This window comes from Eleutherodactylus coqui, chromosome 6 (genome assembly GCF_035609145.1).
Source record: "Eleutherodactylus coqui strain aEleCoq1 chromosome 6, aEleCoq1.hap1, whole genome shotgun sequence".
NCBI classification, from domain to species: domain Eukaryota; kingdom Metazoa; phylum Chordata; class Amphibia; order Anura; family Eleutherodactylidae; genus Eleutherodactylus; species Eleutherodactylus coqui.
In genome coordinates, this window is record NC_089842.1 from 228,664,545 (window position 1) to 228,728,569 (window position 64,025).

General features: G+C 46.5%; 3 protein-coding genes across 5 annotated transcripts in view; 1 reads left to right on the forward strand and 2 right to left on the reverse strand.

Moving 5' to 3' along the window:
* Window positions 1-6,583: 6,583 nt before the first annotated feature.
* LOC136633365 (serine-rich adhesin for platelets-like) lies at window positions 6,584-39,175 on the reverse strand. Of its 2 annotated transcripts, XR_010793264.1 has the most exons (5): window positions 38,719-39,175; window positions 31,242-31,505; window positions 31,051-31,160; window positions 30,905-30,937; window positions 6,584-13,665 (listed from the first exon to the last, which is right to left on the reverse strand). XR_010793264.1 is itself a non-coding variant. In XM_066609045.1 (4 exons), the coding sequence occupies exon 4, from the start codon at window positions 11,655-11,657 to the stop codon at window positions 10,713-10,715; it is 945 nt and encodes a 314-aa protein (XP_066465142.1). In that variant the 5' UTR covers window positions 11,658-13,665; window positions 30,905-30,937; window positions 31,051-31,160; window positions 31,242-33,740; the 3' UTR covers window positions 6,584-10,712. The 2 variants fall into 2 exon arrangements, 1 of the variants encoding a protein (XP_066465142.1); XM_066609045.1 differs by lacking the exon at window positions 38,719-39,175 and having other exon boundaries at window positions 31,242-33,740.
* Window positions 39,176-51,543: 12,368 nt separating this feature from the next.
* Window positions 51,544-56,296, reverse strand: SCNM1 (sodium channel modifier 1). The gene is made up of 8 exons (XM_066609046.1): window positions 56,142-56,296; window positions 55,800-55,870; window positions 55,194-55,282; window positions 54,892-54,989; window positions 52,955-53,046; window positions 52,537-52,688; window positions 52,135-52,270; window positions 51,544-52,029 (listed from the first exon to the last, which is right to left on the reverse strand). The coding sequence occupies exons 1-8, from the start codon at window positions 56,190-56,192 to the stop codon at window positions 51,930-51,932; spliced, it is 789 nt and encodes a 262-aa protein (XP_066465143.1). The 5' UTR covers window positions 56,193-56,296; the 3' UTR covers window positions 51,544-51,929.
* A 207-nt stretch (window positions 56,297-56,503) lies between these two features.
* LYSMD1 (LysM domain containing 1) overlaps window positions 56,504-64,025 on the forward strand; it is a 7,609-nt gene continuing 87 nt past the window's right edge. Inside the window, exons 1-4 of one of the 2 annotated variants that reach the window (XM_066609048.1) lie at window positions 56,504-56,924; window positions 57,009-57,222; window positions 59,680-59,954; window positions 62,328-64,025. The exon at window positions 62,328-64,025 is cut by the window's right edge and continues 87 nt beyond it. In XM_066609048.1, coding sequence (XP_066465145.1) covers window positions 57,058-57,222; window positions 59,680-59,954; window positions 62,328-62,496 — 609 coding nt within the window. In that variant the 5' untranslated portion in view covers window positions 56,504-56,924; window positions 57,009-57,057 and the 3' untranslated portion in view covers window positions 62,497-64,025. Of the gene's footprint in view, window positions 57,223-59,679; window positions 59,955-62,327 lie in introns of both variants that reach the window. The other variant, XM_066609047.1, reaches the window with a different exon arrangement.

A 64,025-nucleotide genomic window follows, 5' to 3' on the forward strand; every position in this document is an offset into this window, starting at 1 on the left:
CAGATTGTCTATTTAGACTTGGACAGTGTCTATATATGGGGATATGTAAAAGCTGCAGAAGACAGACTGGGCAAAATATTTAATTAAACCCAATAGCAAAAATAGCCAAAAAATACATAGATTGGTAAAAACATCCCTCCACCTAGAAGTTGTTAGACTGGAATGAAAGTTTCTGTGTAATGTTGATATAAGTAAGGTTGGTTTCACATGGGCGAGAAAATTGTGCGATTTTTGCGTGTTGTGAGAGTGAGTGAAAACGCAGAATTATGAAACCAATGATTCTCAATGGTTTCCTTTATATTTGCGATGTTTTCACTCATGCGATGTGGCGAGAAAAAAAAATTGCGACATGTTCTATGTTTTTGTAATATTGCCCGTTGTTTTTAATGGGGCTGTCGGCAGCAGGGTCGGCCCCATTAATAGCAATGGGAGAACTCCGCGATCCCCTGCTGCAGCTGTGACAGCCACTACAGGGGTCAGAAACGCTCTTTTCTCCTTAGGGAGAGCAACTATATACTATAAACTAAATGAGGAGACTCAAATGGCCACGCACGCTCCTCTGGGTAATATGCAAATAAGGGAGATGGAATAAATCCTCCACAGTGACACCTATTGAAAGGCAGCATTCCTTCGAGTCAAAGTGGGACTTTTTATACAAGTCTTGTTACAATGACTGGGAATCAAAAGCAAAGCCAGACTCCATGTACATACAGCTGTTTCCGGGTTATTGCCCATCATCAGTGTACAGTAGGAGTCTGGCTTTTGCTAGTGAGAGGCCTGGGACAGGGGTCAGAAACGCTCTTTTCTCCTTAGGGAGAGCAACTATATACTATAAACTAACTGAGGAGACTCAAATGGCCACGCACGCTCCTCTGGGTAATATGCAAATAAGGGAGATGGAATAAATCCTCCACAGTGCCACCTATTGAAAGGCAGCATTCCTTCGAGTCAAAGTGGGAGCGTGCGTGGCCATTTGAGTCTCCTCATTTAGTTTATAGTATATAGTTGCTCTCCCTAAGGAGAAAAGAGCGTTTCTGACCCCTGTCCCAGGCCTCTCACTAGCAAAAGCCAGACTCCTACTGTACACTGATGATGGGCAATAACCTGGAAACAGCTGTATGTACATGGGGTCTGGCTTTGCTTTTGATTCCCAGTCATTGTAACAAGACTTGTATAAAAAGTCCCACTTTGACTTGAAGGAATGCTGCCTTTCAATAGGTGGCACTGTGGAGGATTCATTCCATCTCCCTTAGCCACTACAGGGAAATCCCTTCAACCCCGTGGGGATGAAGGGATTCCCCATAGTGATGTAAGGCTGTTTTCACAGGGCTTTCACATGGTGTGATTCACAGCCCAATATCGCTCTCGCCCATGTGAAACTAACCTAAGTGATGATTATATCAGAGCAACAGGGTGAATTTTTGTGGAGAACTGACCCCTTGTAGGGAGGCTCAAGTACCCTGTTGTACTGTCTCTAGCTTGGATACAAGATATGATACGAGCTGGCATGGAGGCTCTAGTACCCTGTTGTACTGCTTCTAGCTTGCATACAAGATGTGATACGGGGGAGGCATGGAGGCTCTAGTACCCTGTTGTACTGCTTCTAGCTTGGATACAAAATGTGATACAGACGGGCATGGAGGCTCTAGTACCCTGTTGTACTGCTTCTAGCTAGGGGTGTTTGCCCATCATAAGTGTGTAATAGGTTTCTGGCTTGGCTAGCAAGAGGCCTGTGATGTGGGTTAGAAACACTATCTTTTCTTAGGGAGAGCACCTAGAAGGTGAGGAGACTTAAGGCCATTCATGCTCCTTTGGGTAATATGCAAATAAGGGAGATGAAAAAAGGCAGCATTCCTTTCAATGCTGTGGGGACATTTCTGTGATGCCCTTGGGTGCGGCCAAGCATTAGGGCTCCTACCCGCTTGCGTTTTTTTAACTCTGTGATATTACTGCGTTTTTTAACACGATTATCAATGCCACAAAAATCGCAAAGCACAAACTTGCAATACGTTTTTAACATTAGAAAGTCCCATTGACAATCATGGTAAAAAAACCGCAATGATATCGCAGTGTTAAAAAGAACCACAAGTGGGTAGGAGCCTTTATCCTGCTGGAAAATTCCCCCTAGAAGCTGCCATGAGAGGCAACACGTGACCGCAGGATTTTGGCACATACTACTGATCTGTTAGTGTCCCTCAATAACTACATGTGGTGACTGACTGTTGTATGCAATGGCTACTTAGATCTATATATATAAAGACGAAAGCCCTCACTGACTCACTCAGTCACTCTCTCACTGACTGACTGACTCGCCAAAAATTCTCCAACTTCTCGATGTCGTAGAAACATGAAATTTGGTAAGAGCATAGATTATGTCCAAAATAGGAAAAGTAATTGGGTCCCAAGTCGATTATTTAATTCTAGCGCAAAAGAATTAGCGTCAAAATTTTATGTACATAATCTAAATCTCTCACTTTCCAATGTCATAGAAACTTAAAATTTTGCACGAGCATCGATCATGTCATTAATAGGAAAAGTTAATGGGTCCCAACTCGATTATTCAATTCTAGCGCAAAAGAACTAGCGTCCAAATTTTACATACGGAATCTAATTCTCCAACTTCCCAATGTCATAGAAATTTGAAATTTTGCATGAAGATTGATTATGTCATAAATAGGAAAAGCTAATGGGTCCCAACTCGATTATTCAATTCTAGCGCAAAAGAACTAGCGTCCAAATTTTATGTATGGAATCTAATTCTCTCACTTCTTGGTGTAATAGAAAGTTGAAATTTGCCACGAGCATTATTATGTCATAAATAGGAAAAGTTAATGTGTCCCAACTCGATTATTCAATTCTAGGTGCAAAAGAATTAGCATCCAAATTTTACGTATGGTATGTAATTCTCTCACTTTCACGTGTCATAGAAATGTGAAATTTGGAACGGGCATTGATTATGTCATAAATAGGAAAAGCTAATGGGTCCTAACTCGATTGTTCAATTCTCAGTGCAAAAGAATTAGCGTCCTCTCTACCGGTGGTCTGTAGGGGGAGTCTTGAGCCTGGTCATGTTGTGTGCCCTCATCCACTGGTCCGAACACCTCCTAACAGTCTGGTCAGATGCTCCCCTCTACGGGTGGTCTGTCGGGGGGACCTGGGCCAAGTCACCTTGTGTGCCCTCACACATCCACTGCTCCTAACACCTCCTAACAGTCTGGTCAGATGCTCCTCTCTACTGGTGGTCTGTAGGGGGAGTCTTGAGCCTGGTCACCTTGTGTGCCCTCATCCACTGGTCCCAACACCTCCTAACAGTCTGGTCAGACGGTCCTCTCTACTGGTGGTCTCTAGGGAGTGTCTTAGCCAAGTCAACCTATGTGCCTTCATGCATCCACTGGTCCCATCACCTCCTAAAAGTCTGGTCAAGACGGCCCTGTGGGGACAATTTATTGATACGAGCATCCAGCTTCTCACAATAATGCGCCCCCTCTCAGACTCTGGTAATGGGGTGAAATCGCATCTCTCAACAAGAGGTCCACTATTCAAATAGCCTCCATGATCCTTTTTTATAGGACAATGGGGGCTGCACCTTTACAGCTCCAGGTGGCAGGACCCAGTGTATAATTGCAGCATAGCATGCAGGACTTTTTCATTCAGTAGAAATGCCAGACAGATGAAGGAACTGAATGCACTCTATTATAGTCAATGGGGTCCGATTGGCTCAGTTTGGATCCGTTAAGAGACAGATCTGTTCATCCAGGCGTTTCCGTTTTCCTGTTCCCATAATGGAGTCCCTAGCGCAAATGTGAATAGAGCCCTATTTGTGATAACCATAGAGGAGTTGACTTTCCAAGTGAGACCATATAAGTAACACTGCAGCAGACTAAATTTACTCAAGAGGATTGCCATTCCTAAATGCTTGTACATCCTGTGGCATTCACCAGCTTTAGTACTACAGGAGCAGAATTCTATATTTTGGCTTTGTTCAGGCTAATCTACCGGCGCGGCTGTGATCAGCCAGTCTCTCACTCTGGTTATGGATAGCATATGGACACATCCGTCACATTGATGTCACACTTTAAAGCAGTGTGTTCCTATATCGGCCAACCATGACTTACAAAACAGTCCTGCAAGAGATCTGTTTTATTGCCCTAAAAGCCATAGTGATGAGATGGATGGATCATCAAGACCTTAACCCCTTAATGACAGGGCCTATTTTGGCGTTGAGGACCAAGCGATTTTTGGTATTTTTCCATCTCCATTTTTCAAAAGCCATAACTTGTTTATTTTTCCGTGGACGCGGCCGTATAAGGGCTTGTTTTTTGCGTGGCGATCTGTAGTTTTTATCGGTGCCACTTTTGGGTACATAGACAATATCGTAAAATGTTTATTTTTTTATGATAACAGGGAGAGAAAACGCATCAATTCTGACATAGATTTTTTTTTTTTTACAGCGTTAATCATGCAGCATAAATGACACACTAAATTTTTTCTGCGGGTCGGTACGGTTCCAACGATACCAAAATTCTTATATTTTTTTAAGGTTTTTACACTTTTTTGCAATAAAAAGCCATTTTTTTTGGAAATCTTTTTTTTTCTCTATAGCTGCATTCAAAGTCCTGTAACTTTTTTATTTTTCTATGTACGAAGCTCTATGAGGGCTTATTTTTTGCAAGACAAGCTGTAGTTTTTGGTGGTACCATTTTGGGGAATGTACGCCTTTTTTGATCACTTTTATTGCATTTTTTGGGAGGCAAAATGCTAAAGATTAGCATTTTGCCTCTGTTTTTTAGCGTTCTTTTTTACGCTTTTCGCCGTACAAAATAAAAAGTGTATTCAACTATTTGTACACGTCGTTACGGACGCGTCAATACCCAATATGTGGGGTTTTCATTTTTTTTACCTTTTTTTATGCTAATATTAGAAAAAGCATAAAAAAAGTTTTTTTTAAAAAAATTTTTTTACATTTTTCTTTTTTTACATTTTTCTTTTCTTTTTTTTTACATAATTTGAGTCCCTCTGAGGGACTTGCAACACTGTGTCTATGATCGCTGTGATAAGGCATGGCAGAGCTACTGCTCTGCCATGCCTTATCGCTTATACAGCGATCTCAGGCACTGGTAATACAGGACGCCAGTGTCTGGTGTCCTGTTGCCATGGTGACAGGCCTTGCTCTCGCGATGACATCGCGAGTTCCGGCCGGAGACACAGAGGGAGTGCGGTCCCTCTGTGAACTCTTTCCCTGCCGCGATCTACTTAGATCGCGGCAGGGAAGGGGTTAACAGCGGGGGGCGCATCTCTGATGCCCCCCCCCTGTTGCAGCGGGACGCCGGCTGTGACTGACAGCCGACTCCCGCTGCGGGATAGCGCGGGATCATATGTGATCTCGCGCTATCCCCAGGACGTACCGGTACGTCCTGTTGCGGGAAGTACCAGGCTCCCAGGACGTACCGGTACGTCCTGGAGCGGGAAGGGGTTAAGGCACTCGGCCCCACACTTACTAGCCCCTGTGCTCCTGCAAGGGAGCTAGTATCGCTGGCTCACAGCGGGGTGGCAGAAGGAGATTTCTCTCCTCTCGCTCCCCCGCCCCTCTCCATTGACATAACACAGTGGCCGTTCAGTGCTGAAGGCTGCTATTTACACTGAACGATCAGCTGATCGTCCATCGTTTATCGTTTGCCCGACACTCGTCCCGTCTAAAGGGGCCTTTAGGTTGCAAACCTGGAAACAACTTATTTACTCTTATCTTGTCTGTACAGATATTGTATGTAGCAAATATTCTGCATTATTAGATTCTGGGATGTTTGGTGTAACTCTCCTCTTACCTCTTTCCTTCCCGCACTCTTCTTTGGCCATATTAGATTAGTGTGAATCTCCATGGAAAAGCGGTGTTGACTGTTGTATCGACTTGTGACTGCTTACCTGGCCCCATAAGTGGCCTTAGCTATGTGGAACCCTTGCAGTCACACAGGGCGCTGTCTGCCACTTGTATGGGGGGCACCAAGTTGATGCCTCTACAACACGCTCGTCTAGTTCTGTTACTATACTTATGGTATGAGCTTGTTTATGGTGTTGTATTTATGTACTGCACTTGGTTCTGGTGTTGTATTTATATTATGAGCTTGGTTCTGTATTTATGTTATGACCTTGGTTTTGTTCCTGTACTGAGGATAGTTCTGGTGCTGTATTCATAGAATAAGCTTGGTTCTTGTGCTGTATTTAGGTTAGGAGCTTGTATCTAGTGCTGTACTCATGTTATAAGCTTGGTTCTGGTGCTGTATTTATGTACTGAGGTTGGTTATGTTGCTGTATTCATCTTATGAGCTTGGTTCTGTATTATGTTTATGAGCTTGGGTCTGCTGCTGTATTTATGTTATAAGCGTAGTTCTGGTGCTGTATTTATGTACTGAGCCTGGTTCTGACACAGTATCTATTCACTAAGGTGTTGTGGTATGGTTACACTGTTATCTTGCTGCTTTGCTCACAAACAGTATACAGGCAGACCACCCATCAGTGCAATATTGTTTTTTCCTTATAATAGGGGGCGGGGGGGGGGGGGGCACAAAAAAAGTTTCACACTGCACAATTACAATGAGAAAAAAAGATTTATTTAAGGAAAACGGTACAATTATGCATAGCAAAGCAGTGTAACCTCTTATGATCTATACGCAATAGCAAGGATATATGAAGAGTAACTTTATACATGTAATACTGTAGCTGGAAATCCTACGTGCCAGACACCTTTCATCCTATACACCTGCGATCCTTTGGCCATACATCTCTGATCGCCATGCCCTCCAGCTCCCCATGCCATACATACCCTGGTACCCTATACCTCCCAATGCCATACATTTCTGATACAGATACACTACCGTTCAAAAGTTTGTAGTCACCCAAACAATTTTGTGTTTTCCATGAAAAGTCACACTTCTTCACCACCATGCGTTGTGAAATGAATAGAAAATAGAGTCAAGACATTGACAAGGTTAGAAATAATGATTTGTATTTGAAATAACATTGTTTTTACATCAAACTTTGCTTTCGTCAAAGAATCCTCCTTTTGCAGCAATTCCAGCATTGCACACCTTTGACATTCTAGCTGTTAATTTGTTGAGGTAAGCTTGTGAAATTGCACCCCACGCTTCTAGAAGCATCTCCCACAAGTTGGATTGGTTGGATGGGCACTTCTGGCGTACCATACGGTCAAGCTGCTCCCACAACAGCTCAATGGGGTTCAGATCTGGTGACTGCGCTGGCCACTCCATTACCGATAGAATACCAGCTGCCTGCTTCTGCTGTAAATAGTTCTTGCACAATTTGGAGGTGTGTTTAGGGTCATTGTCCTGTTGTAGGATGAAATTGGTTCCAATCAAGCGCTGTCCACTGGGTATGGCATGGCGTTGCAAAATGGAGTGATAGCCTTCCTTATTCAGAATCCCTTTTACCCTGTACAAATCTCCCACCTTACCAGCACCAAAGCAACCCCAGACCATCACATTACCTCCACCATGCTTAACAGATGGCGTCAGGCATTCTTCCAGCATCTTTTCATTTGTTCTGCGTCTCACAAACGTTCTTCTTTGTGATCCAAACACCTCAAACTTGGATTCATCCGTCCACAACACTTTTTTCCAGTCTTCCTCTGTCCAATGTCTGTGTTCTTTTGCCCATCTTAATCTTTTTCTTTTATTGGCCAGTCTCAGATATGGCTTTTTCTTTGCCACTCTGCCCTGAAGCCCAAAATCCCGCAGCCGCCTCTTCACTGTAGATGTGGTGTTTTGCGGGTACTATTTAATGAAGATGCCAGTTGGGTACCTGTGAGGCATCTGTTTCTCAAACTAGAGACTCTAATGTGCTTATCTTCTTGCTTAGTTGTGCAACGCGGCCTCCCACTTCTTTTTCTACTCTGGTTAGAGCCTGTTTGTGCTGTCCTCTGAAGGGAGTAGTACACACCGTTGTAGGAAATCTTCAATTTCTTAGCAATTTCTCGCATGGAATAGCCTTCTTTTCTAAGAACAAGAATAGACTGTCGAGTTTCAGATGAAAGTTCTCTTTTTCTGGCCATTTTGAGTGTTTAATTGACCCCACAAATGTGATGCTCCAGAAACTCAATCTGCTCACAGGAAGGTCAGTTTTGTAGCTTCTGTAACGAGCTAGACTGTTTTCAGATGTGTGAACATGATTGCACAAGGGTTTTCTAATCATCAATTAGCCTTCTGAGCCAATGAGCAAACACATTGTACCATTAGAACACTGGAGTGATAGTTGCTGGAAATGGGCCTCTATTCACCTTTGTAGATATTGCACAAAAAAACAGGCATTTGCAGCTAGAATAGTCATTTACCACATTAGCAATGTATAGAGTGCATTTGTTTAAAGTTAGGACTAGTTTAAAGTTATCTTCATTGAAAAGTGCAGTGCTTTTCCTTCAAAAATAAGGACATTTCAATGTGACCCCAAACTTTTGAACGGGAGTGTAGATTTTATAGGAAGACACATGTAGTTCATTACACAGACGGCGGCTGAGGGATCTTGAGGTGTTTTATACTTTAGTACTTGGTTTCATGGATGTTAGGACATCAGTGTCCAAATTAGTAACGGATTAAGGCCTCATGTCCAGGGGCGTTTTTTCACCCTGTATTACGCGTGCATTGCGTGGCCGCAGGATATGCGGTGAATAAAGATAGTGAAAGTCAATGGATTTTTGTTGATCCATGCACATGTGCGTGTGGACACTGCGTGTCAATACGCTTAAAAATAAATTAAAATAAATTAAAAATCGGAGCATGCTCTATTTTATCGCGTTATACATGCGTATAGCCCTATTGATCTCTATGGGTGCATGTGAATATGCAATGAAACACAGTAAGCACTGCATGTGAAATGCATATGGCTAAGATACATGCAATGGAGTGAAAAAAATGCAGGAAGAAGAAGTTGTTGCGTTTTTTTGGCATATTGAAATCCAGCACATACGCGTGCAAAAACACATGCACACGTGATCATACGCAGGGAAAAAGATTCTATATGCAGGGATACACAGCATTTTTCGCATACGCCCGTGGATATGAGGCCTTAGTGGACCAAAGGCCCCGGGGAGTTCACAAAACTTGGGCCCCCCACACACGCACAATGCATCATGTCAACCCCAAGTAAAATATTCTCTGGTCACATTCACATGTAGCAGAACGGTGCTGATGTTCCACAGCTGAAAAACTTTTGCTGCGGATTTTGATGCCAATCTACAACTTCTCTTCCCTTAAATTAACCCCTTAGTGACGGAGCTAGGGTGATCAAAAAAATCGCATTTCTGTCGTTCTTTTTTTTTTTCGGACCACGTTCACCATCCGGGGGAAATAATGCATTACTTTGATAGATCGGACTTTTATGAACGCAGCGATACCAAACATGTATTTTTGGTTTATTATTTAGGTTTTTTGTTTATTGCAAATATGGCAAAAGGGTTTCTTTTTTGAACTTTTATTACTTTTTTTACATGGTATTATAAATCATTTCACAATACCACCAGTAAATTTTAACTACATTAAAAGGGCAGCTAAGTGCTAATGATTAAAATCCCATGCAGATCCCTCTTAATAGTCAGGGATCTATACATGTGTACTACACCAAAGTTAGCAGGCAGTGCTGCAGTTGTTGCGTGATGCAATGATCTGTAGAACAGTGCCAATTCTCTGCAGTTGTGAAGTATTTGTGGTCGAGCTGACGGAATGTCAGTCGTCAAGTTGTTGGGGCCCGTATGGTGGGCGTATCTGTAAGTAACGTACTGTTAGTTTTTGCTGTACCATGGGGCACACAATCCAAGAGTATTACCGCATACAGTTAGACTAGAAACACCGCAGCCGGCAAACACATATTTTTACAGTAATGAGTCTTGTGAGGGACTCGTAGCCGAGCTGACGGAATTTCAAAGTCGTCAAGTTGTTGTGGCCCGTATGGTGGGCGTATCTGTAAGTAATGTACTGTAGGTTTTTGCTGTACCATGAGGCACAGAATCCACAAGTAGACTGGAAACGCAGCAGCCGACAAACACCAGTTTGTACAGTAATGTGTGTTGAGCGACAAAGACAGACGATCATCGAATAGGGTTGGCATGTAAGCAAAGTAGACTACAACTTTGGTGTTTGGCATTTCCATATTTTTGTCCACCCTCTGTAATGCCTTGAAAATGTTTAGGAAGGTATCAGTCAGGAGAAGCAGACCAACAATCAGACCCCTTTGATGTTCTGTAAGATCTTTACAGTCCAACTAAGAATACATCAGGAAAATTCTCCTAGAACAGCCGAACTTTATAAGAGGGAAATCAGAATCGCTGTAAATAATGGCAGCGGAGTGCTGACTATTATCTATCAGGAGTTGAAGACCAGATTCACATGAGTGTCCAGTAAAAATGCAGTTGTGCAGGCAAAACCACGCAAATGCCCTTGTGAAACCGGCCTAAATCTGATCAGATAATTCTCAGCACAATCATATTCCCAAATATAACAGTTTATTTGTTTTCCACCCTAAAAGGTTCCAGTTTGTTTTTCAGTGAAATTGTACAGATAACGGGTGACACCGAAGGTGGAAATAAATCTGAAATTATTTAACTTTGTCAGACTTTTTACCATGCCTAGAGTTGAGCGAATGTACTCTGCCGTGCTTGATGCTCGTTCGAGTATTAGCGTACTCGATGGTGCTCGTTACTCGAACGAGCATCAAGCTGTGTTTGACCCTGCCCCAGTTTTTGGCTCCTCCCTGCTGTGACATGCCTGTTTTTGCCCCTCCCGGGAGAGGGAGAGAGAGGGAGAAAAGGAAAGAGAGAGAGAAAAGGAGAGGGAGAGAGAGAGAGAGAGAGAGAGAGAGAGAGAGAGAGAGAGAGAGAGAGAAAAGGAGAGAGAGGGAGAGAGAGAGAAAAGGAGAGAGAGGGGGAGAGAGAGAAAAGGAGAGAGAGGGAGAGAGAGAGAAAAGGAGAGAGAGGGAGAGAGAGAGAAAAGGAGAGGGAGAGAGAGAGAAAAGGAGAGAGAGGGAGAGAGAGAGGGAGAAAAGGAGGGAAAGAGAGAGGGAGAAAAGGAGGGAGAGAGAGAGGGAGAAAAGGAGGGAGAGAGAGAGGGAGAAAAGGAGGGAGAGAGAGAGGGAGAAAAGGAGGGAGAGAGAGAGGGAGAAAAGGAGGGAGAGAGGGAGAAAAGGAGAGAGAGGGAGAAAAGGAGAGAGAGGGAGAAAAGGAAAGAGGGAGAAAAGGAAAGAGGGAGAAAAGGAAAGAGGGAGAAAAGGAAAGAGAGGGAGAAAAGGAAAGAGAGGGAGAAAAGGAAAGAGGGGGAGAAAAGGAAAGAGAGGGAGAAAAGGAAAGAGAGGGAGAAAAGGAAAGAGAACGAGAGAGAGAGAGAGAGAGAGAGAATGAGAGAACGAGAGAGAGAAAGAACGAGAGAGAGAGAGAACGAGAGAGAGAGAACGGAGAGAGAGAGAGAGAATGAGAGAGAGAGAACGGAGAGAGAGAGAGAGAATGAGAGAGAGAGAGAACAAGAAAGAACAAGAGAGAGAGAGAACGAGAAAGAACAAGAGAGAGAGAGAGAGAACAAGAGAGAGAGAGAGAGAACGAACCAAGAAAAAAAAAAAAGCTCGGGACCCAGCTTCCCACCTACAAAAATGCTCGAGTCTCCCATTGTAGTCAATGGGGTTTGTTACTCGAGTAGAGCTCTCGAATTTCAGGAAAAACTCGACTCGAATAACGAGGACCCGAGCATTTGGGTGCTCGCTCATCTCTAAACATGACAGAAACCTGGCATTTCAACAGGAATGTGTGGACTGTTCTCATAATATAATCCATTTGCTATGGCTCTGGACAGACTTTGATGTGGATTTGCTGCAGATTTTTCCACTGCCGAAAGTCAGCAGCAAAATCACCCTGTCTTAACACGCTTCCATTAACTGATATTGGAATTGCTGCGGACTTTCTGTAGCTGAAAATCTGCACCAAAATCGGTGTGGATGTTTACTAGTATTTTGATGAAGATCAGAATTTTGGAGCCAACAACCCACCGGCACCCCCATAACATATTTGCTTAGTTCTGCTACTGTATTAATGTACTGAACATGATTCTTGTACATAATTCACTTCCTGAGCCGTTCTGGTGATATATTTATGGAGCTTGGTTCAGGCGCTATGTATGTATACTGAGCTTCGTTCTGGAGCTGTGTTTATGTTATGAGCTTGATTCTGGTACAAGATTTATTCCCTGAGCTGCTCTGGTTGTGGGTATGCTCCTATCTCACTGATTTCTGCACAAACCAAATACAGGCAGACCATCCATCGGTGCAACTTAGATGTTTTTTTTTTTCTTATGACAGGGTGATACCACAGTATGCCATCTAACCTATTGCCGTCACGATTGGTACAACCTGGGACATGACGTCTAATATAATATAACTGTTACGTCCGACTTCTATGTGTAAAAACTGTAAACCAAAACACCCACTGGGCATTGTTCACATCAAACTACCAGCAACTCCCAAAGTACAAAAAAAGCAAAACAGAGAATGGAAACTTTCCCTAAGGGGAGCTAAAAGGTGATAACCCTGCCTACTAGTGGATGGCCCGCCCTGATAAGGACGCATCCAACCCTCGTGCCTGGGCCACTCACTAACCCTGTTAAGTGACAAAGGACAACGACTATACAAGTAAACAAAACCTCCTAATGTCCCTTTTACATGGGCCAACAGCATTTTAATGATTGCACGAGCAATTAGTTGAGCTAATCAACTGTGAACGAACAGTAAGCGACTTTTTCATGTTGACACTGAACGAATTTTGAGAGGAAATCATTACATATAAATGGGCCATAAGAGTACATATCAGCAATTAATCGCTGTACTTATCTGCAGGGGTTGCTGGAAGAACCACTGACACCAGTTCTGGGGATGTCCTCTACCATCAGCAGAAGGAGACTGTACTGAATTGACCAGCACAGAATCCAGCCCACGAGGGAACTAAAAACCCTCCCTAATTGCCCGCAGGTGTAAACCAACAGCTGACAAACCCATCAGAGTAAAAAAAAAAAATGGAGAGTAAAACTCAGGGCTCCTTCGCACCGCCAATCGCGACTTTTTTCCCACAATTCTTTTCCCGAAAATAATAGTGGGAAAACAATTCTTTGCCGCTTGTGATTTTCTCACACATTTTTTGCGCGATTTTGCAGCAATTATCTCACCAGAAAGACAATAGCAAATTCTAAGGTTAAAAATGCATCACATAAAAATTGCAAGTTTGTGCATTGCGATGCAATAAGACAAAGGCTCCAAAGGGAAACATGGGAGATGAAAAAAAGCAAAACGCAGAAAGATAGGACATCCCATGATTCAAAAAACATCCCAAATGTGAAGGAAACCATTGAAAATCATTGGGTTCATAATTCTGCGTTGTGACTCACTCTTGCATGGCGCTTTTATTGTCAGTGTGAAGGCACCCTCAAACTGACACAACAGTAACCATTTCCCATCTGCTGTAGATCAGTAATATCACCCATTATGGACCTCTTAACCAGTGACTATGAAAGGGTCCCAAGAGCTGCATTGTCCATTCTTGCTTCCCATTTGTCCATCGTGTATTTCCAGATATGGTTTCTATCTCTTAAGGTTTCTTTCTCCTCTTCAGACAAACTACTGGCACACAAGCTAGAACAAGAAAAGAATCCTCAGAGTTAGTGACTTTATATCATAATAGTTTTCTCATGACTTCAGATTAGTCCGGGCATAAAATGGAAAAAAGCTCATTTATAACATTTATAACCTGTGCCCCCACATGTCCCATTCTGCAAATTTATACCCTGCCCCCCACATGCTGTAGATGTATAACTTGTGCCCCCCACATGTCTCATCCTGTATATGTATAACTTTACCCTCATATGTCGCATCCTGTATATGAATAATTTGTCCCCACACGTCTCACCCTGTACATGTATAACATGTACCACAACATGTCTCATCCTGTACATGTATAACTTGTGTCCTCACATGTCTCTTCCTGTACATGTGTAACCAGTATCCCTCAGATCTCATCCTGTACATGTATAACTGGTCCCCCCGCGTGTCTCGTTATGTACATATATAACTTGTACCACATATGTCTCATCCTGTACATGTATAACTTTTGCCCCCATATGTCTTATCCTGCACATGTATATCTTGTACACCACATGTCTCATTCTGTCCATGTATACCTTGTACCCCCACATGTCTAATCATGTACATATATAACTTGTGCCCACACATGTCTCATCCTGTACATGTATAACTTCTGCCCCCACATGTCTTATCCTTCACATGTATATATTGTATCCCCCCATGTATCATCCTGTACATATATAAATTGTACCCCCACGTCTCATCCTGTATATGTAAAACTTGTGCTCCCGTATGTCTCATCCTGTCCATGTATAACTTGTACAACCATATGTCTCATCCTGTACAGGTATATCTTGTACCCCCATGTCTCATCCTGTATATGTATAACTTGTACTCTCACATGTCTCATCCTGTACATGTGCAACTAGTGCCCCTAACATGTTTCATACTATACATGTACAACCTCTATTCCCCACACATCTCATCCTGTATAACTTGTGCCCTCACATGTCTAATCATGTACATGTATAACTTGTGCACCACATGTCTCATCCTGTACATGTATAACTTGTGCCCTCACATGTCTAATCAAGTACATGTATAACTTGTCCCCCCACATGTTTCATCCTGTACATGTATAACTTGTGTCCTCACATGTCCCATCCTGTAACCTTTCCCCCTCATATCTCTTTCCGTCCATGTATAACTTGTACAATCATGTCTCATTCTGTACATGTATAACTTGTTTCCTCACATGTCTCATCCTGTACATGTGTAACCTTTCCCCCTCATATCTCTTCCTGTCGATGTATAACTTGTTCAACCATGGCTCATCCTCTACATGTATAACTTAAGCCCCAACATGTCTCATCCTGAACACAAATACCTTGTACCCACACGTCTAATCATGTACATGTATAACTTGTGCCCCCACATGTCTCATGCTGTAAGTGTATGACTTGTGCCCACCTACAAGTCTCATCCTCTACTTGTATGAGTTGTACCCCCCTCACATGTCTGATTAGGGAACATTTATGACTTGTAATCCCCCACGTCTCATCCTGTACATGTATAACTTGTGCCCCCCACATTTATCAAGCTGTACATTTGTGACTTGTACTTCCCCTATGTCTCATCATGTACATGTATAACTTGTGCCACCAGATGTCTCATCATGTACAAGTATGACTTGTGCCACCACATATTTCATCATGAGCATGTATGACTTGTGTCCCCAAATATGTCGTCCTCTACATGTACAGCTTTTGCCACACATGTCTCGTCCTGCACATATATGCTTATAAGTCCCCACATTTCTCATGCTGTACATATATAACTTGTACCCCCACATGTCTCATCCTCTACATGTATAACTTGTACCCCCACATGTCTCATCCTCTACATGTATAACTTATACCCCCACATGTCTCATCCTCTACATGTATAACTTGTACCCCCACGTCTCATCCTCTACATGTATAACTTGTACCCCCACGTCTCATCCTCTACATGTATAACTTGTACCCCCACGTCTCATCCTCTACATGTATAACTTGTACCCCCACGTCTCATCCTCTACATGTATAACTGGTACCCCCACGTCTCATCCTCTACATGTATAACTGGTACCCCCACGTCTCATCCTCTACATGTATAACTTGTACCCCCACATGTCTCATCTTGAACAGGTACAACTTATGCCCCCACATGTCTCATATGGAACATGTATAATTTGTGCCCACATGTCTCCTCCTATACATGTATGACTTGTGTCCCACCACATGTCTCATCCTGTATATTTATGACTTGTACCCCCCTGCATGTCTGATAAAGGAACATTTATGACTTTTAATCCCACACATGTCTCATCCCATAGATGTGTGATTTATAATTCCCCCAATGTGTCATCCTATACATCTATGACTTGTGCCCCCACATATCTCATCCTATATATGTATGACTTGTGCCCCCCCCACAAGTTTCGTCCTGTATATGAGTTGTACTGCCCCACATGTCTAAGAAGGGAACATGTATGGCTTGTAATCCCCCATATGTCTTATCCTGTACATGTATAATTTGTGCCACACGTCTCACCCTGTATATGTAAAACTTGTGCACCCACATCTTATCCTGTACATACATAACTTGTGCCCCCATATGTCTCATTCTGTACATGTAGAACTAGTACCCCCACATGTCTCATCCTGTACACATGTCTTATTTTGTACATGTATAACTTGTGCCCTCATATGTCTCATCCTGTACATGTACAACTTGTGCCTCCACATATCTCATCCTGTACATGTGTGACTTGTAATCCCCCCCATTTCTAATCCTGTATATGTATACCTTGTGACCCAGATGTCTCATCCTGTACAAGTACGACTTAAGCTCCCACATGTCTCATCCTGCACATGTATAACTTGTGCCCATACATAACTCAACCTGTACATGTACAACTTGTGCCCCCACATGTCTCGTCCTGCACATGTATGACTTGTAAGCCCAACATCTCTCATCCTGTACATGTATAACTTGTACCCCTTCATGTCTCATCATGTACATGTATAACGTATGCCCCCACATGTCTCATTCGGAACATGTATAATTTGTACCCCCACATGTCCTGTACATGTATGGCTTGAACGTCCCACATGTATATCCTGTATCCCAACGCGTCTCATCCTGTACATGTATAACCTGTATTCCCCCCATGCCTTATCCTGTACATGTATAATTTGCACACCCACATATCCCATCCTGTACATGTATAACTTGTGCACCCACATATCCCATCCTGTGCATGTATAACTTGTGCACCCACATATCCCATCCTGTGCATGTATAACTTGTGCACCCACATATCCCATCCTGTGCATGTATAACTTGTGCACCCACATATCCCATCCTGTGCATGTATAACTTGTGCCTCCACAGGTCGTGTCCTGTACATGTATAACTTGTGCCTCCACAGGTCGTGTCCTGTACATGTATGACTTGAGCCCCCCACATTTCTCATCCTGTGCATGTATGATTTGTAATACCCCACATGTCACATACTGTACATATATAACTTGTGCCCCATATGTCTTATCCTGTGCATTTATAACTTGTCCCCCCACGTCTTATTCTGTACAACTGTAGCTTGTGCCCCCACACGTTTAAACCTGTATATGTATAACAGAAGGGGAAATAAAAAATTAAAAACAATCACAGAAAATGTCCGTTACTTACTGACTGAGGAGTGCATATAGATGCATCCTCCTCTCACCATGCAGGTAGCTGACTACCAAATGGAGGAGCCAATAACACCTGTGAGGGCACCGATGAGACACCCACTCACACTGCCTCCTGATAATGAGGGGGGTGGCTGCTTGGTGTATACTCCCACACATAGTGGATACAGGGTGCCAGACCATTCTGATATATGTAGTTCACCATGCAGACCAGCAACCTATTAATGATGCCATGATAATTCGGCGGGCTGCCCTGTATTTCCATCAGTGAACCACATTGGAACTGCCACCCTGGGCTCTCCCTGGAGTCTTAATGCCACACTGCATGTGAATGATAGATAATAAATGCAAGGCATTGGTTGGATGTTGGCCAAGATACATGAGCCCACTAACCACTTCACGGTTCCTTGCATTGTAGTGGGTCCCTACACTAATATAAATGCATCACAGAAGGGGAAATAAAAAATTAAAAACAATCACAGAAAATGGCCGTTACTTACTGAGTGAGGAGTGCATATAGATGCATCCTCCTCTCACCATGCAGGTAGCCACCCCCCTCATTATCAGGAGGCAGTGTGAGTGGCTGTCTTATCGGTGTCCTGCACAGGTGTTATTGGCTCCTCCATTTGGTAGTCAGCTACCTGCATGGTGAGAGGAGGATGCATCTATATGCAATCCTCACTTAGTAAGTAACGGCCATTTTCTGTGATTGGCTGTATATGTATAACTTGCACCCCCCTATATCTCATTCTGTACATGTATAACTTGTACCCCATCCCACATGTCTCATCCTGTACATGTGTATATTGTGCCCCCTCATGTCTTAACCTATACATATATGACTTGTGTCCCCACATGTCTCTTCCTGTACATGTATGACTGGTAAGCCCCCACATCTCATTCTGTACATATATAATTTATGCCTTCACATGTCTGATCCTGTACATGTATGACTTGTACTGCCCCACATTTCTCATCCTATACATGTTCAACCTGTTGCGCAACATGTCTGATCCCGAACATATATAACTTGTACCCCCCACATGTCTCATTCTGTACATGTATGACTTGGTAACTCCACACATGTCTCATCCAGTAAATGTAGAACTTGCACTTCGACATGTATCATCCTATACATGTATGACTTGTTAATTCCACACATCTCATCGTGTTTATGTGTAACTTGCACCCTAACATGTCTCATCCTGTACATGTATAAGTTGTGCCCCCACATGTCTCTTCCTCTACATGTATGACTTGTGCCCCAAACAAATCTCATGCTATACATGTATAACTTGTGCCTTAACATGTTTCATCCTGTACATGTATAACTTGTGCTTTGATGTCTCATCCTCTACATGTATGATTTGTGCCATAACATGTCTCTTCCTGTATATTTATAACTTGAGCCACCCACATATCTCATCCTGTACATGTATAACTTTTCTCCACCCCATTACTCATCCTGTACGTGTTTAACTTGTAGTCCCCACATGTCTCGTCCTGTACTTATATGACTACTAATCCCACACATTTCTCATCCTGTACATGCATAACTTGACACATCTTATCCTCTACATGTATAACGTGTATCTCCGTAAATCTTATCCTATACATTTATGACTTGTACCTCCCACATGCCTCATCCTGTCATGTATAACTTGTGCCCCCCACATGTCTCATTCTCTACTTGCATAACTTGCAATAACCCACATGTCTCATGCTGTACATGTATGACTTGTAATCACCCACATGTGTCATGTTGTACATGTATAATTTGTAAGCCCCCACATTTCTCATCCTATACATGTATAACTTGTAATCCCCCGCTTGTCTCATCCTGTACATATCTAACTTGTATCCCCCAAGTCTCGTCCTTTACATGTATAACTTTCCTCCCCCACAAGTCTCATCCTGTACATATATAACTTCCCCCCCCACATCTCATTCTGTACATGTATGACTTGTAATCCCATACATTTTTCATCCTGTAAATGTATACCTTGTACCCCCACATCTCTCTTCCTCTACATAAGTAATTTGTACCCCACACATCTCATCCCATACCTGTATAGCTTGTAATCCCCTATTTCTCATCCTGCACATGTAAAATTTGTAATCCCCCAGACCTCTCATCCTGTACATATATAACTGCCTCCCACATATCATCCTGTTCATATATAACCCCCTACATGTCTCATTTTGTAAATATATAACTTTCACCCCCCCACATGACTCATCCTGTGTGTGTAAACCTTGTAATTCCCCACTCGTTTCACCCTGTACATGTATGACTCGTACTCCCACACGACTCATCTTGTACCTGTATGATTTGTACCCTCCATGTCGTCTCATCCTGCACATGTATAACTTGTTCACCCCACATGTTTCATCCTGTAAATATAGACCTTGTGCCCTGACCTGTCTCATCCTGTATATGTATAACTTGTGCCCCTACACATCTCATACTCCCACGTTCCATGAAAATAAGATCTACCCCAAAAATAAGCCCTAGCATCATTTTTCAGGATTTTTTAGGATGCAGAATATTTTTTTAGGATTTTTGAAGATGCTTGAAGCATAAGCTCTACTCCAAAATGGAGCCCTAGTTACAGTTAATAAAAAAAATACAATATAAATAGTGCCCAGGCAGCTATACATGTAAAAAAGTAAAATCTTTTGGAGCAAGAATATAAGACACTGTCTTATTTTTGGGGAAACAGGGTAGATGCATAACTTGTGCCCCCATATGTCTCATCCTGTATGTGTATGACCTGTAATCTCCCACAAGTCTCAACTTTTACATGTATAATTTATAATCCACCACGTGTCTCATCCTGTACATGTATGACTTGTATTCCCCACATGTCTCATCTTGTACATGTATAATTTATAATCCACCACATGTCTCATCCTATACATGTATAACTTGTACCCCCACACATGTCTCATCCTGTACATGTATAACTCTTACCCCTCACATCTCATCCTGTACATATATAACATGTACCTCCCACATGTCTTCTCCTATACGTGTATAACTTGTAATCCCCCGCTTGGCTCATCCTTGTATAACATGTATAACTTTACTCCCCCACATGTCTCATCTTGTACGCGTATTACTTGTAATCGCCCACATGTCTCATCCTGTACAAGTATAACTTATACCTCCCCACATGTCTCATCCTGTACATATATAACTTGTACCGCCCATGTCTCATCATGTGCACGAATAACTTTTTAAAACCACGTCTCATCCTCTACATGTAGAATTTGTGCCGTATGTGTTTTATCCTGTACATGTATGACTTGTAATCCCCCACATGTCTCATCCTGTACATTTATTACTTGTACCCTTACCCCCACATGTCTCATCCTGTACATGTATAACTTGTGCCCCTCGCATGTCTCATCCTGTACATGCATAACTTGTGCCCCTCGTTTGTCTCATCCTGTGCATGTATAACTTGTGCCCCCGCACATGTCTCATCATGTACAGTTTTGACTTGTAATCCTCCACATGTATCATCCTGTACTTGTATAACCTGTAATCCCCTACATGTCACATCCTGTATATGTATGACTTGTATTCCTCACATCTTATCCTGTACATATATAATTTGTAATCCCCCACATGTCTCATCCTGTACATGTATTACTCATACCCCTCACATCTCATCCTGAACATGTATGAACATTTATAATGTGTACCTCCCACAAGAGCTTGCCGGCGCTGATTGGCTGAGACAGTCAATGAAGGGCTGTGATTGGGCATCGAGCAAGCGCCGACAACCAATCACAGCACTCTATTGCCAGAGCGGGGGTTCTCGAACCTGGCCTCCGGCAATAGACTTGGGAGTGCCGAGGAAGCCCGGATCAGCGGCAGAGACCAGCGGCCGCGACCCAGACTGCAGCGGCTAGGTGAGTGTTACTTTCTTTATTTCTACCTAGCCTAGCTGGGACTGATTTTCGGGGTAGGGCTTCTATTGCAAGCCCTCACCCCGAAAATCGGCGAGCGGTTAACGCTGCCAAAAACGCGGCACCAAGTGTTGCCGCGTTTTCAGCAGTGCTAAAACCGCTGCCCATTCATTTCAATGGCCGACGCAGGGCTGAAAACGCCCCAAAATAGAACATGCATCGCTGTCAAAGCGCAGCGTTGGGAGGCGCTGTGTTTTCCGCCCTTTGTGAGCAGCCCCATTGAAATGAATGGGAGCGCTGTACAGCGTTTAGCGCTGGGCTGAAAAGGCAGCGCTAAACGCTGTACAAAACGGCCAACAAAGAAAGATGTGGGCTCACCTCACCAGCAGTAACTTTCAATGTTGCAGGAAGATCTGGGATCCAACTTAAAGCGACTAGTTGTCACCCCCGACATACAATTAATGCCATACCACTTACGGAATTCATTAGGGCAAAATGTATATGTACCAATACATCAGCAAACCAAATCTGTACCCGTTTGGCGGATAGAAGTTATAACCCACAAACTTTGAATAATGCTAAGGACAAGGTTAATAAAATGGACAGAAAGACATTGCTGTATAAGGATAAGGATTTATCTGATGGTATATCCAACAAAATTGTCTTCACTACACCATACAGTAGGGAATTCCCACAGATAAGAAAATTATTCTTCTCCTATCTTCCAATTTTAAAACAGGATGATGATTTAAAATCTATCTTAGACAAAGGCGTGTTATGTACCTCTCGCAGAAATCGTACTATTGGAGACAGAGTATCTAAGAATTTCATATGTCAGAAACCCCAAAATAATTGGATTAATATTAGAGATGAGCGAACACCAAAATGTTCGGGTGTTCGTTATTCGGAACGAACTTCCCGTGATGCTCGAGGGTTCGTTTCGAACAACGAACCCCATTGAAGTCAATGGGCGACCAGAGCATTTTTGTATTTCGCCGATGCTCGCTAAGGTTTTCATGTGTGAAAATCTGGGCAATTCAAGAAAGTGATGGGAATGACACAGAAACGGATAGGGCAGGCGAGGGGCTACATGTTGGGCTGCATCTCAAGTTCACAGGTCCCACTATTAAGCCACAATACCGGCAAGAGTGCCCCCCCCCCCCTCCCAACAACTTTTACTTCTGAAAAGCCCTCATTAGCATGGCATACCTTAGCTAAGCACCACACTACCTCCAACAAAGCACAATCACTGCCTGCATGACACTCCACTGCCACTTCTCCTGGGTTACATGCTGCCCAACCGCCCCCCCTCCCCCCCCACAGCGCACACCAAAGTGTCCCTGGGCAGCCTTCAGCTGCCCTCATGCCACACCACGCTCATGTCTATTTAGAATTGCGTCTGCCATGACGAGGGACCGCAGGCACACACTGCAGAGGTTGGCACGGCTAGGCAGCGACCCTCTTTAAAAGTGGCGGAGCGATAGCCCACAATGCTGTACAGAAGCAATGAGAAATAGAATCCTGTGCCACCGCCATCAGGAGCTGCACACGTGGGCATAGCAATGGGGAACCTATGTGCCACACACTATTCATTCTGTCAAGGTGTCTGCATGCCCCAGTCAGACCGGGCTTTTTAATTCATAGACACAGGCAGGTACAACTCCCTATTGTGAAGTCCCTGTCGACCCACAGCATGGGTGGCTCCCTGGAACCCACCGGCGGTACACAGAAATATCCCATTGCATTGCCCAACACAGCTGAGGTAGTAATGTCGTGCTTAATGCAGGTGGGCTTCGGCCCACACTGCATGCCCCAGTCTGACTGGGGTTCTTTATAAGTGTACAGATGTAGTAAAAACTCCGTGTGCACCTACAGCATGGGTGGGTGCCAGGAAGCCACCGGCGGTACATAGAAATATCCCATTGCATTGCCCAACACAGCTGAGGTAGTAATGTTGTGCTTAACCCTTTCCAATCCAATTTGTATATGGTTTTCCTAGGGGGCTTACTCTTTTTCTGCCGTTATACAACGGCGCTATATGCTGGCTAAAGCCAGTACTGCATGAGCTGACACGTAGGATAGGCTCCGACAGCAGAGAGGCTGGCAATATACAGTAAGAGAACCCCGACGGACGTCTACCAACAACGGAGCTGTACAGCCTTAAACCCTAATTTCTTCACAGGTCACACAGTGGACTGGAAAGGGTTAATGCAGGTGGGTTTCGGCCCACACTGCATGCCCCAGTCAGACTGGGTTTCTTTATAAGTGGAAACAGATGCATTTATAATTCCCTGTGGACCCACAGCATGGGTGGGTGCCAGGAAGCCACCGGCGGTACATAGAAATATCCCATTGCATTGCCCAACACAGCTGAGGTAGTAATGTCGTGCGTAATACAGGTGGGCTTCGGCCCACACTGCATGCCCCAGTCTGACCGGGGTTCTTTACAAGTGGACACATGTAGGTTAAACTCCCTGTGGACCCACTGCCTGGGTGGGTGCCAGGAAGCCACCGGCGGTACATAGAAATATCCCATTGCATTGCCCAACACAGCTGAGGTAGTAATGTCGTGCGTAATACAGGTGGGCTTCGGCCCACACTGCATGCCCCAGTCAGACTGGGGTTCTTTACAAGTGGACACATGTAGGTTAAACTCCCTGTGGACCCACTGCCTGGGTGGGTGCCAGGAAGCCACCGGCGGTACATAGAAATATCCCATTGCATTGCCCAACACAGCTGAGGTAGTAATGTCGTGCGTAATACAGGTGGGCTTCGGCCCACACTGCATGCCCCAGTCAGACTGGGGTTCTTTAGAAGTGGACACATGTATTAAAAACTCCGTGTGCACCTACAGCATGGGTGGCTCCCTGGAACCCACCGGCGGTACATAAAAATATCCCATTGCATTGCCCAACACAGCTGAGGTAACGTCAGCTGTAATGCAGGTGGGCTAAAAATTAATTTGATTACACTGTAGGCGAGGGCCCACAAAAATTGCTGTATCAACAGTACTAATGTACATCCCAAAAATTGGCCATGGCCAGCCAAGAGGGCAGGTGAAACCCATTAATCGCTTTGGTTAATGTGGCTTAAGTGGTAACTAGGCCTGGAGGCAGCCCAGTGTAACGAAAAATTGGTTCAAGTTAAAGTTCCAACGCTTTTAAGCGCATTGAAACTTATAAAAATTGTTCAGAAAAATTATTTGAGTGAGCCTTGTGGCCCTAAGAAAAATTGCCCGTTCAGCGTGATTACGTGAGATTTCAGGAGGAGGAGCAGGAGGAGGAGGAGGAGGAATATTAGACACAGATTGATGAAGCAGAAATGTCCCCGTTTTGGATGGTGAGAGAGAACGTAGCTTCCATCCGCGGGTGCAGCCTACGTATTGCTTACGTATCGCTGCTGTCCGCTGGTGGAGAACAGAAGTCTGGGGAAATCCAGCCTTTGTTCATCTTGATGAGTGTTAGCCTGTCGGCACTGTCGGTTGACAGGCGGCTACGCTTATCTGTGATGATTCCCCCAGCCGCACTAAACACCCTCTCCGACAGGACGCTAGCCGCAGGACAAGCAAGCACCTCCAGGGCATACAGCGCTAGTTCAGGCCACATGTCCAGCTTCGACACCCAGTAGTTGTAGGGGGCAGAGGCGTCACCAAGGATGGTCGTGCGATCCGCTACGTACTCCCTCACCATCCTTTTACAGTGCTCCCGCCGACTCAGCCGTGACTGGGGAGCGGTGACACAGTCTTGGTGGGGAGCCATAAAGCTGGCCAGGCCCTTAAAGACTGTTGCACTGCCTGGGATGTACATGCTGCTCGATCTACGCACATCCCCTGCTACCTTGCCCTCGGTACTGCGCCTTCTGCCACTAGCGCTGTCGGCTGGGAATTTTACCATCAGCTTGTCCGCAAGGGTCCTGTGGTATAGCATCACTCTCGAACCCCTTTCCTCTTCAGGAATCAGAGTGGGCAGGTTCTCCTTATACCGTGGATCGAGCAGTGTGTACACCCAGTAATCCGTCGTGGCCAGAATGCGTGCAACGCGAGGGTCACGAGAAAGGCATCCTAACATGAAGTCAGCCATGTGTGCCAGGGTACCTGTACGCAACACATGGCTGTCGTCACTAGGAAGATCACTTTCAGGATCCTCCTCCTCCTCCTCCTCCTCCTCCTCAGGCCATACACGCTGAAAGGATGACAGGCAATCAGCCGGTGTACCGTCAGCAGCGGCCCAAGCTGTCTCTTCCCCCTCCTCCTCATCCTCCTCATGCTCCTCCTCCTCCTCCTGTATGCGCTGAGAAATAGACAGGAGGGTGCCCTGACTATCCAGCGGCATACTGTCTTCCCCCGCCCCCGTTTCCGAGCGCAAAGCAGCTGCCTTTATGGTTTGCAGGGAATTTCTCAAGATGCATAGCAGAGGAATGGTGACGCTAATGATTGTAGCATCGCCGCTCACCACCTGGGTAGACTCCTCAAAATTACCAAGGACATGGCAGATGTCTGCCAACCAGGCCCACTCTTCTGAAAGGAATTGAGGAGGCTGACTCCCACTGCGCCGCCCATGTTGGAGTTGGTATTCGACTATAGCTCTACGTTGTTCATAGAGCCTGGCCAACATGTGGAGCGTAGAGTTCCACCGTGTGGGCACGTCGCACAGCAGTCGGTGCACTGGCAGCTTAAAGTGATGTTGCAGGGTGCGCAGGGTGGCAGCGTCCGTGTGGGACTTGCGAAAATGTGCACAGAGCCGGCGCGCCTTTACGAGCAGGTCTGACAAGCGTGGGTAGCTTTTCAGAAACCGCTGAACCACCAAATTAAAGACGTGGGCCAGGCATGGCACGTGCGTGAGGCTGCCGAGCTGCAGAGCCGCCACCAGGTTACGGCCGTTGTCACACACGACCATGCCCGGTTGGAGGCTCAGCGGCGCAAGCCAACGGTCGGTCTGCTCTGTCAGACCCTGCAGCAGTTCGTGGGCCGTGTGCCTCTTATCGCCTAAGCTGAGTAGTTTCAGCACGGACTGCTGACGCTTGCCCACCGCTGTGCTGCCACACCGCGCGACACCGACTGCTGGCGACATGCTGCTGCTAACACATCTTGATTGCGAGACAGAGGAGGAGGAGGAGGAGGAGGAGGGTGCTTTAGTGGAGGAAGCATACACCTCCGCAGATACCACCACCGAGCTGGGGCCCGCAATTCTGGGGGTGGGTAGGACGTGAGCGGTCCCAGGCTCTGACTCTGTCCCAGCCTCCACTAAATTCACCCAATGTGCCGTCAGGGAGATGTAGTGGCCCTGCCCGCCTGTGCTTGTCCACGTGTCCGTAGTTAAGTGGACCGTGGCAGTAACCGCGTTGGTGAGGGCGCGTACAATGTTGCGGGAGACGTGGTCGTGCAGGGCTGGGACGGCACATCGGGAAAAGTAGTGGCGACTGGGAACTGAGTAGCGCGGGGCCGCCGCCTCCATGATACTTTTGAAGGACTCCGTTTCCACAACCCTATACGGCAGCATCTCAAGGCTGATGAATTTTGCTATGCGGACGGTTAACGTTTGAGCGTGCGGGTGCGTGGCGGCGTACTTGCGCTTGCGCTCCAACAGTTGCGCAAGCGACGGCTGGACGGTGCGCTGAACTACACTGCTGGATGGGGCCGAAGACAGCGGAGGTGAGGGTGTGGGTGCAGGCCAGGAGACGGTAGTGCCTGTGTCCTGAGAGGGGGGTTGCATCTCAGTGGCAGGTTGGGGCACAGGGGGAGAGGCAGGGGTGCAAACCGGAGGCGCTGAACGGCCTTCGTCCCACCTTGCGGGGTGCTTGGCCATCATATGTCTGCGCATGGTGGTGGTGGTGAGGCTGTTGGTGTTGGCTCCCCGGCTGAGCTTTGCGCGACAAAGGTTGCACACCACTGTTCGTCGGTCGTCAGGCGTCTCTGTGAAAAACTGCCAGACCTTAGAGCACCTCGGCCTCTGCAGGGTGGCATGGCGCAAGGGGGCGCTTTGGGAAACACTTGGTGGATTATTCGGTCTGGCCCTGCCTCTACCCCTGGCCACCGCACTGCCTCTTGCAACCTGCCCTGCTGATGCCCTTGACTCCCCCTCTGAAGACCTGTCCTGAGTAAGCGTTGCACACCAGGTGGGGTCAGTCACCTCATCGTCCTGCTGCTCTTCCTCCGAATCCTCTGTGCGCTGCTCCCTCGGACTTACTGCCCTTACCACTACCTCACTGCAAGACAACTGTGTCTGATCGTCATCGTCCTCCTCACCCACAGAAAGTTGTTGAGACAGTTGGCGGAAGTCCCCAGCCTCTTCCCCCGGACCCCGGGAACTTTCGAATGGTTGGGCATCAGTGACGATAAACTCCTCTGGTGGGAGAGGAACCGCTGCTGCCCAATCTAAGCAGGGGCCCGAGAACAGTTCCTGGGAGTGTTCCCGCTCCTGAGCAGGTGTTATTGTAGTGGAGTGAGGAGGCTGGGAGGAAGGAGGAGCAGCAGACAGAGGATTCGGATTGGCAGCAGTGGACGGCGCAGAACTGCGGGTAGATGATAGGTTGCTCGAAGCACTTTCTGCCATCCAGGACAGGACCTGCTCACACTGCTCATTTTCTAATAACCGTCTCCCGCGTGGACCCATTAATTGGGCGATGAATGTGGGGACGCCAGAAACGTGCCTCTCTCCTAATCGCACAGCAGTCGGCTGCGACACACCTGGATCAGGAGCTTGGCCTGTGCCCACACCCTGACTTGGCCCTCCGCGTCCTCGGCCGCGTCCACGTCCTCTAGGCCTACCCCTACCCCTCAGCATGCTGTATTATCAGTGATTTGATTTCACAGGCAGGAAATAAATTGGCGCAAGACTGCAGGCCAAATATAATTTTTTCCCTTTTTTGAAAACGAAACGCCCCACTGCCTCTAGTGAATGAATAATCTAAGTTTAATAACTGTGCTGTTTTCCTGCTAATGTGTCACAGAACGTGAGGGTAGCAGAGTTATTAACTGTGGCAGAGCAGGTATTTTTTTTCCCAATTAAGGAAAGCAAATGGCGAAGCCAGGAGTAAAACGTAGCTGGGTGCGTATGATTTTTAAAGGTGTCACACGCAGCCGACACGTGTCCACCGCCCTTAGGATGGACAGAGGCAGGACAAATAGAATTTTTTTCACTTGTTTTACAAGCAAAAGGCAGCACTGCGTATATTCTATGAATAATAACTGTGTTGTGGCCCTGCCTATACAATTCTTTCCCTGCAGTATCAATGGAGGGTGCAATGCTCTGCAGAAGCGATTTTGAGAAGCAAAAAAAAATGCAGCACAGCTAACAGCAGCCTGGACAGTACTGCACACGGATAAATATGGCCCTAGAAAGGACCGTTGAGGTTCTTGAAGGCTACACTCACTCCTAACACTCTCCCTGCCTATGCAGCACTTCTGTCCCTAATGCCAGGTGCAACGGTCTGCAGAGGCGATTTTGAGAAAAAAAAATTTGCCACTGCTAACAGCAGCCAACACACAGCTATCAGTGGCCCTAATAAGGACCTTTGGGGGGTCTTGAAGCCTACACTAACTACCAATTCTTTCCCTACAGCAGCTCCGGTATAAACAGCACTGTCCCTCATCTAACTCACACCGCATCTGAGGCGAGCCGCGGGAGGGGCGGACTTTTATGTTCGGGTGACACCTTATCTTCCCAGCCACTCACAGCAGGGGGGTGGTATAGGGCTTGAACGTCACAGGGGGAAGTTGTAATGCCTTCCCTGTCTTTCAATTGGCCAGAAAAGCGCGCTAACGTCTCAGGGAAGGAAGTGAAAGTAACCAGAACACCGCATGGTGTTCGTTACGAATAACGAACATACCGAACACCCTAATATTCGCACGAATATCAAGCTCGGAAGAACACGTTCGCTCATCTTAAATTAATATTAATGGATTCTTTAAATGTGCTGACCCACGTTGTGGTTGTTGTCAGTACACCCTTAATAAATCTAGGGAATTTAATAACCCACAGAACAACAAAAAATACAAAATCAATAGCTTTATTAACTGTAAAACTAGTGGAATAATCTATGTAATAGTATGCACCCTATGTAATTTACTTTATGTGGGATGTACCTCTAGGAGATTACATACTAGAATAGCAGAACACCTGAGGGACATCCAAAAAAATCTATTAGGAAAATCAGGGGTTGCAAATCACTTTATTCTAAAACATGGTGGTGAAACAAAAATTTTTTCATGTTTGGGGATAGACAGAGTTTGGAAAAATAGGAAACAAAGTAGAAATGAAGGATATCCTTCGCAGGGAAGCGTATTGGATTTTGGAACTAAATACTAGATTCCCATTTGGTATGAATTATAGAACGGATTTATTCTGTGTTTATTAAAAAACAGTAAGGGGGGATTAAAGGTAAAAAAGAAAAGAGAAAATGCATATATATATATATATATATGTGTGTGTGTGTGTGTGTGTGTGTGTGTGTGTGTGTGTGTGTGTTTTTTTTTTTCTTTTGTTTTTTTTTTGTGTGTGTGTTTTTTCCCTCTCCTGACTTCTACTCTGGTAAATGTATATACTTTGTAATTGCTTTACTATTATGCGGAAATAGCTTGTGCAACTATATATCTGGAAAAAGAGAGAAGAATGGGAGAGGAAAAGAAAAGAGAAATTTATTTATTTTTATTTTTTTCAAAAAAAATTTTTTTTTTTTTTTATAAATTTTTTTTTTATTTTATTTTTTTATTTTTCATATTCTTTACCTATTTATCGCTATGTAAATGTATTTAAGAATTGTTTTTCAGATATCCATATGCATACTTGTTTCTCTATCTGTCTGTTTTGAATCCTCTTGCCACAAATCTCTGTATGCTGGTTGTAACATGTGATGTAATTAGCTCTTGAACACACCCTCTATACCATCCCTCAACCATTTCCCCCCCTGACAAGCTAACATACACAGGTATCTCTCCTTTGATTTTAATTTGTATTTGGTCTATAAATGTCTTATGTACTCCATACCTCATAGCTGTTGACAAAGGCTTTTGCCGAAACGCGTTCAGCGTGCACTTGTGAGCTGTATGCTTTATTTTATTCAATAAAGAAGGAAATTTTTAACGGTAGCAGCTCCCCCCCATCTCTATTTTCTGCTGTATAAAACGCCCTGTGTGAGGGAGGCCTTAGACTAATAGTAAATGACTCTTTTCTATGTTGAGTAAACCAAAGCATTATAAGAGGAACCAGATAACCCCACTGTGATGTCCTCACTGGGGCTAAGCAAATAACAGAATAGATATTAAAATGTACAGAGTTAAAAATGAAAACCATTTTTAGTTTTCCTGCAATCCTTATGCCCCCTCTAATTACCTCCACACTACCAAGAGAAACATTACCAGTAATAACACTATAGAAGGGCAAGAAAATACTGCCACCTCATTATCACATATTACCCCATATAGTGAGGGAAAAATACCACCATACTGTTACTGAATAAAGACCACTGCAAAGATCAACATAACAGAAAATAACATATAAAGACCAAATTATACTGCACATCGTGATATTACCACAACATAGTGGTAAATAATGCCACCATACTACTACTGAATAAAATCTACCAGAAAGGTTGATATTACCAATAACAACAATACATGAGAGCTAAATAATACCCACAGACTGGTCCGACATAATATCCCCATCGTGTTCCTGAAAAAAAATGTACAAAACCATTGTTACCCCCAGTGACCATACAGCAGTAGTTAGCAGTACTCAGCACACATGTTCTCTGCAGACTGTGTAAATAATTACAGTACAGTTACCTCTGGTAGTCACTGGTGATGTACCCTCTGACTGGGGGTAGTCACTCACTTTCTTTTTTCTTCTCCATCTGGCTCAGACCACCATGATTTCTCCTGGATACAACTTGTCTCTGCACAATTTGATAGGCAGAATTAATTTACCTTGCCAGGGATTATATGTCATATGGTCCAGGGTGTAATAGTCCACTCACGCTCACTGACGATGTCATCCACTTCCACTTTGCTTCCCAGCTGCAGCATCTGCCGATTCTTCTGCACCGCTGTGGTGACCAGGGAAAAAGTCTCTCCCTCCTCCTGCGTGCTACAGGGCACTTCACCCAGGGATGTGGCTGGCTCTCCATCTTCGCCCCCATGTCATCAGGGCTTGTGGTGGTTGCAGTATCAATGGCTGTTCCCCAGCATGAGGGTACAGCCCGATATGGCCCCTATTAGATGAGTACTGCCACAAACCTGGTCTAGGAGGAAAACATAACCATACACAGACTGTTAATGGGTATTTACTCTCATCAGTGTGCAGTACGTTTCTGGCTTAGCTAGTGAGACGCCTATAGATGTGGGTATCGCTTCTCCTTAGGCCTCATGTCCACTAGCTAAATGGAATTGTGGATTTCCGCCGTGGAATCCGCAGCGGATTTTGCCCATAGGGAATCATTTTTAAACAATTGCGTTTTTCACACGCGGGAGAAAAACGCGGCATGTTCCATTCTGCCGCGGATTCCGCGCGGATTGGCAACATTGCTATCACATTGATAGCAATGTGTGCAGATATCTGCATGCAAAAAAAAATACCATTTAAAGCAAATCCACGCAGAATCCGCCACGGAAATCCGCGGCAGATTCTGCGCGGATTGTATTTTTCTAGTGGACATGAGGCCTTAGGGAGAACATCTAGAAGGTGGGAGCAGACTTATAATGCCATGTATGCTCCTCTGGGAAATATATAAATAAGTTCTGGCTTTGGTTCATAATTTCCAGTCATTGTTACAAGGCTGGTTAAAGCTTTTTCCATTGACTTGCAGGATTGCTGCATTCCAATGGGTGGTGCTTCAGAGTTATTGTTCCATCTTTCCATTTGCACATTTCCCAGAAGAGCATGGATGGCCTTATAAGTCTCTTCCCACCTTCTAGCTTCTCTGCCTAAGGAGAAACGACAGCCTTCCCGACAGAGCAGCTGCAGTCCCTCCCTTTTGCATAACTACAGGAAAGAGCTAATGGCCCGTACATGCCGCTACACTGTTGTCACCGAGTGCTAGAGAAAATCGGATTGATATCGCGCTTGTAAAACTGTGGTGTTCATTGTCAGTGCGTTGCGATTTGTGAGAAAATCACATTGCATCATTGAACATGCGATTTTCATGAAAATATCATAGCTCTTGCATACACAGTGAAAACAATGGGTGAGATTTCTGCGCCATTTTTACTCTTCATGCTAACAGTCCGGTGAGTTAATTTACCCCCACCGTGGCCAGGGATTTTATCTCATACGGTACCAGTGGTAGTATTCTGCTCATGCTCACTGTCGATGTCCTCTGCTGGCCACTCCGCTTCACAAACACACCGCCACCCGCAGCGGTGACCAGCATTGCAGGGAGAGAGCGTCTTCACCTAGGGATGTGGCTGGCTCTGTATCTTCGCCCCCATGTCATCAGGGCTCATGGTGGATGCTGTTTCTATGGCTGTTCCCCAGCATCAGGATACAGTTTAATATAGCCACTCTTAGGCTGTCTGTCCACGGGCTTAGTGATATACCGCTGCAGATTTCATTATGATAGGTTCATTGCAGAAAATTGCCATCGTTTTCTATAGGATAACTTTCATTGCGTTACCCGCGTGCGGATTATCTCCACGGGTAACGCAGTGAAATATCACCCATGGACAGGAGGCCTTAAACGGCTGCCACCACAAATCTGCTCCAGGAGGAAAACACAACCATACACAGACAGCTCTGTCGGGGTAATTGCCCCTCATTAGTATATAGTAAATTTCTGGCCTATAGATGAGGGTCGGGAAAGGTACCTTTTTGCTTTGAGGAGAGCATCTGGAAGGTGTGAGGAGACTTTGGAGACATGGAGAAGGCCATCCATGCAAATGGCATTCTTGCTTTGGCTTATCATTGTTACAAGGCATGCTAAAAGGTTTAACATTGACTTGCAGGAATGCTGCCTTCTAATAGATGGCACTGTAGTGGCATTGTTCCATCTCTCATTTGCGTATTTCCCAGAGGAGCATGCATGGCCGTATAAGTCTCCTCTCATATTCTAGATGTTCTCCCTAAGAAGAAATGACACCCTTCCTGATACACTTCCCATACGATCCTTCTGTGAGGCCTCAGTCAGACGGGCGTTTTTTGCCGCGATTTGCGCATGCGTCCGGCGATTTTATAAAACCATTGCTTTGCAATGGTATCGGACACATGAGCGCTTTTTATGCGCTCGTCCGATAAATTATAGAACAGAAATCGCAGATCGCACCTATCTACGATTCCTGTTCTCTTCTCTATATGCGCTCAATGGGGCCGGCGGCAGCAGCGCCGACCCCATTGAGAACATATAGAAGACAAATCATTCTCCTCTGCCACAGCTGTAACAGCTGTGGAAGAGAAGAACGATGTTTGCCCATTGAATTCAATGGAGCCGGCAATACAGCAGGTTCCACTGAAAGCAATGGGCTGCCGGCGTGCGCGGGGTGAATTGTCGGGAAGGGCTTAAATATATAAGCCCTTCCCTGCAATTCATCCAGAAAAGTGTTAAAATAAAAAATATATACATACTCACCTGCTCCCGGCAGCCAGAGTTCCGTGTGGCCGGCCTGCAGTGGGTGTGAAGGGGGTGTGAGTCAGACCTGTCCCCTGATTGGCTCAGTGCTGAGCCAATCAGGGGGCAGGTCTGACTCACACCCCCTTCACACCCACTGCAGGCCGGCCGCGCGGAACTCCGGCTGCCAGGAGCAGGTAAGTACAGTATATATATATATTCTTTATTTTAACACTTTTCTGGATGAATTGCAGGGAAGGGCTTATATATTTAAACCCTTCCCGACAATTCATCCCACACTCGCCCGCAGCGCATTGCTTTCAATGGAGCCGGCTGTATTGCCGCTCCATTGAATGCAATGCGCTGGACAGCTCCGACCCGTTTCTAATGAAACGTGGCTAGGAGCAGATTTTCGGGCACCGTTCATGCGATTTGCGGATGCGCATCCGTCATGCGATCCGCAAATCGCGCGAAAAAACGCCCGTCTGACTAAGGCCTAAGGGAGAAGGCAAGCAGTGCCTCACCCTTACATAACATTCAAGAACAAGCTCACAGCCTGTAAATGCCGGTACACCGCTGTCACTGAGCTCTAGAGAAAATCGGTCTGATACCATGCTTGTAAAATTGTGGTGTTCATTGTGAGTGCGTTGCGATTTGTGAGTAAAACTGTGTGGTAAAAATCCCCCTCAGTCAATACATTAAGGGGTGTCGTTTTTTAAAATGGGGTCATTTGTGGGGGTATCTATCATTCTGACACCTATGCAATATTGTTAAATAGGTGGCGCTCACTGTTCAGATGACCATAGGTAGTACTGTATCAAAGGGAATGATACAGTAATAGAAAGGAATGCAGATCCTGATGTGAAGATGATATGTACCCAAATTCATGCAGGTAGTGATGGCGCTGCAGAGCGACTTGAGAAAACCCCAGACATATAAATGCTGGAGAAAATATAAAGGAAAGAGAGAAAAAAATATCTCAGCGCTCAAGAATAGGGGTACCAATTGATGAAAAGTGTAGCAGATGGTATGGTAATAGACTTACTTCACGGAGGCGTCCGTGCCCAGACGCCTCCAATCCCAGTAGGTATATAGAACAAAATCCTTCAGCAAAGGCAATCGGTTCCACGTATTTATTTACAACGATCGCATCGGTGAGGGGAGATGAAACTTCAATTTTTTTTAAAACTTTTACGTGATCGCCATTATCCATTGTATAACGGCGACCACGTGACCAGGAACCGCTCACCGCGGCCCCCCCTGAAACCTCCAGGCTCTTGGATAAGTTTTGTAGCCAGAAGCAGGGAGAATTTTAATTATCCTGGCAATCCACAGCTTTTGCGCATGCGTTCGCCATTTTGGCGACGGGCGTGTGCGCAGAAGCTGGGGTAAGGTCCGCGGTTAAATCCTGGGGCCTTATGTACGTACTTTTATCCTCCCTCACGGATATGATCCTTGAGGGGAGATGAAACGTAAGCTTTTTAAACTTTTTAAAAACTTTTTTACACTTTTTTTTTTTACTTTACATGATCACTGCTATCCATTGGGTAACAGTGATCATGTCCCCGGTGAAATCCCTCTGCTCCTGGCTACACATGGCAGCCAGGAGCAGATGGATTTTGAATTTCCCGGGGCTCAAGTCCCTCTGTGCACGCGCCCGATGATTGACATCGGGCGCGCATGCGCAGAGATGGACTTCGGGTTCCGGAACACAGGGGACATCGGCGGACCTGAGGTAAGTATTTTCACCTCCCCTCATGGATCCGATCCATGAGGGGAGGTGAAACTTGTACTTTTTAAAAAAACTTTTTTAAACTTTTTCGCTCACCGCGGTCCCCAGTAACATCTCCTGGTTCCCGGCTACCTTGAGGAGACGGGAGACGGGAGATTTTGAATTTGCCGGGGGCTCCTGGACTCCGTCACCGCAGAAAAGGATCTGATCCATCAGGGCAGCTGAATCTTTAACTTTTTTAAAACTTTTTTTCACTTTATTGCGACTGGCACTATCCATTGGATAGCGCCAATTGCAATGCCGGGAAAGGGGGGTCCCCGCAGCCAGGGATGACAGCTCCATGCTGTCGGCTACCTGCGGGCACCGACAGCATGGAGCTGTCATGTCCAGTGCCCACGGGGCTTTATTCTCTGCAGGACACATGTTTTTACGTCCTCAGAGAATAAAGCCCACTTGGGCAGGACGTAAAAACACTATGGGCTGGTCGTTAAGGGGTTAAAAAAAAATCGTAACTCCTTTATTTATCCATCGACATCTATTTAAAGTACCATAGAATTGTTTAAAAGTTTTTTAGTACATTGTAAGTGGAGTAAAATAAAAAAAAAACAACATTCCTCCATCTTTCAGTGCGTTTCGTTTCTATGGCGCACAGACTGCAACAAAAGCAACATGATAACTTTATTCTATGGGTCGGTGCGATTACTACCATACCAAACTTGTATGGTTTTTTTTTACTGTACTACTCTTTTTTTTCAAAGACTTAATTTTTTTCAATTATGTTCTGCGGTCATCTTGTGCGCACAATAACTTTTTTTTTTTTTTCTGTCACCTTAGTTGTGCGAGGGCTCATTTTTTTGCAGGATGTCCTCTAGTTTCCATTAGTACCAATTCGGCATTTCTGGCGTTCCTTTTTTTTTTTTTTTCAGACGACGTTCATCTTGCGGGGTAAATAATGGGCTACTTTGATAGATCGGACTTTTACAGACGTGGCGATACCAGATATGTATTTTTATTTTATTATTTACATTTTTTAATTGTAGATATAGCAAAAGGGGGGGATTTAAACTTTTATAACTTTTTTTTTTTACAATTAAAAATACTTTATTGATCTTTTTTTTACTTTACTTTTAGGTCCCCCTAGAGGACTACAACATGCGATGCTTTGGTCGCTCCTGCAGTTTGACCGGAAGCCTATCAAGCCACTCCACGGGGATGGCTTGATAGGCAGTCTGCTAAGGCAGCCCTGGGGCCGTTCAGAAGGCCCCCGGCTGCCATGACACCTGCACGGCTCCCCTGATCTCACTGCGCGGGGGGGCGTATGGATTTAAATGCCGCTGTCAGAATTCTGCGCTTCCATCCGCCATTTTGCCAACAGGCGCATTCACCGGATAAGGATCCCATCGGGGGATATCGCTGGGGGCCTTAGGCAAGTAATTTCACCTCCCCTCATGGATCGGATCCGTGACGGGACCTGAAATGTAGTTTTAGTTTTACGTGATCGCCGTTATCCATTAGATATCGGCAAATCACATGACCAGGGACCGCGTACCACAGCATCCCGTGAAATCTCTAGGCTTTCGGCTATGTTTGGTAGCCAAGAGCAGGGAGATTTTAAATTAACCGGGCAATCTGCGGCTTTTGCAACGGGCGCGTGCACAGAAGCCGGGGTAAAGTCCGCAGATAAATCTGGGGGCCTTAGGTACGTAATTTCATCTTTCCTCATGGATACAACTGAAATGTTAACTTTTTTTTTTACACTTTTTTGAACTTTTTTGTTTACTTTACATAATCGCTGATATCCATTGGATAATAGTGATCATGTGACCGAGAATCACTGTGACATCTCTCTGCTGCAGACTACACATGATGGCTGGGAGCAGAGGGATTTTAAATTCAGGAGGACTAAAAGAAAAAGAAATAAATAAGAACAATAAAGTTTTATTATTTATGTAAAAAAAAAGTTATAAAAGTAAAAAAAAAACACCTTTTGCCATATTTACAATAAAAAAGTGTAAATAATAAAACAAAAATACATATTTGGTATCGCTGCGTCCGTAAAAGTCCGATCTATCAAAGTAACACATTATTAACTGCGCAAAGTGAACGTCGTCTGAAAAAAAAAATGATAAAACCCGCCAGAAACGCGCTTTTTTTGGTCACCCTGTTGCCAAGAAAAAATCTAATAAAAAGCAATCAAAAAGTCTTATATATTCTAGAATGCTACGAACGGAAACTACAGGTCATACCGCACAAAATAAGCCCTCGCGCAACTATAGCGATGGAAATCTAAAAAAGTTATTGTGCGCAGAAGATAGAGATAGAAAATAATTTAAAAAAATTAAATATCTTTAAAAAAATATATAAGTAGTACAGCAAAAAAAAAATATATATATACAAATTTGGTATCGTAGTAATCGTACTGACCCATAGAATAAAATCCTCATGTCATTTTTGTTGCAGTTTGTGCGCCGTAGAAACAAGACGCACTGAAAGATGGAGGAATGTGGTTTTTTTTCCATTTCTCTCCACTTAGAATTTTTAAAAAAGTTTTTCAGTACGTTATATGGTACTAAGGGGTTAATCCCCAGAAGATGCATGGTGTTAAGGTAAAATAAAATATAAACCACATTATAAAAGTGTATAATAACTATACCTAGAGGGCATCAGAGGACGGGTCTCCTCTTCTTGGTTAATAGACAAAAAAATAATTACATTCTGCAAAACTAGGTTTCTGGGCATCTTATGGGGGGCCTTTAATGCCCCTCCTACACAAAGCACAGGAGGGCAAACCCCGAATACAGGCAAGACAGAAGCTATGCCCACATGGCATCAGCATTACGGGAAGGACAAATATACGATGACAGATGGAACATATCAGCTCCTCTTGGACATTGTCTAATGTTATATCTGATAAGGGGGAAACGGAATTATGGGTAGGGTTTAGCAGTGTGTCTGTATGGGTGTGCCTGGCATCCAGGGTTAGGTAGGTTGCAGGATACAACCCATCCATTACATTCCTTAGAACAATATTCCCGGTTATCATTGGAGGCTCTAAAAGTCGCATCCCGCATTTGGGACAGCAGCGCACCTGCCCCTCATTCTGCGCATCTAGCGCCTGCTTTAAGCAGCTATTGCAGAAGCTATCCCCGCACCCCAGCATTGCAGGATCAGAAAACAACTTACGGCACAAGGTGCACTTCAGCTCCTCTTCAATGTCCGCCATTATCTGGAAGGAAACAAAGCAAAAAAAGTGTTGCCGTCTTTGCCCTCTCGGCTGTACTGAGTCACATCCGTGTTATACATGACCTGACCTTGGCGCATACATGGGCGGTGCCAGGCCCCAGAAAGTTCTAGCATATTCTCGAATATTCACACATGCAGCTCCGGTCCAATCAGCCTTCAGCATTCCGTGTTACAGGATGAGCGTCTGCGAGAGGAAGCAACTATAGTAAACATCTGCACAAGCAATCACACATTCTGCAACTGATTTGACCCCAAATGTAAGACTTCACAATGTGGCGCGGCGTCTGCTTGATAAAGGAGGGAGCCATTTCAAACTTGGAACTTAAACACTTCATATCCTCTTTTCTTAAGAATACCCATTCCCCATTAACTTTAAAGGGGTTGTCCCGCGAAACCAAGTGGGGTTATACACTTCTGTATGGCCATATTAATGCACTTTGTAATATACATCGTGCATTAATTATGAGCCATACAGAAGTTATTTACTTACCTGTTCCGTTGCTGGCGTCCTCGTCGCCATGGATCCGTCTAATTTCGCCGTCTTCTGGCGATTTTAGACGCGCTTGCGCTGTGCGGTCTTCTCCGTGGTGAATGGGGCCGCTCGTGCCGGAGAGCTGGTCCTCGTAGCTCCGCCCCGTTACGTGTGCCAATTCCAGCCAATCAGGAGGCTGGAATCGGCAATGGACCGCACAGAGCCCACGGTGCACCATGGGAGAAGACCCGCGGTGCATCGTGGGTGAAGATCCCGGCGGCCATCTTGGTAAGGTAAGAAAGAAGTCGCCGCAGAGCGGGGATTTGGGTAAGTAATAAACTTTTTTTTTTTTTAACCCATCCCTTGGGTTTGTCACGCGCCGAACGGGGGGCCTATTGAAAGAAGAAAAAAAATGTTTAGGCGTGAGACAACCCCTTTAAGGCCTCATGTCCACGGGGAAAATAAGGCCCGCTACGGATTCTTTATGGAGAATCCGTAGTGGGTCCCTCCTGCCCCGCGGACATGAGGGCTGAAAATAGAATAAACTCACCTGCTGCGGGCCATGCCGGATCTTCTTTCTTCGGCCCGGCGGATGTGCCGAGAGGGTCCGGAAGCCCTAGCGGAGGAGGGGCGCCGGTACCTCGGCGCGCGGCAGGGAGACCGGCAGCACAGGCTCTACGGTCTGCAGTTTCCGGGAGCACGGAAAGCGGAGGACTTTGTTCGGCAGCCGGGGCAGGCTCTGGACGTCGGCAGGAGCGCGCATCGGGGCGCAGGACTACAGCGGCAGCGACAGGTGAGCTCGTGCAGAGCGAAGAGAGGCAGGGAAGCACGCGGTTAGGCCGCCCGTCCTCACAAGATGGCGGCACAGCACGTGGGGGGGGGGGAGGGCAGCGCTGGAGGTGCGCAGCAGCTTAGCCACAGGCTACAAGAGTAGAGAGGGTAGGGGCAGCGAGAAGGGGAAAAGAAAAGCAGCCAGCAGGCCTACATACAACCCCCCAACACATAGCCCAGAGAGCTACAGCAGTGGGTCTGGCAGCAGCAGGGAGGGGGGAAGCAGTTTAGGGGAGCCCATAGGGGAACTAGCATGTTCAGAAGAAGAAGGCCACATAGTTTTGGAAAAGGGGGCAAGGAGGCGACAGTACATTCCCGCCAGCAGACCTATTAGTCGCACTCAGCAACAGCCCCCCAGACACGTATTAATCCCTCCGCAGAGTATGGCCATAGCGGGGCCGCAGCAGTTGGGCCAGTTAACATACAATGACCCATATGAGCCACCGGGTTCTTACCGGCGGTGTTATATTAACCCCCAATACATTGCCCCACCAGTCGAATACTCAGATTACCCCCTTTCACAATCCCAGCCCCCTCGCAGGAGCTCCAAGAGGCAGGGCTAGGCAGAGGCAGAAGGCGCGAGCCAGGCAGGAGAGGCAGGAGCGGTTAGAGCGGGAGCAAGCGCAGCAGCCAGGATTTGCACGCGGCAGCAGTGGTAGGGCGCGCGAATCAAGTACCAGCAGCGGGCAAGAGGAACCGCAGCGATTTGTGGAACAGCCACGTCGGTCGGACCCGCAGTCATCCCTCTATCGTGAGGACCGGGAACGTCGAAGGTGGCAGGACCACGCTCAGAGTCGTTCAAGGCGGGACCAGCCTGGCATGTCGCAGTCCGAAAGCAGAGGAAGGGCTCTGTATCCAACAGGTCAGCAGCCCAGGCACGAGTCGGTCAGGAGCCGCGGGAGCGGTACAGCGGGGACATCACCCTTGGCAACGCCGGAGGTCGGTCCAGCTGGTGAGTCCGAAATATATGATGTGTTAAAATGTGTGATGGATCCTGCAACGGTTGCGGAGAAAAGTGATGTGGTTGGTTTGTTGCGGTCGCTGCTGAGCCGGATTGAACCTAAAGAAGGGCTTTTAGTGTCCTGTGTGGCTCCAGGGGGTTCAGGCCCGCCTGTGGGAAATACCGGTGTTAGCTCAGCAGCCGGTGCAGATGTTGACCCGTCAGTTGGTTTGCAATATGGTGATTCGTTATATTGTGGTGTCGCCCCGCTGGGGGTTGGTTTGACGGATGACGTGTTGGAGAAAATTAAGAGTGGTGTTTACATAGATATATGGTCCTTGCTTTCAGCGGACCACGTAATGGTCGATAAGGAACGGAGTTCAGAGCGTGGAACTGACAAGAAACCTAAAATAGCGAAGACCTTTGGTAACTGGCTGCAGGCATATATGGTAATGGTACACGTTACGTGCCAGCATCAGCCTGCAAAAGGTCCTGAGATGATGGTGTACTTAAACACCATATATAGCGCTTATCGGCTGCACGGGGGTGCGGCCTGGTGGCGCTATGACGAGGACTTCAGGCGTCGTATTTCCGGTAAAAGTCACATCAGTTGGGCCTCTAAGGCCACTGATGTGTGGATACAGTTAATTTTAGCGCAGCAGCCGGCTAAGGCGTCCTTTCCAGGGGCAGCCGCGGGGAGCACATCCCAGCAGCCCGCGGCCTCCTCTAGACCAAACGGCTCTTGTTGGTTATACAATGAGGGCCACTGCAGGTTTTACGCCACCTGCAAGTTCAGGCACGAGTGCTCGGTATGCGGGGGTCAGCACGCGGCAGTGCGCTGTTTCCGCAAGCAAAGAGCAACGCCCGCGGTGGGTGGTGCCGGCGGCCCTGCGAACGCCGGTGAAAAGCCGATTCCTGGATCCGTGGTTAGACAGGTACCACAGGAAACAGGAGGCAAAAATCCTTAGAGCAGGATTTTTGGAAGGCTTCAGAATACCGTTCCTTGACCAGCCAATTACGACACTATGCCCTAACTTAAAGTCGGCAAGAGACGACATTGAGTTAGTGACGGAGAAGGTTATGAAGGAGGTGGAGCTGGGCCGTATGGCCAGGCCATTTGATGTCCCTCCATTCGAAAACTTGCGGGTGTCCCCGTTGGGTCTTGTGCCTAAGAAGGAATCCGGAAAATTTCGACTCATCCATCATTTATCGTTCCCAAGCGGCGGATCGGTAAATGACGGCATTTCAAAGGCAGAGGCAGCCGTGGCTTACACGTCGTTTGACTGCGCGGTGCGTTTAGTGAGGTAGGCGGGCAGATTTGCCCAGTTAGCAAAAACCGACATAGAATCGGCGTTCCAGCTGCTGCCGGTCCACCCGGATTGCTTCCATTTGCTAGGGTGTAGGATCGAGGACAGGTTTTTTGTGGACATGTGTTTGCCGATGGGATGCTCCATTTCATGTTATTTGTTCGAGTTGTTTAGTTCATTTTTGGAATGGATGGTACGTTATGAAACGGGCATCACATCGGTAATACATTACCTGGATGATTTTTTGTTCGTCGGTTCAGAAACGTCAGGGGATTGCGGTTTTTTATTGACGAGTTTTCAGAGGCTCATGCGGTTAGCGGGAGTCCCGCTGTCGGCGGAAAAGACGACGGGCCCGGTCACGTGCTTAACCTTTTTAGGCATTGAAATTGATTCGGTAGACATGGTTTTCCGGCTACCAGAAGAAAAAGTGGCGAAGCTACGCCAAGTGGTGGGGGACGTGGCCCAATGCAAAAAAGCGACACTGCGGCAGATTCAGATTCTGCTGGGTTTATTGAATTTCGCTTGCAAGGTTATCCCAATGGGTCGAGCCTTTTCAAGGAGATTATCATTGTCGACGGTGGGAGTTCGCGAACCGCATCATTTCGTACGGGTGACAGCAGGAATGAAAGCAGACCTGCACATATGGAGGGTCTTCCTCCATTCTTTCAACGGGCAAGTGGTATGCCCCAAGGAGGATGTGGAAGGCCCGGTGATCAGTTTGTTCGCCGATGCGGCGGGATCGGGCGGTTTTGGCGTGATTTATAATAACCATTGGTGCAGGGAACCCTGGCCTAGGCTATGGAAAGAAAGAAAGTGGACAAAGAATATTACTTTGCTGGAATTTTTTCCGGTGGTGGTGGCTATTGAATTATGGGAACCAGAGTTACGGGACCGTAAGATCTGTTTCTGGTCCGACAATGCGGCGGTGGTGCAAACCATAAATAAGCAATCTTCGGCGTCCCCGCCGGTTTTGGCGTTGTTGAGACACGTGGTATTGCGATGTTTGCAAAGTAATATTTATCTGCGTGCGAAGCATGTCCCAGGTTGTGACAACGGAGCGGCTGACGCACTCTCTCGTTCACAGATGGAGCGGTTCAGGGAGCGGCACCCACGGGCGGATGCCGAGGGGGTACGCTGCCCGCCTTCCTTGTGGAATCTGGCCGAGGAGAGCTGCTGAGGCTGGTGGAGTCATCGGTGGCAGTGTCAACGTGGAGAAGTTATAATTCGGTTTGGGCAACATGGTTGAGATTGGTGGGAGGAACGGTGGTAGGGGGTGTAAGAGCGAGGGCGGCGACTTTGGACATGTTGGCGAAATTACGGGATAATAGGTCGTCCGTGTGTGTGGCTAAAAAACATCTTGCTGGGGTCGCTTTCCTCTTAAAATTACACGGTTTGGCGGATGTGACGAAAGATTTTGTGTTCCAACAGATTATTCGGGGTTGGAAAAAAAGAAAAGGTGCTAGTGGATACACGGCAACCCATTACGCTAAACTTGTTAATAATGCTATTGTCGGTTTTGGAAAGAGTGTGCTCGGATGCATTCGAGGCGTTGTTGTTCAGATCAGCATTTTCGCTCGCTTTATTCGCGGCGCTGCGCATCGGCGAGCTGGTCCCGGCAAGCAAAGCAAAACCCGGGGGTTTAGGACAAAAGGATGTGATTGTCACGGAGTCATCTGTCAGAGTTTGTGTCAGGAAGTCGAAGACGGACTTGTATGGTAGAGGTGACTGGCTGACCATTTACAGTTCGGACGACAGATGGTGCCCGGTGGGCATATTGGGACTTTTTATCGCTAGGCGCCCGGCAGTCAGCACATTTTTTGCCCATGCGTCGGGGGCACCGCTTTCCCGTTTTCAGTTTTCGGCGGTTTTGCGTTCGGCGTTGAAAGAGTTGGGCCTGGATCCGACGGAATTTGGAACCCATTCCTTCAGGATTGGGGCTGCTACGACTGCGGAAGCACACGGTATGTCAGAGGACGGTTTGAAAAAGTTGGGAAGATGGAAATCCCAGGCCTATAAGTCGTACGTTAGGCCAGACCGGATTGTTGAAGGAGCGTCGGTTGTGGATTGAGATGTCGGCAATATATTTTGGTTTTCGGACAATTGGAATTCCGGTATATAAGTTCGGATATACTAGGGTTTTGTTTTCCTATGTTGATTCTTTATTTCAGCGCACGAACCATGGCATGTTTGGATTCTGGGACACTCGTTCATATATTGGGCCGAGAGGAGAGCGGCAACACGACCCATGGGAAGGAACCTGGGTCTGAGCGGAGCACTGGTTAATTGGGTTGGAGTGCGGGGGCTTCAATGGCCCCGTTTGTTACAGTTGGTGCTAAGGATAAGCAAGTGGACCCCCCGGAAAGTTATACTGGTCGTTCATGCCGGGGGGAACGACTTAGGCATCACAAAGATGAACGATTTGTTGGTGCTCATGAAGCAGGACTTGCTTCGTTTCCGGGACTGCTTTAATGATTGCATCTTAGTCTGGTCGGATATAGTGGCTCGGAGATATTGGAGAGGTGCCAGGGATATGGACGCCATTGAACGAGCAAGGAAATTAATCAATTTACGCATGTCAAGGTTCGTGCAATCGCTGGGAGGAGTGGCAGTCCGCCACTGGGAGCTGGAGGATAAAGAGAAAGGAGCTTTGAGGATGGACGGCATACACCTCAATGAGGTGGGATTGGACACTTTTTTGTCCGGACTGCAGGACGGGGTGGAGATGGCGTTGGAGAGGGTTGGCGGTATGCGCCGTAGGCGTACGGCGCATGCCGTGTGGCCGGGAGCTTCCCATGCGGGCTACGGCGCAAAGGAAGGTTTACAGGCCCATGGATAGGGGCTTACGAACGTCCTCTGGGCCGTTACGGTATTAACAATAGTTCAATTAGGCATGGGAGGTTTAGAGTCAGATAAAGTTAGTAAAGTTAAATTAAATAATAAAGTTAAAATTATATGTTTGAAATATTTAATAAAGCTGTGGCCAACCCACGTTTTCACCAAGAAGTTGTTTGGTATGTTTTTTGGTTATAGGTAAGTGAGCTATAATTAAGGTAAGGTGCCCCCAGTCCGAGATGATTAGGCAACTGAACGACACAGCAGTTTATGAAAAACTCACGTCTAATCCAACATCTAGATTCCAGGTACAGTTGAGGGTTTACTCAACGAGGCATTTCTTGAAGGAACTATTGATGGGGAGTTAGTTAGATACATTGATGTGCTGCACATTAGGGTTCCTACTAGAGATGAGCGAGCATACTCGCTAAGGACAATTACTCGATCGAACATTGTCCTTAGCGAGTACCTGCCCGCTCGGAAGAAAAGAATCGGCTGCCGGCGCGGGTGACAGGTGAGTTGCGGGAGTGAGCAGGGGGGAGCGGGGGAGAGAGGGAGAGATCTCCCCTCCATTCCCCCCCCCCCCCCCCCCGCCGGCACCTGGATCTTTTCTTCTGAGCGGGCAGGTACTCGCTAAGGACAATGCTCGATTAATTGTCCTTAGCGAGTATGCTCGCTCATCTCTAGTTCCTACCCTTTATGTACATCCAAAGATCCACAAGAGCTTACTTGATCCACCGGGACGCCCTATAGTCTCGGGTTGTGATTCCATCTTTTGCAATGCAATGAGATTTTTGGAATCAAGAGGAATCAAGATCTTACGTTCGCGATACTGGCGATTTTTTTTTTTTACCAAAATTAGCAGCCTTATGGTGACAGAGACACCTATTTTGGCTTCATTTGACGAGGCTTCGCTCTATACTTCGCTACAGCATGAGCGTGGCCTGGATACAGTCAGTTACTACATCTCTGAATCTGGCTGGTCACCTAGCTGATGCGGCTTTGCCCTGTCGCTGCTTGGGTTAATCCTCTCTAACAATTATTTTGTTTTTGGGGGGTGCACTACAGGCAGCGACAGGGCCCTGCCATGGGCTCTAATGTCGCACCGACGTATGCGAATATGGTCATGCGCCGATTCAAAGAGAATTACGTGAATGTGTCACCTTTTTGGCCTAAAGTCAAGGCCTAGCTACGCCACATTGATGATATCTTCCTAGTGTGGGAAGGTAGTGTCACTGAGCTTCTTGATTTTGATCGGTCCCTCAATACTGTTTGTGAGAAAATCCAATTCACTGTCTGTCACTCGATGAACAACATCCAATTTTTGGATTGTCACGTTATCAAAGATGGCGGTAGATTATCTAGGGATTTATACACCAAACCGACTGATAAAAACCGTATTCTACACTGTGATAGCTATGATCCTAAATCTATGATACACTCTCTACCATGGAGCCAACTTCTCCGTGTTAGGCCTTACGCCCACGGCCATGATGGGCTCCTCAAGCGGAATACCGCAGTGGTGTCCATCACGGTGCTCCCCCCCCTGCTACAGCGGAAGTATAGCGTGATGGATGGCTACCATTGACTACAATGGAAGCCGTCTGCGCATATTCCCGCGGCAAATGGGACATGCCGAAGGTAATTTCAATAAAACCTAATAGCTGCAGTGAAACGCCGCAGAAATCCGGCCATAGGCATTAGGCCTTAGACAAGTGATAGACAGTGAGTATGTGGATTCTAGACTCACTGAAATGGGGGTCAGGTTCCTCTCCAGGGGATATCCAGAACCCCGGATTGAGGAGTCAATTACTAAGGTTAAACTCAGAGGCGGGTTGAACTTTTGACACCTAAGCCTAAAAGTGAGGGTCCAGGGAGAATTCCTTTTGTGTCCCCCTACAATCCCTATGGTGGTAAAATATCCAGTATTATCAGGAGACATTGGTCCCTGCTGTCTAAAGGTTGTAGTAATGTCTCGAAATTCCATAGTAACCCGATCATGGCATAGAAGAGGAATAAAAATCTGAGGGACCAACTTGACAAACCCCTCTTTGATATAGGTGATACAGTACGACAAAGAACACTTGTACCAGTCAAGAATGGCAATTTTGCCTGCTGCAACTGTTCTTGTTGTGGCAATATCATCAAGGACGACACCTTCCATCATCCCTATACGGGGGCTCGGTATAAAATTAGGAACCGTTATAAAGACAGAAAGATTATATGTGGTAGAAAATATGGTAAAATGGCAGGAGGTGCAGGAAACACTTAAAGGGGTTGTCCCGCGAAAGCAAGTGGGGTTAAACACTTCTGTATGGCCATATTAACCCTTTGCAATCCAATTTTGGTTTCAGGGTTTCCTAGGAGGCTTTCTCTTTCTGCCATTATACAATGACACCATCTGCTGGCTAGAGCCAGTACTGCGGTATGTGGCATGCTGGAGAGGCCCCCAACAACAGAGCGGCCAGTAATCTACAGTCAGAGTACCCTGCCGGACGTCTTCCAACATCGGAGCTGTACAGCCTTCAATCAGAATGTCTTTAGACATCAGACAGTGGATTGGAAAGGGTTAATGCACTTTGTAATATACATTGTGCATTAAATATTGGCCATACAGAAGTTATACACTTACCCCCTCCGGTGCTGACGTCCCCGTCTCCATGGCGCCGATCAAACTTATCCTCTGGTCGCCGCAACGGTCGCGCTTGCGCGGAGAGGAATCTTCTTCTGCAGGGTCCAGGCTCACGAGCTGCGTCCTGGCTCCTCCCCCTTCTCAGCGTCATCGGGTAGCTCCGCCCCGTCACATGGTGCCGATCAGCCAATGAGGTGGCTGTAATCGGCAGTGGAGCTCAGACTGGAGAAGAACATCCACGGTGCACCATGGGAGAAGACCAGCGGTGCACCTTGGGAAATAACGGCGGCCATCTTGGAAGAAGATTTTTATAACTTCATGAAACAGCTTCATGGTGAGTAGAAACGCTCTAAAAAAACGATTTACATGGGTAGTTTGTGATGCTTGCTTAACATGGGGGACTGGGGTGTGAAAGATTTTTCATTTTGGCCGCGGGACAACCCCTTTAACTCCTATACCCTTGAATCAACGGCCCACAAATTAGGTTCGACAGATTTATTTTGTAGAAGGAGAGAAGACGGGTCATATGTTGGCCATCATAGCGCACGCACAGAGAGGATCAACGTTGATAACTGGGATAAAATACAGTGGGGGCGCACTTAAAACTGATAGCCCCTCAATAGTGCAAATAATACAATCGTTCTACTGCTCCCTGTACTCCTCAAAGATCCAAACCTCCAGAGAGCAAATTGCAAACTATTGGGAATATCTCTTCCCAGGCTTCCAGGGGATCTTAAAGACTTCTTAGATGCACTGATGACCTTGGAGGAGTTGCAGGAAGCGGTGACCTCATTGCAGAACAATAAGGCATTGCGAGATGATGGGTTACCTGCAGAGGTGTATAACAAGTATGTTGGCATTCTCCTCCTGCACCTCCTTGAGGTGTTTAGAGAGACGGAAGTGTAAAACAAACTCCCCCCTCCATGAAGGGAGCCGTGATAACCATCATCCGGAAACCAGGGAAGGACCCATTACTTGTGGACTCCTATAGGCCCATATCATTGCTGAACCTAGATGTAAAAATCTTTGCGGAAGTCCTAGCTAACAGACTATCCCAGGTTCTATCAACCTTGATACAGTCAGATCAGAGTGGGTTCATCCCATCACGCTCCATGGCTGTCAACATCTATAGGCTGTTTCCTAATTTACAACTACCAGTGGACAATGAAGGGTGGAGGATTATATGCTCGCTGGATGCAGCCAAGGCTTTTGACAGTGTTGAATGGCCCTTCATATGGGAGGTGTTGGGGATGTCAGATGTCAGAGCCTGCGGGACTGTGAATGGAGGTAATACAAATACCGGTACTTTTTCCTTGCATAGAGGTACGAGTGTCCATTGTGCCCTCTGTTGTTTGCAATAGCGGTGGAACCATCAGCGAGTGTCATAAGACAGCATACAGGGATAATAGGAGTTAGGAGAAGAGGTATAGAAGAGAAAGTAGCATTGTATGCGGATGACATTTTACTGTTTCTGGTTGACGCTGAGTCCTCCCTAGATAATGCAATAACGGTGATAGAAGAATTAGGCAAATACTCCAACCTAAAAATTAATTGGGACAAGTCGACAGTACTACCAGTGGATGAGCCAGAGCTGATCATTGACGAAGAAGGGCCCCCTCCTTTGCACCCCAGTCTTCAAATACTTAGGTATTAATATCTCACGTTCGCCATGTTGGATTGTGCAGTGGTTCTTTTACAGGGTCCAAAAATTGTTCAGGGAGCTGATATGGCGCAAAAAGGGAGCAAAACACTCTGCAGCCCTAAAGAAGAGGGAGGGTTAGCGCTGCCCAACACATTTTTGGACTTTTTGGCTTCCCAGATGCAGCATCTCGGAGGGTGGGAGCTGTAGGAGGTAGAGGGCCCGAATCACAGACTGCTGAAAGCATATGTTGAGAAACTAAAGTTATTTGAGGCCTTAGAGGGGAGAAAATTCGCAGTAGGTACTGAGAGACTTCCAACAATACTCATGATACACAAGGTGTGGTGGAAGGTAAAAGGGCTGCTGGAGATAGAGGGCTGTACCCAATATACTCCTATTTGGGATAATCCTGGGCTGCCCTACATATATAAGCTAAGAGACTTGGAGCGATGGATAGATAAGGGTATTAGCCACATACCCCAAATCTTAGATGGGACCATGATTAAAACATTTGCGCAGTGGAGGGCAGAATACGATCTGCCACACTCACAATTCTGTAGGTACTTACAGCTTAGGCAACTTGCGTTTTTGGTGAGTTGCAAATTTAACATTAGAAAGTCCCATTGACATCTGGAAAAAAAAAAAACGCAGCGAATTTGCAGCGGAAGAAAAACGCTAGTGGGTAGGCACTAAGGATGAGCGAGTATACTCGCTAAGGCACTACTTGTCCGAGTAATGTGCCTTAGCCGAGTATCTCCCCGCTCGTCCTTAAAGATTCGGGGGCCGCCGCGGGGCGGGGAGCGGCGGGGGAGAGTGGGGAGGAACGGAGGTAAGATCTCTCTCTCCCTCCCGCTCTCCCCTGCTCCCCGCCGTGACTCACCTGTCAGCCGCAGCAGTCTCAGAATCTTTAAGGACGAGTGGGGAGATAGTCGTCTAAGGCACATTACTCGGACGAGTAGTGCCTTAGCGAGTATACTCGCTCATCCTTAGTAGGCACCCTTATTGTTTATGCTTTTATGATAGTTTTTATTAATAGATATTTATTATTCCCCACAGGTTTTTGTACTCCGGTTCGGCTGGATGTCTCCTCCGCTTTGTCGTTTTTCCTTGATCTTTTATTAAATAAAGATGGATTACTACCATGCACTTTATTAATCTAGGGCTTTTTAACCCCTTAGTGATCAGGCTTTTTTGCTTTTTTCCATTTTTGTTTTTTCCTACTCCCTTTTAAAAAATCGTAGCTCCTTTATTTATCCATCGAAGTCGCTGTATGAGGGCTTGTTTTTTGCAGGACGAGTTGTATTTTTCAATGGCACTATTTATTGTACCATATAATGTACTGAAAAACTTTTTAAAAATTCTTAGCGGAGAGAAATGGAAAAAAAAAAGACATTCCACCATCTTTCGGTGCGTCCTGTTTCTACGACGCACAAACTGCAACAAAAACCTGATATTTTTATTCTATGGGTCAGTACGATTACTACGATACCAAACTTATATAGTATTTTTTTTGCTGTAGTACTTGTATTTCTTTTTTAAGATATTTAATTTTTTTCCATTATTTTCTGCGGTCATCTTCTGTGCGCGATAACTTTTTTATTTTTCCGTCTACGTAGTTGAGCAAGGGCTCATTTTTTGCGGGATGTCCTGTAGTTTCCGATAGTATCAATTTGGAATACATACAACTTTTTGATTGCTTTTTATTGCATTTTTTCTGGAAGACAGGGTAACTAAAAAAGTGTATTTCTGGCATTCTTTATTTTTTTTTTTTCGGACGACGTTCACCGTGCAGGAAAAATAATGCACTACTTTGATAGATCGGACTTTTACGGACGCGGCAATACCAAATACATATTTTTATTTTATGATTTAGATTTTTTAATAATAGATATGGCAAAAGGGGGATTTAAACTTTTATCACTTTTTTTTTTTTTTTTTTTTTTTACAATTTAAAAAACTTTATTGATCTTTTTTTTACTTTACTTTGAAGTCCCCCTGGGGGACTTTAACATGCGATGCTTTGATCGCTCCTGCAGTATGACGTAATGCTATAGCTATAGAACTCAACCATCCAAATTATCAGCAACCAAAACAGATTTTTTTTTCATAGTCCCAAAGCTCATCCCATGCTGCAATATGAAAGTTTTATAATGTTTTGCCAATTAAATTGAAAGAAAAAAAAAAAAACCACTACGGAGAAAACTGCAGCAGCGATCCAGATTTTTGGTCATCTGATGATGAAAACAATACGTGAAAAAATAAATTATACAAAAATGAACTTGGCGCTTCATGTCCTTTTCAGGAATAAATACAAAATTTACTTTTTAAGAATTTTGCTGAAAACTGCAGAATTTAGCAGGTTGCGGCGCCCCCTAGCTGACCACAGCATGAACTGCAGATTAAAAAGTCACAACAATGGATGGGGTGATCATCCGTTCATCCTCAGCCGAGCAGAGCCGAGTAGAAGATTGACTGCCTCTCTGAGCCTCGGTCACGTGTCATGGCGGCGGAACTGCTGGAGGTTCTTCCTCGTCAGAGTCAAATTCAACATTTTCATCTTTCACCCACTTCCCCGTGCCATCCGGAATCCACCCAGAACTGCGGAAATACAGAGCGGAGACTGAAAAAAAATGACCACAAACTGTCGAAATAGGGGAGTCATTAGTCATCAGCAACAGTTAATCCCATGTGGGTGGTGCTTACCTCCTCAGAGACAGGTAGTGCTCCATTACTCGCCTTCTCTCGAGATCCTCACTAGGCTCCTCCCCCTTCTCAGAAGATTTCTGCAACTTTTTCTTGGCTTTACCATGTTTTTTCAAATGAGAATATCTACTGGTACCTGAGAAATAGTAACGAGTTGATAATTAATGTATGTATACACCCAACCTGTTACAACACATTATATAGAGGAGATACCCAGGTCATACCAGCATGGTCCATCTAACTATATACAGGATTATATATGCACAGATGGTATAAGTTATACAGGAGATGCCCAGGTTATAGCAGCTGTACAAGATAACTTATGTACACAGTAACGCCACCGGCAGAACACTGAGTGCAGCTCTGAAGTATAATAGAAGGAAAGAAAATAAAATTCTTCACCTGTGGAGCTGCTCTTTGGACGGGAAGTCTCAGCTGTGGTGTTGGGTAGGACAGGCTGAGTGTTTACTGGAAAGCTGCTGGGTGGAGAAGACAAGGATTGGGGAGACGTCTTGACCTCAGAAGAGCTGCCCGTCCATCTCACAACTCCTGGCCTGGGATAAACAGTGAGATGAAAGGGTCATTTAAAGGAGAATGCTGCTGATCAATAGTAACATTAGACCTATTGAGGGAGGAAAAGCCATCCGTCCCATCCTAGAGTTCTGTCCTCCTTGGTCTGGGAACAGCGGTCAGATCTCAGCTATGGTCCCCATCAGGTGCAGGACTGGCAACCAACATGAGTCTATAGAGGGGTAAGATAATGGCTCCTAAACTTCCATGAAACGGAACATCCCTTTAAGCCCCGGCTGCAGCGTAGTACCTGTTCCTGGTGCAGCAGCTGTTATATGGTGCAGCCTTCAGCAAGGCATGCTGGGTGATCTTCTTGGTCTGTTCCAGGAGGGGAGCCGGGGGCTGCAGAAAACAGAACAGATGCAAGTCAGACATCTACAAAGGAGATTACCCAAATATTTGATTTTCTTCCCATTTTTCAGTCCAGTGTTGGCCTCCTTTGGCCCCAATGACTGCAGTAACCCTACGAGGCCGGTTCCACCAACTTCCCATAGAGGTGTGGAGAGATCTGCCTCCACTCCTCGTGGATAGATTCAGTGATGCGGTGGATGATGGGACCATGGATACAGCGTTCTAGGTCATCCCAAAGATGCTCGATGGAACCGAGATCCGGACTTTGGGCGGCCAATGAAGCTCGCAGACATTCTGCTTCTCAACCGTGACATGATGATCGTCCAGGCCCATATTTGCCACTATGGCGTCCAGACAGATGGGGGTGGCCAGAGAACGGGCAGTCATTTTTTTGCCCTTTCCCAAGTCATACATTTCTGGCATATTTTATGCCAGTTTGTGGCGTAAATTATACATAAATCTGTTGGGTCTGGGTGACCACGCCCTCTCCTGAAAAGCCACGCCCACCTTTCAAAAACATGCCAGCACAGGAGGAAGAGAAGTTGCAAAATTTCTGCGCAAAAATTTGCAACTTTTCTGTGCCAGTATTCTCATGTAGACCTGTTACCGTGTTTTCCCCCCCAAAAAGCCCTACCTCGATTTTTCAGGGGGCTTGAAATATAAGTCCTACCCTGAAAATAAGCCCTAGCTAGATTACATAAAAAAAAAAAAAAGGAATACATTACCTAGCAGGCTTGGTCCAGGTCTCTCCGCTGCTGTCCGGAGCTCATCCTGCAGTCCTCGGCCGCCCACAGAAGATCACTTCTTGGTTACAGGATTCTTAAAGGGGTTGTCCCGCGCCGAAATGGGTTTTTTTTTTTTTCAATAGCCCCCCCCCCCGTTCGGCGCGAGACAAACCCGATGCAGGGGTAAAAAAAAACAAACATCCGGTACTTACCCGAATCCCGGCGCTGCTGCGACTTCGTACTTACCTTGCTAAGATGGCCGCTGGGATCTTCTCCCTCGGTGGACCGCAGGTCTTCTGTGCGGTCCATTGCCGATTCCAGCCTCCTGATTGGCTGGAATCGGCACACGTGACGGGGCGGAGCTACGAGGAGCCGCTCTCCGGCACGAGCGGCCCCATTCAGAAGAAAGAAGACCGGACTGCGCAAGCGCGTCTAATCGGGCGATTAGACGCTGAAATTAGACGGCACCATGGTGACGGGGACGCCAGCAACGGAACAGGTAAGTGAATAACTTCTGTATGGCTCATAATTAATGCACGATGTACATTACAAAGTGCATTATTATGGCCATACAGAAGTGTATACCCCCACTTGCTTTCGCGAGACAACCCCTTTAAATGCTGCCTCCAGGAAGCGATAGCTCTGATTGGTTCTTGAGAGCTGCTCAGCCAATCAATGCAGTGCTCGATGATCCAATGCAATGGCTGTGATTGGTTAGAGACCAACGGGAGGGACCTGGACTCATTTCCCTCTCCCCAATAAACACCCAGGCACCCTCTGCAGGACATGCATGTGTATGGGGTAGTCGGGGGTGGTAGCGATCATCTCAATAAGTGTTTGGATAACTGCTGTCTAAAGTATATAGCAGCAGCTTTAACCTGACTCACCGATAGGGCGGCACAAACTCTAAATATGGCCCTGGCTTGGTCATGCTGGTACTAAAGTATTGCCACGGGGCAGGTGATGTCGCATTATCCGGGATGTCTCTGTATGGGTGGCTGCCCTGGACCCTCTTGGGGTCAGGACGGGGAGATCCCACAGGTCAGGCTCTCATTGATGGCTATGGTATCTGCTACTAGATGAGGATACCCCCGATACTAGAGAATGCTACCTGCTCCCCGGCCTCCTCCGCCCGGACGTACTGCTCGTGCTGCCGCTTCTGCACCTCATTCCTGTGAGCCGCCTTCTTCCCATAGAGTCTCAGCATACCTGGTGGGATGGAGGAGAGCAGATCGTAAACCAGCGAGACCCCAAATCACAATCCCCGACCTCCTGCATGCTAATAAGACACTGATGCAGATGCTGGGTCTACATGACAACAGTGAAGCTGAGACGCAGCGCGGCAGGAAGTGTTGTCAGGAGATCCCAGCAGCCTCAGCGAATGCTTAACACTTCCTCTATCCATGTACTCACAGGCCATGTGCTTCTTCCCATTGCGGTGCACGACGAGCATCTCCACGGTATTGAAGACCGGCCGGTGGTGACACACGGTGCAGGCGTAGCTGAGACAACACAAGCATCCGTTACAGCAAGCAGGGGAATCCGCCACCCCCAAAATACTAACAATCTGGAATAACCCCTTCCTGACCGCACATTGGGGGGGGTTAATCACGCAGCATATGACATACATTGTTCTCTGCGGGTCGGTGCGCTTAGGAGAATACCAAAATTATATATATTTTTAGGTTTTTTCACTTTTGCTATATGAAACCCCTTTTTTGGGTTTTTTTCTAAACAAAAGAGTAAAAGGGCATAAAAAAGTTTTTGGTTTTTTTAAACATTTTTTATGTCCCCGCAGGAGACTTGAACCTGCGATCATGGGATCCCTAGGCTAATACGTGGCAGCTAACGTATTAATTCTGCCGAAACTACAACTCCCAGCATGCCCCAACATAAGGCGTTAACACTAGAGTTGTGGGCGGAGTTTCAGGTAAGCACCTCAGTAACAGAGCAGACTGGCCTCCCGCCCCTCACCTCAGGCGGCTCCTTGTGGGCGGCGGCCTCCAGACTATCGCTTACCTCCCATTTTTAGTGAGCAGCGCCTCGTCCTCCGGGATGTAGCTGGCCAAGAGGTCGGCCACTCGCCTTTTCTGTACAGAAAAAAGAAAAAAAAAGGTTACACCTTTAAATCTTCCCCTCTAAATCCTCACCGCTGCCTCCATATTATGACTCCTCCCTCTTAAAGTGACAGTGGCAGGTATTACTCCCAGGCACAGCCCAAGCCTTACAATAATTACACTACAAATCCCAGCATTCCGTCTCTAGCCATTCAGAGGCTGAAACAAACTCAGGCCATGCTTAGAGTAGTAGTCCCCCAGTAACTGGATCGTCCCTCCCCTCTAGGCCGCCATTACACCTTACCTTCAGTAGGTTCAGCTGACTACTATCGTCCCCGTCCCGTTTAAACGACATGATAAAACTCCAACCGGGAACCGTACTTCGACGCAAAGCTTCATGGGCAATATAGTTTGTTTACAGGGAAGCGCCTATTCCCGCGAGATATGTCCTGCGCGCAAAGCTTCATGGGAGATGTAGTTTGTTTTTACTACAAAGGGCCTATTCCCGCGAGGTACGTCACTACACGCAAAGCTTCATGGGAGATGTAGTTTGTTTTTACTACAAAGGGCGTATTCCCGCGAGGTACGTCACTACACGCAAAGCTTCATGGGAGATGTAGTTTGTTTTACTAGAAAGGACTACTGTATTTTCGTGAGTTACGTCACTCCGCGCAAAGCTTCACGGGAGATAGGCATGGGGAATTTTTGTGCGACACACCAGTTCTCGCGCGTCTCCGTCGCTCGGCGCAACTATTCATAGGAGATGTAGTTCGTAGTGACGGACCGCAGGTTGAATCAGCGAACCCAAACCACTAATCAGGTTGAATCAGACAACCCAAAGAACCAATCAGCTCCAGTTCTCTCGATTTACGTCGCTGCCGATGACGTCTCCGCCCGTTGCATGCCGGGATATGTAGTTTTTTTGGATTAATGCTGCTACGGCATGCCTGGACCCCTCGACTACACATCCCAGGATGCCTTGCTGCTGTCACCGCTGGCCAGCTGCTGTTGACAGCTCCATGCAGTAGAAGGGTCTTCCAGGACGCCTGGGGGTGGTCGTTGCGGGCTGGAGCCCCCCTCCCAGGCGGTGGGGGTCATGTGATGCACATCATGTCGTCCATTCTCCTTGTTTTGCACTTGTAATTGAATTATATGCTGCTCTCTTCTTCAGTGGCATCATGTGACGGCGACAAGGACCTTATTGTGCTGCAGGGAGAAGCATGGAGGACAGGGCCGGTGACTGCGGGCTGCTGCGGGGCTCCCGGACGCGCTCCTATGGTAGTCTGGTCCAGTCGTCGTACTCCCCGGCCCGCGTCAGGAAGGTGGAGCACCTGGTGCAGCCGGGGGACACGCTGCAGGGACTGGCGCTGAAGTATGGAGTCACGGTGAGGGGGAGACGTACTACAACTCCCAGCAGGCTCACGTACGGGGAATCGTATGGCCATGGTTGCTGTAGAACTACAACTCCCAGCAGGCTCACGTACGGGGAACCGTATGGCCATGGTTGCTGTAGAACTACAACTCCCAGCATGCTCACACCACTATTTGTAGGGTCCATGGTGGCTTACGGACAGGCGGCTCGTAAATTCTCAGTACTACAACTCCCAGCATTTCCAACAGACCACCTGTTACGTTTTCTTCTTGTTGCCACAAGTAGCCAGTGTGGGACTACAACCCCCAGCATGCTCATATCGGCTGCCCTATAGCAACTGAATACTTGGTGTATTGGAGATGCTGGGAGTTGTAGTTCTTCAGCAGCCAAGAATGTAAGAGTCTGGCTGTCATGTTGCGAACAATGAATCCTACAGATAGTGAGATGCTGGGAGTTGTAGTCCCACCTCACTGTTTGTAGGGTCTTCCTGTAGTCCTTCGGCCACTGTGGAACTACAACTCCCAGCATGTCCAGTAGACAATTTGTTTAGATTCAGTGGGGAACTATAACTCCCAGCATGCTCACGCCACTACTTGTAGGGCAATATTATGTACAGGCTAATCTTACATGTTTGCTTGATGTAGTACTACAAGTCCCAGCATGTCCGATAGACCATTTACATAGTTGTGTGTGGTCATGGGTATATGATGTAAGCATGCTGGGAGTTGTAGTTCCAGAACACGCTCTGTAGAGGTGAAGTGACTTGTGTACAGGTAGACTCTTCTATTTTGGCTTGTTGTAGGACTATAACTCCCAGCATGCTCGCAACATTTATTTATTTTCAGGATGGATGGTGGCCTACACATGGCCGACTCTTACCTTCTTGGTGGGTGTAGAACTACAACTCCCAGCACACCATCTGTTAAGTTGTATATCGACAGAGGTGGGACTACAACTCCCAGCATGCTCATATCGGCTGTCTGTACCAACATATAACAATTGAACAGATAGTCTGTTGGACATGCTGGGGGTTGTAGTACTACAGCCCTGTTTGTAGGGTCGATAGATACGACTCCCAGCAGGTCCGACAAGCTGCTATATGACATCACAGGTGGTCTGTGGGGAACTATAACTCCCAGCATGCTCACGACTCTCCTTGCAGGGTTGATAGTTCCTGAAATACAGGCAAGTCTTACATGTTTCCTTGATGCAGTACTACAACTGCCAGCATGACCAATAGACCATTTGTTAAGTTGCTATGTGTAGACACGGGCAGCCAATGTGAGCATGCTGGGAGTTATAGTCCCACAACACGTTTTGAAGGGCTGCTAGTGATTTGCATACAGATAGACTCTTCCATTTTTCGGTTGCTGTGGAACTATAACTCCCAGCATGCTCTCAGCGTCTGCAGAGCTGATAGTTTTTGCCATACAGGTAACGCTTACATGTTTCCATGATGCAGTACTACAACTCCCAGCATGTCCAATAGACCATTTCTTAGTTGCTATATGTGGACACAGGCAGCCGATATGAGCATGCTGGGACTTGTAGTGCTTCAGGCAGACATGTACGGTAACTTCTTACTAGCTGTAGAACTACAACTCCCAACATGCCTACTAGCAGGGTCGCTGGTTGATGTGGAACTACAACACCCAGCTGTACCTAAAATGACTAATGGGGCTGCTGTTTGCTTATACGCAGGACCCTGATGCTCCCCAGCCGCTGTGGTACTACAAGACCCAGCATGCCCAATACGTTGTAGACTTCTGCCGTCAGCCGCTGGCGTACTACAAGACCCAGCAGTCCCCAGTGTAGGTGGCTTATATAACCGCAGTCTGGGATTTTTCTGGGCCTGCAAACTATTTATGGGGCGGCTTACACTCCTGCCTTTGTGGAACTACAAGTCGCAGCCACCCCGCTGCACTGTCCTATATGCTGCTCCGTGTTTTGGGGGCTGTAATGCGCAGTGGCGCCCCCTGTGGATGTCGCTGGCAGCACTTATGATTTCTGGGGATTTCCGTGTAACTGGCTGACGGCTGAGCTGTCCGGCTCGTTAGCGCGAGGCATGTAGGCGCGTCAATGGGAACCGCGACGATAGAGGTCACATGACTACCACGGCCACGGCATCTGTTCAGCTCTGACTAAGGACTCATTCGCATTGGCGTACTGGCGCCGCGTATTACGTGCAAGATACGCAGTGAATAGCAACAGTGGGTTCGTCACATACGCAACCATATAGGCCATAGAAGCGAATGGGATTGCGCAAATCTGGCGAACCAAAATTGGCGTTTTTCAGTCCGTGAATACACTGAATATTCACGGACCAAAAGACGCCCGTGTGAATGAGCCCCGAGAGCGAATTCTGCTCAAAAGGCGTCAGTGACATTTTGTAGGACGCTCCGAGGGCCGACCGTCTCCGCAGACCGCAGTCATGTGACACCCATTCACATCGGTGCATCTCTCTCTGCAGATGGAGGAGATCAAGAGAGCGAACCGACTCTACACCAACGACTCCATCTTCCTGAAGAAATACCTCAGCATCCCCGTCCCGACCAACGGGGCGCACACTACGGAGGACGGCGGGACGGCGGGCGCAGAGAAGGAGGCGAGCCGCCCTCAGCGCAGCATGTCCGTGGACGCCCGCAAGGACGACGTGTCCGTCGTGGACTTCATGAGCAAACTGGACACTAGAATCCGCGTCTCCAAGAGGGCGGCGGTCAAGAAGATCCGAGAGGTGGAGTCCACGTAAGTAGCGTTACGCCGCACACGGGCAACGTGATGTCGTCAGAGATCAGATCTGATTGGTCCGTGTTCACACAGCGGGATTTTTGCCTCGTAAGTTTAGATGTCGCAGTCAGCGGGAGGGGGGACCCCTTCCTGCACCCCATCGGTACCCCTCCATGGGCTAGCATGGCAGCTACACATTGATGTCCAGCAAGCCCTGTCTGTGGCAATATCAAAAATCACTTTATACGCGGGTATTGCACTATATAGTACAAGCGAGCAAATGGCCACAAGTTCAAGTCCCCCGTGGGACTAAATAAAAGTGTAAAAAAAAAAAAAGGTTTAATAAAGTTTTTGTTTTTTTTAAACCATAAAAAAAAGAAAAAAAATTCAAAGTTCAAACTAACCTAAACAATTAAAAACCTGACATATTTGGTATCGCCGTTTTACGTAAAAGTCAGAACTAATAAAATATCACACTATTTATCCCGCATGGTGAGGCCGGTCTCACAAGGGCGACGGCGATATCGCTGCTACGTACACAACTTTGTAGCGTCAGTACTGCTTTTTTCTTGGGAAAAACGTAGCATTGAATCACCGCTTCCTGCGACTTTGTTGCGCGATAAAACCGCATGATTTTATAGCAAGAAAGTTAATCGGACTTTCTAATGTTAAAGTCTAGAGATGAGCGAGTAGTGCCTTAGCCAAGTATCTCCCCGCTCGTCTCTAAAGATTCGAGGGGTCGGCGCCGGTGACAGGTGAGTTGCGGGGGGGAGAGAGGGAGAGAGAGATCTCCCCGGCTCTCCCCCGCCGGCCCCCGAATCTTTAGAGATGAGCGGGGAGATACTCGGCTAAGGCACTACTCGCTCATCTCTATTAAAGCCCCATCGCACGAAAATCGCAAGTTGATGCGAAAAACAAGGAGGCTCCGTAGGGAAACATGGGCTACAAAATGGCGCAAATTGCGGCTGTATAGAATATGCCGTGATTTTGTATTCTCGCAATGTCGCAGGCTACAAAACATCACTCATGTGAATGAGCCCCTTGGAAAGCAGGGGCTCCACATACATGCGATGTAACACTGTCGCGTTGCTAGAAAATCGTGCGCTTTGGAGCCCGTGTGAAAGCGGCCGAAGGTCATAATAATGGAAAAAAACAAGAGTGGGACGCCAGAATTGCAAATTGTCCAGAAGCTTATCCCTCCCACAGTCCAAGGTATGAAGCACATTCAGGTGGATTCAGCACCGCTTCAATGGGGGGCAGTGTAGAGTTGGGCATCCGGTTCCCAGGTTCACCTTCCTGACATTTAGCAGTAAGAAACTTCAATGTACGGGCAGATATATACCTTTTTCACTAGAGATGAGCGAACCTACTCGGCCACGCCCCTTTTTCGCCCGAGCGCTGCGATTTTCGGGTACTTCCGTACTCGGGCGAAAAGATTCGGGGGGCGCCGTGGGTGAGTGGGGGGTTGCATCGGGGAGTGGGGGGGGCAGAGGGAGAGAGAGAGGGCTCCCCCCTGTTCCCCGCTGCTACCCCCCTGCTCCGCCACGCCTCCCCCCGGCGCCCCCAGAATCTTTTCACCCGAGTACTGAAGTACTCGAAAGTCGCGGTGCTCGATCGAGTAATTACTCGAAACGAGTAGGTTCGCTTATCTCTATTTTTTACCTTTCTTTCAGGATTGCCTCAGTTCTCTCCAAAAATGTTGACATTTTTGTTCTTTTATTGGAATAAAAGTATCAGGAAAAGTGTTCTAGATCTACTAATACTGGTATTATTCAGAGAGAATGCCCCCCCTCGTCATCTTCCTGAGCCTCTTGGTTTCCGAAATGAATTATGCTGGTCAGTGACCTCTCTGTATTTCTTGACCTCCTGACTAGAGATGAGCGAGCATGCTCGGTCAAGGAGATTACTCCAGCGAGCATCGGCATTTTCGAGTAACTGCCTACTCCTCCAAAAAGATTCGGGGGGGGGGGGGGGGGGGGGGGGAGAGAGAGAGACCTCCTCCCCTCTCCCCCGCCCCCCCCCCCCCCTTCCCGAATCTTTTCGGACGAGTAGGCAGTTACTCGAAAATGCCGATGCTCGCTGGAGTAATCTCCTTGACCGAGCATGCTCGCCCATCTCTACTCCTGACCCGATGGGTCTGAAACTTGAGCTTTTTATTCTAGTAGCGAACAAATGTGCAAAGTTTTGTAAAAAGGCGAGCTGCTCGGCTGTTGCCCCTCGGGTGATTTGTCCTGAAATGACCCACCCATGTCAGACCTGCATCACTGGACACTCAGAAATGAGGCCTGCAGGTTCGGTGCCATTAGGCCAGTATGTATAAGGGATGATTATGTCCCAGAGTTCCCCCTTCATCATGGAGGACACATTTTTAATGGTGTTTCTTACTTTCAGAGCCCAGGAGGAAGCTTCAACCCCTGAAGAAGCCGTCCGATACCAAGGCCCCAGAGGAGAAGGCTCCCCCCAAACTGCCCAGCGTTCCCTGCTCGGACCGGTCCCTCTTACCGTCACCACGCGGGCGTCTGCCCTCCGAGACCGAGAGGATGAGATATTCAAACTCTGACCTCTGCCTGTTTTATTTCATTTCGTGTTCTTCTTTTTTTTTCTTTTTCTTTTTTTTTTTCAAAAAATGTTGAAAAATGATTTTAAAATGTAAATTTCTGCATTCGGACACGGAAATTCCAAATTCTTCGATATGCGGCTGAAATCGCGTGCCGTGACCAGGGGTGTAAAAGTTCTTAAGAAATTGAGTTTTTTGTTTTTTTTAACTTTTTTTTTATTTTTACATTTTTTTATATTTCATTTTTTTCATTTTTATATTTTTAATTTTTGAGCTTAAGAACCAATAGAAATACAAATTTTTTTTTTGTACTTTTTTTTTAAATCTCAGGGTCTATAAATTAGAAATCCTATGCACACATAATTCTGGCGCTCATCCATCCGTGTACGAAAGAGACGCCATTCACGCCATATTCATAATGATTAGATTTTTAATATGTACACACTCTATGGCAAAAGTTTGTGCACCCCTGAACGCCTTCTCCATATGTGCTGTTATTGAAAAACTACGTACAATTGAGTGATTAGGATCTGGCTTTACACTTTTTCAGCCGCCACTTGGCATTGTGCGTCAAAGGCCCGTGCTCGACGATGATGAGCAGTTCTGCTGATGTTACTGCCACCTGGAGGTTTTCTCAGTAAATGCACTTATAAATGACCACGGCAACTCTAGGAGAGCGGACATCTGATCAAATGACCCGTTGGGCAGGTGGTGTCTTATGATAGTGCCCCGTCGCTGGTCTCCTTACCCTTCTATGGTAGTGTTTGTCTAATGGAGCCCTCTGTATGCTGTATTTGATGGGCTTGGCTGCAATGTCTTGGGGAGGGGGGGGGCACATACTTTTGGACATATATTGCAGGTATAGTTCTAGCAACAGTTGTGACATTTTGTTCTCAGCTCAGCAGGTGGCGCCATTGTTCTGGGATGTGTTACACGTTCCTTTGGTACCTGCGGTAATCCCGTGTCTTTGTGCCTATAACCCGTTCTACCGATACCATGATGTTCATTTTAAATGCTTTTCTGCACAGCTGTAAACGATTTGCCGTAAAGCGTCATTTCTGCCGTTAATATTCTGTACGATGTTCTATTTCATGGCGGACGTGTGAGGATGTTACACTACAGCTCAGCTTAATGTTATCGTTGGTTCACAATGGTCAGGCTGGAATCTCTGGACGGTGTAGACCTTTTTCTTACCCCCAGAGCTGTAAGCGGTGGTTAAAGTCCTGGTCACTTACCCGCGGCGCACACCGACCTTTGAACCACGGCTGTATAATATGTAAATACTTAAGATGTTATACAATAACTACCGGGAGTTCTGAGAATTTCCACTGGGTTGTCACCCAGCTTTATCAGGCACCTGAACAGTTAAAGGGGTTGTAACTATCGATTGTGGGCAGGATAGGCCACCAATAGTAAATCAGTGGGGGTCTGCCGTGTGGGATTCCCTCTGATCAGCTGTTCTCTGGGTCATTGTTTTGGGGCACTGAGCAGAATTCTGCAGGAAGCTTACAGCTCCGTTTCCATTGCGGTGG

Bases quoted from the DNA above. Each gene is read 5' to 3' on its own strand.
- LOC136633365 (XM_066609045.1), bottom strand. From the start codon at position 11,657: ATGGGAGACTCGAGCATTTTTGTAGGTGGGAAGCTGGGTCCCGAGCTT.
- SCNM1 (XM_066609046.1), bottom strand. From the start codon at position 56,192: ATGTCGTTTAAACGGGACGGGGACGATAGTAGTCAGCTGAACCTACTG. The intron at 52,689-52,954 runs GTACTACGCTGC...TGTTTATCCCAG, and splicing joins AGCTGCTGCACCAGGAACAG to GCCAGGAGTTGTGAGATGGA. The intron at 52,271-52,536 runs GTGAAGAATTTT...ACTATTTCTCAG, and splicing joins TCCAAAGAGCAGCTCCACAG to GTACCAGTAGATATTCTCAT.